The sequence below is a fragment of the Oncorhynchus mykiss genome, chromosome 25, assembly GCF_013265735.2.
Source record: "Oncorhynchus mykiss isolate Arlee chromosome 25, USDA_OmykA_1.1, whole genome shotgun sequence".
NCBI classification, from domain to species: Eukaryota; Metazoa; Chordata; class Actinopteri; order Salmoniformes; family Salmonidae; genus Oncorhynchus; species Oncorhynchus mykiss.
In genome coordinates, this window is record NC_048589.1 from 17,021,221 (window position 1) to 17,093,309 (window position 72,089).

Consider the following 72,089-nt stretch of genomic DNA (forward strand, 5'->3'; position numbering starts at 1 on the left):
TATCTAGCAAGATGATGAAGAAATAATTCAATTCACTCTCCATTATCCCATATAGCCTGTGCCAGTTTGCTTGCTAGCTAGCATTAGTTAAATGTTTACTATTTATGGTGTGTTCGCTCAGTGCGCCCTGGGTGTTCGTAAATTCAGTGTTGTAAGATTGTCATTTAGTAAACTGCGTTTCACTCTCTGAGCGTTCAGCGCGCACACTGGATGCTCTGGCCGACGAGTTGGGTTGATCCGAGCGTTCTCATCCATAATAAATAAAAATACCTCACAACCGCAGTCAAGCCCCTAATCTAACTGGCTAAAGTTGGATATCTTCCTAGCTACTTCCAGACACAAATGAGAGAACACCTCACTATGACAATTTTACTCATTCTAGCAGAGCTGGCTAGGCTGTTCTCGTGTTATCTAGAGTGTTGGTGACTGTAACTGTGCAGCTGGCAATAATTTAATTACGTTTTTTGGACGTTTACTGACACCAGTCATATTCGACGTGTGTTGAGCGTTTGTAAATTCATAAGTTATTCTGCGCTCTTCCACATATACATCGCAGTAGATAACCAGAGCGAACATAGCACAACATAGCTAACAGGCAGCTGCTTCATTCAAACCCAAATCCATTGTGATGTAATTATAATGTTGCTAGCTACTCTACTTATCTAATTGTGGCCATCTGGTTAGTATCAACAATTTACTGTTCTAATTACATTGGTAACCAGTTTATAATAGCAATAAGGCACCTCAGGGGTTTGTGGTATATTGTCAATATTTTGTTTTTAGCCGTGGTATATTGGCCATATACCACACTCCCTCAGGCCATACTGCTTAAGTATTTTTCAAATTCTAGCTAGTAGGTATAACATTAGCACAGCTTGCTAGCTAGCTAGCTAGCTAACATAAGCTATCTACAACAGGCACAAGCCAAACAAGCTACTGCCACCTTGTGGTCTGGAATATTTTAAGGAGGCTGCTCGGTGGTTAAACTGCAATGTGGGTTCCACAAAAAAGGGTTCCATTAGTACAGAGCTTTATAACAGAGTTTTAACTCATCATGCTCTCATCTCATTTGAAGTCCCCACCAAATAAGATGCCATGGTCTTGTGGTTGTTGGATCCAAACGAGCCTTGGCTTGATGGTGTTGACTGGCCAGACTAACCTTATAGCTTTGCAGAGTAAATAATCTCTGTAAATCATCAATGTGACAGAAAGTGGGGTGAAATTAAGGGGAAACTGGTCTCTTACCTTCCAGGAAGGACAGCAGGCCTAGTGATTAGGGAAAGGCCTACCTGAGACTTTAGGTGTCGTCATAATCTGACCACGATGGATTTTTTCCCTGTCTGTCATGGGATTTTTTCAGATTCTCCACCCTTCTCTCAGAGTGTGCACTTGCGTACAAAGAGCAGAACCACAGAAGAAAATTGTACCTAGAAGCCATTGTAATGTGTCTTCAGGCTTTATAGTTCAAGTTATCAGGTTTGATGTGCAGATAATACATATTCATGAGTCTATAGAAATGCAATGGCCAAGAAGACGAAACAGCAAAACAGCAGAATGTGAATTTCCAGTAGTAGTCCTAGGTCCCGTTCAGTGACGATTTTAGCATGTACATCTTGGTGGGGGAAAAAAAAAATGTGGGATGCATGCCAGGAAAGCAACAAAACAACACTAAACAATACATTAATTGCACTAGAACGGCGACAAACGGTGCCCACAAACTGTTAGGGCCTACATAAAGCTGTCCCAACAGCAATCCCAACACCTTACCACTGCTACAGTTCATTCAGCCTCATTTACTGCCTTTTTAAAAAACATAGCTGATATGGCTGACTTGCTTAAACAAATGTGGTTTCTACTGACCATTGAGATGTACAAACTATGGCATAAGGGGACGACAAGCGGATAAGAAGCAATCAGTAATTTCGATTAAGATATTAATGAGCGAGAGACGACGGACGTAGACAATATAACTATTTGTTCAGCACTTTTGAAATGTAGTGACAGAATTCAGAACATGGGCCGTTCTTACATGTAAACAGACAATGAAAGCTCTTACAATATTCGATGATTGCATTTCTCTAAAACAGGTTATAGGCAAACAAGCACACACCGGCCATGAACGATGTGTTTACAATACCGCATTGGTGAAAATAGACCAAATTATTAGGGTGAGGCACATGGGCTACTAACAGCTTACTACACAACATACACTTTGCATTACTTTAGCTACAGTATACATATCTCTCTGGCATTCTATATAATTTATGAAGCAGCATAAGACATTCTTGGACTCACATTGTGATGTGCTTGAACAGGAAAGTGGCGCGGTCAGTCCTTCGTGGGCAAATTTTGTCATCAAAGAGAAATTAATGACCGTTCAAAACATATTTTACCAGTCGTAGCTTATTTTTCACGAGTTCCCAGTTGTCTTGAACTCACAGTTAGCCACTGATTCCTTCACAAACCACTCATTGTTGAATTTGCGATTTCAACTTGTTGTATAATGTTTATGTCCAATGGCCGATGAGGACCGTACGTCATCCCCAATTCTAAGGTTAGAGCTCGGGGCACGTGACAAATTTGAACACAACACTTAATCATATATTTTCAGATTCTCCACCCTATAATTTTTCTTCATAAGACAAGAATTGAAAAGGATTTGACTGTCGACTTGATTCATGTTGACGACTGCTAGCTTGCTAACTAAGATTTTGAAAGTATGATGTTGACATGTCCAATAAAGGTTAAAAAAAAAGCTACTGTAGTTATAACATGATTTGATGTCATTCTATCTTTGGCCAATGACTTTGAGCTTTCTTGGATGGGCACTTCTAATACAACTCAATTTTAGAACCCAAGGGGCAAATATTTTCAAGCTCTAACCTTAGAATTGGGGATGACGTACTGTCCCATGAGTGACAGAACACTGAGCCAATCATGACAGAAAACTGAGGTGCAACGCTCTGTATTTTCTGCTGGCTAGCCCCACCACCACAGAAAGCACTGAGCTAGGCTGAAACACCTACATTTTGGAGCTGCCTTATTCAAGAAAGCAAAAAAGAGACCATGTTTGTAAGCAGCTTTATTAACTCAATTACATTTTTTTTTTTTTTTTTACATTATTTGCAAACTGATACGTGACACATATTAATGCCAAAATAACAAGCAAAACAGGCAAGCCCGGGTCACCATTGGCCCTGTTGTAAATCTATCCAGTGTGGGAGTCTCTTGTATGATGTATTTTCATGCAGGAAGGGAGTATTAGGGGAGGTGAGAGAGCTGTGATGGACCATACTATTGGGATAGATTCATTCACTGATCTTGGACTTGATTTACCTTCAGTTAGAACCATTCCATAAACAATGACACTGTGAAATCTAGTATTGTAGTGCAAGCATATGGAAGATTTTCTCATTTGATTAATTTGGAGTAGAGTGCTTGGAAACTGCAAGATATGAACAAGTGTTGTGTTCAAATCAAATGTTATTTGTCACATGCACCGAATACAACAGGTGTAGAAATGCTTACTTACGAGCCCTTTCCCAACAATGCAGAGTTAAAAAGAAATACATGAGCAAATAAAAATACAATCTACAGTTGCCTCCTATCTTCCAGACTGGAAAACAGGCCTAGTAGGTAAAGGCATATCTGAGATTTTAGGTGTCATCATAATCTGACCACAACGGATTTGTTTTTTTCGGGGGTCTCTGCCCGTCATGAGTTATTTTCTGATTCTCCGCCCTTCTCTCAAAGCGTGCACTTGCCTGCAAAGAGCAGAACCACAGCAACAACCAAAAACGACCTAGAAGCCATTGACTGTAAATGTGTCTTCAGGCTTTAAATTATGTAATAGAAAAATCAGTAAATACAGATACAATTCTCACCATATTAAGACCATATGTAAAGGAAAAAATACTATCGTTGAAGCTGAAAGGGGGCGGGAAGAGGATTCCAATCCATGGTTGCAGATTGGGTATGTCCGTGAAGTCACGCCCCTAGGTGGAGTCCTCTACGATTTTGATGCACGGTTGAAATACTCACACTTGTAGGCTTAGCGTTCTTTAATTTGAGTTCAGCAGCCGAGAGGTTCGTTGTCTAAAGCGGGGAAACTGTTGTTGCTTTCCAACGTAAGGAAAGGGATAAACACGGATTTCAAAATCTGGCAAGATCCACCTTTCTCTGTGCTGGATTTTAAACCGTGAAACTTCGAGGTTTTTCTTTTAGATTTTCTTTTTGTTTAGAAAACCTAAAATATGGGAGCTCAGTTGTCCAAGGGTGGAGTAGCTGTTGAGGGGAAAGCGGTCGCCGACCCGGCTGTCGCTAAAACAAATGGCCAGGTAAGACAAGTCCAGTTCCATGCTTCCACATTTGGCACTCAACGCCCTCGTCCAGCGTGAGTTGCATGGGCAACGTGTTAACGTTACCAGACTTGCGAGACCTTACGCCTACCAGTGAACATTATATGTAACGTTACTTACTAATTAGCTCAATCAAATTTGGATGAAAACCTCATGTTTCGATGGTATTTTGTTTAAAAATGTGTGCATGACTGGGTGGTTAACCACCAAACCCCTTTGTTAAATTCGTCTCGAACTTTTTGCCTAATAAAGTAACACCAGGGCTGTTCAAAAAATTCTCAAATTATTATCACATGAATGGAAATATCAGTTTTAATTCAACTAGATCTCTCATGAGTTGGCGCTATAAGTTGGCAGCGATCGCCCACTCGCCGAACAACACATGCACAGGATGCAAATGGAGTTTGCTCGAGGCTTGAAAACAATGTGCACGGGGCCAGCAAGGCGTTGTATATTTAAAAACCTCTCGGACTATTTTGTGCTATTTTCGATGTACTCCTTCATTTGTAGAGATGAAAACATTAAATTGTAAAGTCAAACCTTGTTTAATTGCACATGCCGCTCGCATGCCCGTTATCTGGATGATGACTCGCAATACTACTGTAGCTGATGGTTGTAAAAATGGGTGCAATTGCCAGTCTACTGTCTCATTGAGGCGGCACGCCTACCAGTTGGTGCATTCTCCGGTTAATTTACATTTTCTTTGTCCTAAAGATTATAGGAGATTCAATTATTATAGTTAAGTTTGATATCACAAATGTACATAACATACATTTTTAGATCGTTTGGGTTATTCGAATGGCAAGAAATATACAAATGTACGATATTGACATTTTGCAACGAATAGCACAACTAATCTGCTTCTTAATTTGATCGGAGTCCTTTGTTCCAAAATTCGGATTGCTGTTGTCACGGAGCACTTATGCCTCCACGTGGTCGATGGGAGTAATGCAAACGACCTGTGCATATGAAGCGTTTTGCTGTGCATTTGACCCGGTCAAATAATTGTCCACAATGACAACCTGTTATACTTGGTTGGCCATACACCACAATCTACTTGAATTCGCTCCCGAAAAAGGCAGTCTGTATTTTTATCCCACGAGCCATTTCCTTGGTCCACATTTGCCTGTATACTTGTGAATCAATTGCATACAGGTATGGGCTGCTTATAATGGTCACTGTAACGTTCTCCCCAATACCAGTTTATTTTGATAATTTAATTGTTCTCCACATATGTGTAAATGGTTTCTCGCTGTTGTCCACAGGAGAACGGCCATGTTAAAACCAATGGAGATGTCTCTGCCAAGCCTGATGGGGATGCAGCTGCCGTAGACGGGAATGGCATAGCCGAGCCAGCCAAACAGGGTGAGATGGGTGCTGGCGATGCCATCGAGGCCGCCCCTGCTGCTGAAGGAGATGCGGTCAAGGCCGAAGGGGAGGCCGCAAAGGATGCCAAGAAGAAGAAGAAATTCTCCCTGAAGAACTCCTTCAAGTTCAAGGGCATCTCGCTGAGGAAGACCAAGAAGAATAGTGAGGAGGGCAAGGAGGCCGCCTCCCCCACGGCGGAGGACAAGCCAGAGGAGAATGGCCACGCAGCCAAGGAGACCAAAGAGGAGACGCCGGCTACCGAGCCTGTGGCAGACGCCAAGGAGGAGGCCACTCTGGCCCCAGAAAGCGAGGCCGCAGCAGCAGAGGAAGCCCCTCCAGCAGAGGAAGCCCCCGCCGAGGAGGCTGCCACCCCTGCAGAGGTCACGACTCCCGCAGCATCCGAGGCCGAGCCCAAGGCAGAGTGACCGTGCCCGTCACGGCTACTTGAACGTTATTTCCAAGATTAAAGTATATATGAGACTCGTGCCACATTCTTAACGTTATAAACAAAACTACAAACGAAGACAAATGAAGAAGGATATATCACATTTGCTGATTCAGCCACCAGTTCACTGCCTTTATCATTTCTCTGCTGATTGGAATCTCACCGGCCCTCTCATGATGAAACTGTTGGCTTACGGTGCCCCCTCATGGTACTTACTGGAACTGGCGCGTGGGGAAGGTTTTGGATTGGATGTAGAACGAATCTGGAATACTGACTTATTTTCCCAATTCATGGAGACGCATCCTTTTAACAGCGTGGCAGCCCTATAACATTTTCATTTCTTATATCTTGGGATCTAATAGTTGACAGCGGTTATGGAGCAGGGCAGACCGTCTCCTTCACTCAAAATGACTGTTATATGGACATAAACCGTTCAAATGATCTTACTCATTTCTTGAATTCTACATTCCTATGTTTTGCCCCCAAATTTCAAGTATTTTGTGCTGTATAGGAAAAATACATTAAACCAGGGGAGGTGGAAAAGGCGACGTCTTTGTGCATTTTGATAATTTTCTGGCTAAAACCACATTTGCGCTTTCTGGGTCTTGTAGTATTCACATTTCAGAGTTTATGATGCAGGGGTTGGGGTTGTGTACAAAATGTGCTTTTTATCTGCAATTTGTCTCTGTAAATATGTTTTGGCCAATATCTTTGGTTCTTTTATTTTGCTATTGTTTTAAAGATGTTAATGGTTTTATTGTAACTTTTAATAAGGGTAAATAAATGTTTGATCCCCTCTGATCGTGTTTTGCCTCTGTCATCCTAAACCATGTGGGAGAGGTTCATCTTGGGATAGGATTACCAGGGGCAGTTTTTATACCCACACAGCTCTTGAAAATGGATGAATGCACCACATGAATTGCCTCCAAGACCCTTCGATCAGTACATCTTCACAGAGCTCCAAGAGGATGGCTGAGGTGAAGAACTTTATAAACTGACAAATCAATGGCTGACAAGGTACCATACTTATGAATTGAGCCACAGTATGTCAGTATCACGCTTGGCTACAAGTGCGTTCTCTTCTCACATCTCAGACTATACTATAACTTTACAATTTGAAAATATGTATTACTTGCCAAAACAAGCTGTATGTCAAGGAAAGTTTGGCTAAAGTTAGAAGACCAACTAATTGGCACCAATCAATCAATTTGTGCACTTTCTACAAATCCATGTCAAAGAATTTAACTGAGATTGGAGCCTTAACTTCCAAAGAGCAACTGGTAAGGAAGAAACCTATACTGAAGATGGGTGGTTTGTCTATACAAAGTGGCCTTGGTTGGAAATTAGGTTGTGGGAATTGCGTGGAAGACTGGGTGATCTGGAGTGTATATATTGTATAAGTTCAGGGAGGTCCCTCCGTTGTCTCATTTAGTTCAATAATGAATAGATAACCGGTTCTGGTGCAATCTCTCAGAGCATTGCTCACCTTAACCAGAGGGATTGGGTTAAAAGCAAAAGACACTTTGGTTGAATGTGTTCAGTTGTGCAACTGACTAGGTATCACCCTAGCCGTAAGGTCAAATTGCTGAATTGAAGTAAGCGGACACACGTGACATTTGGCCCTATCCAGACACAATTATAGAGCACCTAGGCACACTTCTGTAATCTGTACATTGAATGGATGTCTATAACCAAAGCAATTGCATACTTTTTCTGAAGAATTACATACACTAAAACTCAATGATTTGGTGGTGTAGTGACAGTGGGATAAAGGCAGTTTTGGGGAATCTACTCTGGAAATAGTCTTGTTGTTAAACCTTTATTTAATTAGACAAGTCAGTTAAGAACAAAATTCTTATTTACAATGACAGCCTACCGGGGAACAGTGGGTTAACTGCCTTGTTCAGTGGCAGAACAACAGATTTTTACCTTGTCAGCTCGGATTCAATCACGCAACCTTTCGGTTCCTGGCCCAACACTAACCACTAGGTAGCTTGGTAAAGGGCAGGTAGCCAATTACTTCACACTAGAAGTTAAGCTACACCAAAGCTACCCATAAGAATTAAGTTTACTTTACTACTTACAAACTACTGTGGAAAATTATGTGAATCTGAAATGTAATAGACCACAAATGGCAAGAACAAATCACTTTGGGGTCATATGTTAACAAGGTGTAATTTTGCCTATTAAACATGTTTCACCTGATTATTAGGCAGGACGATGCTGAAAAATAAAGGACATTATTTCCTACTTCACCCATATTTAATTTTTGCAAGAAAAAGTAGTGTATACTAGATTGTTAGTTACACTGCTACATGGCTACTGAAAACTACCTAGATTGAAGTTTAGTTTCAACTATCCCCAAGCTTGTGCAAAATATACACTGAACAAAAATATAAACACAACATGTAAAGGGTTGTTCCCATGTTTCATGAGCTGAAATAAAAAATCACAGAAATGTACAGAAAACAAAAAAAAAGCTTATTTCTCTCAAATGTTGTGTCCAAAATGTTTAAATCCCTGTTAGTGAGCATTTCTCCTTTGCCAAGCTAATCCATCCACCTGACAGGTGTGGCATATCAAGTAGCTGATAAACAGCATGATCATTACACAGGTGCAACTTGTGCTGGGGTACAATTAAAGGCCACTTTAAAATGTGCAGTTTTGTCACATAGCACAATGCCACAGATGTCTCAAGATTTTAGGGATTGTGCAATTGACATGCTGACTGTAGGAATGTGCACCAGAGCTGTTGCCAGAGATTTTAATGTTCATATCTCTACCACATGCTACCTCCAATGTCGATTTAAATAATTTGGCAGAAAGTCCAACCAGCCTCACAACCGCAGACCACGTGTAACCACGCTAGTCCAGGACGTACATATTCTGCTTCTTCACCTGCAGGATCATCTGGAGGGGGGTGCTGAGGAGTATGTCTGTCTGTAATAAAAACAAGTATTTTTTTAATTTAACCTTATTTAACTAGGCGAGTCAGTAAGAACAAATTCTTATTTACAATGACGGCCTACCCCGGCCAAACCCAGACGATGCTGGGTCAATTGGCGCCGCCCCATGGGAATCCCAATCAAGGCCAGATGTGATGCAGCCTGGATTCAAACTAGGGACTGCAGTGACACCTCTTGCACAGAGATGCAGTGCCTTAGACCGCTGCGCCACTCGGAAGCGCTTTTGTGTGGGAGGGAATTATGTTTGACTGGGCCTGGCTACCAAGTGGGTGGGCCTTTGCCCTCCCAGGCTCAGCCATGGGCTATAATATGGGGTTGGTCCCCCCTTTGCTGCTATAACAGCCTCCACTCTTCTGGGAAGACTTTCCACTAGATGTTGGAATATTGCGGCGGGGACTTCCTTCCATTCAGCCACAAGAGCATTAGTGAAGTCGGACACTGATGTTAGGCGATTAAGCCTGGCTCGCAGTTGGTGTTCCAATTCATCCCAACGGTGTTCGATGGGTTTGATGGAGTAAAGTGGCGCCGACAGAGATGGTCGCTTCGAGTTCTTAGGAAACTGCAATATTTCGTTTTTTTATATATTGTTTCTCACATTGTTGCCCCAGGAAATCTTAAGTCTTATTACATACACCCAGGAAGACCTATTGGATATAAGAGCAATGTCAACTTACCAACATTACGACCAGGAATACGACTTTCCCGAAGCGGATCCTCTGTTCAGACCACCACCCAGGACAATGGATCTAATCCCAGTAGCCAACCCAAAACAACGGTGCCTCAGAAGGGGCAGATGGAGCGGCCTCCTTGTCAGGCTCCGTAGACGTGCACACCGCTCCCGAGTATACTACTCGCCAATGTCCAGTCTCTGGACAACGAGGTAGACGAAATTCGAGCAAGGTTGCCTTCCAGGGAGACATCAGAGATGGTAACATTCTGTTTCACGGAAACATGGCTCTCTCGGGATATGTTGTCGGAATCGGTTTAGCCTCCGGGCTTCTCCATGCATCACGCCAGCAGAGATAAACACCTCTCTGGGAAAGAGGAAGGGCGGGATGTATGCTTTATCATTAAAGACTCATGGTGTAATCATAACAACATACAGGAACTCAAGTCCTTCTGCTCACCCGAACTAGAATTCATTACAATCAAATGCCGGCCATTTTACCTACCAAGAGAATTCTCGTCAGTTATAGTCACAGCTGTGTACATTCCCCGTCAAGCGAACACTAAGACGGCCCTCAAGGAACTTTACTGGGCTCAAGGTAAACTGGAAACTATATATCCAGAGGCTGCATTTATTGTAGCTGGGGATTTTAACAAAGCAAATTTGAGAACAAGGCTACCTAAATTCTATCAGCATATTGATTGCACGACACGCAGGGCTAATACTCTCGACCACTGCTACTCTAACTTCCTCAATGCATACAAAGCCCTTCCCCGCCCCCCCTTCGGAAAATCCAACCACGACGCCATCTTGCTTGTGTCGTCTTATAAGCAAAAACTCAAACAGCATGTACCAGTGACGAGAACCATTCAAAGCTGGTCTGACCGATCAGAAGCCATGCTTCAAAATTGTTTTGATCACGTGGACTGTATCAGCCTCAGTGAACAACATTGACCTATATGCTGACTCGGTGAGTGCATTTATAAAGAAGTGCATTGGAGATGTTGTACCCACTGTGACTATTAAAACCTACCCTAACCAGAAACCGTGGCTGGACTGCACTTCCCTCAACCGCAAGGCTCTCCAGAGGGTGGTGTGGTCTGCACAACGCATCACAGGTGGAAAACTACCTGCCCTCCATGACACCTACAGCACCCGATGTCACAGGCAGGCCAAAAAGATCATCAAGGACAACAACCACCCGAGCCACTGCCTGTTCACACCGCTATCATCCAGAAGGCGAGGTCAGTAAAGGTGCATCAAAGCTGGGAAAGAGAGACTGAAAAACAGCTTCTATCTCAAGGCCATCAGACTGCTAAACAGCAATCACTAACTCAGAGTGGCTGCTGCCTACATTGAGACCCAATCACTGGACACTTTAATAAATGGATCACTAGTCACTTTAAACAATGCCACTTTAAATAATGCCACTTTAATAATGTTTACATATCTTACATTACATCACATGTATATACTGAATTTTATACCATCTATTGCATCTAGCCTGTGCTGCTCGGCCATCGCTCATCCATGTACTTATATGTACATATTCTCATTCACCCCTTTAGATTTGTGTGCATTAGGTAGTTGTTGGGGAATTGTTAGATTTCTTGTTAGATATTACTGCACTGTCGGAACTAGAAGCACAAGCATTTTGCTAACCATGTGTATGTGACCAATAAAATTTGATTTGATGGGGTTGAGGTCAGGGTTCTGTGCAGGCCAGTTAATTTCTTCCACACTGATCTCGACAAATCATTTCTGTATGGACCTCGCTTTGTGTGTGCTGAAACAGGAAATGGCCTTCCCCAAACTGTTGTCACAAAATTGGAAGCGCAGAATCATCTAGAATGTCATTGCATGCTGTAGTGTTAAGATTTCCCTTCAATGGAACTAAGGGGCCTAGCCCTAACCATAAAAAAACAGCTCAGACCATTATTCCTCCCACACCATAGTTTACAGCTGGCACTATGCGTTTGGGCAGGCAGCGTTTAATTTTTTAAAATGTAACCTTTATTTAACTAGGCAAGTCAGTTAAGAACAAATTCTTATTCACAAAGATGCCCTACCAAAAGGCCTCCTGCAGAGACGGGGGCCTGGGGTGTAAAAAAAATCGAAATACAATATAAATATAGGACAAAACACACATCATAACAAGAGAGACAACACTACATAAAGAGAGACCTAAGACAACAACATAGCAAGGCAGCAACACATGACAACACAGCATGGTAGCAACACAACATAACAACAACATGGTGGCAACAAAAATGGTACAAACATTATTGGGCACAGTCAACAGCACAAAGTTCAAGAAGGTAAAGACAACAATACATCACACAAAGCAGCCACAACTGTGAGTAAGAGTGTCCATGATTGAGTCTTTGAATGAAGAGACGGAGATACAACTGTCCAGTTTGAGTGTTTGTTGCAGCTTGTTCCAGTCGCTAGCTGCAGCGAATTGAAAAGAGGAGCGACCCAGGGATGTGTGTGCTTTGGGGACCTTTAACAGAATGTGACTGGCAGACCGGATGTTGTATATGGAGGATGAGGGCTGCAGTAGATAGCTCAGATCGGGGGGAGTGAGGCCTAAGAGGATTTTATAAATAAGCATCAACCAGTGGGTCTTGCGACAGGTATACAGAGATGACCAGTTTACAGAGGAGTATAGAATGCAGTGATGTGTCCTATAAGGAGCATTGGTGGCAAATCTGATGGCCGAATGGTAAAGAACATCTAGCTGCTCGAGAGCACCCTTACCTGCCAATCTATAAATGATGCCTCCATAATCTAGCATGGGTAGGATGGTCATCTGAATCAGGGTAAGTTTGGCAACTGGGGTGAAAGAGGAACGATTACGATAGAGGAAACCAAGTCTAGATTTAACTTTAGCCTGCAGCTTCTCCTGGCATCCGCCAAACCCAGATTTGTTCGTTGGACTGAAAGATGGTGAAGCGTGATTCATCACTCCAGCTGACGCTTGACAACTGACTTGTTGGAAAGGTGGCATCATATGACGGTGCCACATTGAAAGTCTCTGATCTCTTCAGTAAGGCCATTCTACTGCCAATGTTTGTCTATGGAGATTGCATGCGGTGCTCTCGATTTTATACACCTGTCAGCAATGGGTGTGGCTGAAATAGCCGAATCCACTCATTTGAAGGGGTGTCCACATACTTTTGTATATATACTGTAATTCTACCACAAGGTACAAGTTTTACACTAGATTACATATTGGTTTTACATTTACTATCTCAGCTATATAGCAGCACATTTGGGTGATAATACCTCAACTTGGACTCGACTGCGTCCATTTAACTGACAGTCCAACACCTTAGAAATTACACTCAAATGAGGTACAAACCACTTCATGAGGTTGCACTACTAGATGCTACGTATTCAAATATTTTTTTTTAAGAACTTATTCAAATAGTTGTTTTAAATTCTTTACTTCCTGGTCAATTTTTTTCCTTTGTTCTGCAAAACCCCATGGCCTAGTAGTTAGTTAACCAAAACACACATCAATTACAGTGCTCTCAATTGATAGTTGTGCTTTGTATTGTAATGTCCTTAGTGAGGAGATGATGGATGGTTGTTGTTTTACAGTAATAAAGGTTAAAGAGACTCCAGTAGAGTAACTGTTCACTCACAGTTGTATAGTTGCAGCATTGTCACTTGTGAGTCTTTGGCACCACCTAGTGTCAAGTGATGGGACAAAACGACAAAAAATACTGACATGTAACTTATACCCATTTCAGACAGAAGATGTGGATGGTATATTACCTGTAAAAAATATAAGGCAATGTTTATATGACCTCCATTCAAACAGCCCCTAATTTACCACTTTCTTGCACTTTTATACATATCAGTGGGTAACTGGCAAATTCAGGTGTGGGAAGGTTGTTGTTAAGCCATGGGGGCTGTTTCCATTTCAAATGAGGGAAGTGATAAACAATGGAAGTGTTATTGAATTTACCTGCAATAAACCAGAGGACCATTCACACAGCCCCCATATCTGTATTTTGGTTACAGGGTCTGTGAAAATGACTAGGTCTTTAGGTATCTTTACCCTTTACCCCCTACCCCTTTCCGCAGCCTGGTCTCATAGACTAGATGTAACATAGTAAATCTAAATCCGGACTCCTGAAATTGGTATGATATGTTACATCTGGTATCGTTACATAAGGCTAAAGGTTACTTAAAGCAAAAAACTAAGGTTGGGCGGATGTATGGGTGTATAACGAGAACGTCTACCAACCCAATGGTTAGGTGTTTGAAAAAGAAAGAAAATCTGACTATGAGTTATGCGATAGTAAGTCATAATTCTGAGCTTGTCCATCGTTATTATGAGATAGTAAGTCATAGTTATGAGATTCTAAGTCATCATTATGAGATAGTAAGTCGTAATTCTGAGATATCTTAGACATAATTATGATACAGTAGGCTAAGTCATTAATATGATATGTTTAGGTGATCTGTACCACATAAATCCCATGTGCACTTTGCATCAGGCACTCAACTTTCAAGGATAACCTTATGTAAAGCCTGTCCTATAGTCAATTAGCCTACACATTGTGTGTGAGAATGTGGTTGTGTGTGTGTGTGTGTGTTAGTGATGCACGGGTTGACTCATTCCCCGAAGTTCTCAGTTATAGCCAGTGTCGGGTTGAAACAATACATAAAGCAAATCCTTAAAAGTATTATTTTTGTGCAATGTATAGGCCTATCTATAGGCTACATTGAGGTTTTTCTTTCATATTTTTTCAGCTATCTGGCATTAGTGCATAAATGAAGCTTTAGGGACTAACTTTACTGCACCCAGTGCTTGGGTTGGGCCGGAGCTGTCTGGAGCGCCATACCGACACTTCTTAACATTTTTGGGGAATTGTGTACCAGCTCCTCCATAAAAACAAAGTCAAAGACAACACAGTGTGAAGATAGGCAGAAATTGCTTCTCCAATAGAAATCCTCGATTACACTTGTAAGCAATGTCATCGCGACATTGGCTGGCTAAGCTCATTCATCGAAACATATAACGATGCCGAACTTCGCTTGTGCAGGCCATCAAGTCAAAAAAGTTGTTTTTGACGAAAATGTAAACGTGTCAGTTTGTGACTTTTACAAGGTTGGAGTAATAACATGTTCAACTACTGTAATGGAAATGTTAATGTTTGTGCTTTTCTTATCACTCATTCACTCATGTGCTGTTCTATAAACCAATTTCTGTGTTCATGCAAGTGGGTGACTGAACAAATCCTCACTATCAGTAGCTGCAATTTGGTAGCATGCCCAGACTTTGTTTTGATATCTCAGTTTCAAGGTCTCAGCTTAGAGAGAAGAAGCCTCGTGATGTATTGGTCTGTTACATATCAAATCAAATTTATTTATATAGCCCTTCGTACATCAGCTGATATCTCAAAGTGCTGTACAGAAACCCAGCCTAAAACCCCAAACAGCAAGCAATGCAGGTGTAGAAGCACGGTGGCTAGGAAAAACTCCCTAGAAAGGCCAAAACCTAGGCAGAAACCTAGAGAGGAACCAGGCTATGTGGGGTGGCCAGTCCTCTTCTGGCTGTGCCGGGTGGAGATTATAACAGAACATGGCCAAGATGTTCAAATGTTCATAAATGACCAGCATGGTCGAATAATAATAAGGCAGAACAGTTGAAACTGGAGCAGCAGCACAGCCAGGTGGACTGGGGACAGCAAGGAGTCATCATGTCAGGTAGTCCTGGGGCATGGTCCTAGGGCTCAGGTCCTCCGAGGGAGAGAAAGAGAGAAGGAGAGAATTAGAGAACGCACACTTAGATTCACACAGGACACCGAATAGGACAGGAGAAGTACTCCAGATATAACAAACTGACCCTAGCCCCCCGACACATAAACTACTGCAGCATAAATACTGGAGGCTGAGACAGGAGGGGTCAGGAGACACTGTGGCCCACTCCGAGGACACCCCCGGACAGGGCCAAAGAGGAAGGATATAACCCCACCCACTTTGCCAAAGCACAGCCCCCACACCACTAGAGGGATATCTTCAACCACCAACTTACCATCCTGAGACAAGGCTGAGTATAGCCCACAAAGACCTCCGCCACGGCACAACCCAAGGGGGGGGGGGGGCGCCAACCCAGACAGGATGACCACATCAGTGACTCAACCCACTCAGGTGACGCACCCCCTCCAGGGACGGCAAGAGAGAGCCCCAGTAAAGCCAGTGACTCAGCCCCTGTAATAGGGTTAGAGGCAGAGAATCCCAGTGGAAAGAGGGGAACCGGCCAGGCAGAGACAGCAAGGGCGGTTCGTTGCTCCAGAGCCTTTCCGTTCACCCTCCCACTCCTGGGCCAGACTACACTCAATCATATGACCCACTGAAGAGATGAGTCTTCAGTAGAGACTTAAAGGTTGAGACCGAGTTTGCGTCTCTGACATGGGTAGGCAGACCGTTCCATAAAAATGGAGCTCTATAGGAGAAAGCCCTGCCTCCAGCTGTTTGCTTAGAAATTCTAGGGACAATTAGGAGGCCTGCGTCTTGTGACCATAGCGTACGTGTAGGTATGTACGGCAGGACCAAATCAGAGAGATAGGTAGGAGCAAGCCCATGTAATGCTTTGTAGGTTAGCAGTAAAACCTTGAAATCAGCCCTTGCTTTGACAGGAAGCCAGTGTAGAGAGGCTAGCACTGGAGTTATATGATCAAATGTTTTGGTTCTAGTCAGGATTCTAGCAGCCGTATTTAGCACTAACTGAAGTTTATTTAGTGCTTTATCCGGGTAGCCGGAAAGTAGAGCATTGCAGTAGTCTAACCTGGAAGTGACAAAAGCATGGATTAATTTTTCTGCATCATTTTTGGACAGAAAGTTTCTGATTTTTGCAATGTTACGTAGATGGAAAAAAGCTGTCCTTGAAATGGTCTTGATATGTTCTTCAAAAGAGAGATCAGGGTCCAGAGTAACGCCGAGGTCCTTCACAGTTTTATTTGAGACGACTGTACAACCATTAAGATTAATTGTCAGATTCAACAGAAGATCTCTTTGTTTCTTGGGACCTAGAACAAGCATCTCTGTTTTGTCCGAGTTTAAAAGTAGAAAGTTTGCAGCCATCCACTTCCTTATGTCTGAAACACATTCTTCTAGCAAGGGCAATTTTGGGGCTTCACCATGTTTAATTGAAATGTACAGCTGTGTGTCATCCGCATAGCAGTGAAAGTTAACATTATGTTTTCGAATAACATCCCCAAGAGGTAAAATATATAGTGAAAACAATAGTGGTCCTAAAACGGAACCTTGAGGAACACCGAAATTTACAGTTGAGGACAAACCATTCACAGAGACAAACTGATATCTTTCCGACAGATAAGATCTAAACCAGGCCAGAACTTGTCCGTGTAGACCAATTTGGGTTTCCAAATACATGTTATGAACCAGTATTGAACCAGTATTGGTCGGTCACATGAATGAAACAAAACGGCAATGATCAATTAAATCATGCAAATATAACTTGTCTGTGTATAGGTGTATATAAGACAACTGTTGGGACTGCCCAGGGAGAGCTCCTTATTGACATGTGTACTATGGTGCATTGAGTGGGTTGGAACCTCTGTAGCGCGCTGACAAATAAACAATGATTCATTTAAAATTGACTTTGAGTGTCCTTGTGTAAGAATTTCCACGACACTACTTAAGACATTCACTCGAATCTAGGTTGTGCATTTAGATTTTGAGAAAATACCAACTAAGGAAGAAATGTTCACTTCTCTCATTGACTTCTCAAGACCAGGCCTGCTCTGCTTGGTCTGCTTTGCAAGCATTCCTGGAAGTCTCATGATGTTGCGCCTCTGAGTTTAGAAACTGTGAGAAAGTAGCCTATTCCCCAGCCAGATTCACACACTAAGGCAAAAAAGGTTGATCAAATAAGAATAAAAGCGGGATCTACATAGAATAGCAATGGAGAGTGGGTATTCATTTCCTGATTCCGCTTTGTTCAAATGTTTTTGCTGCTAGTTTATGAATCTGTGCATGAGAGTAGGCTGTTTGAGACTGCACAAATTGAAAACGTGCCAGTTTGAATGCGAATCACTGTCCAAACTGTCAAATGAGGGTTTGTAAGGACATGAAAAGTCATGGGAATTAGTTAAATAATTTTTGTTAATAGAATTCACGAAGGCACACTTTTAAATAAGATCAATGACTTGAAAATCTAGGCTACTTATCAGAAATTATAGGAATGACCCTTCAGTGCATGTCTGTGTGTGCTGGGTGTGTGTAAGGGATTTCCTCCTCTTCTTCCGAAGGACCAATATGCGGCGTGGTAAGTGTCCATGGTTCTTCTAATAAGAAATAGTACACATGAACAACTGAATACAAAAACAATAAACAAAACCCAAAACAGTACCGTGTGATGAAAAACACACACACGGAAACAAACACCCACAAACACACAGTGAAACCCAGGCTACCTAAGTATGATTCTCAATCAGAGACAACTAATGACACCTGCCTCTGATTGAGAACCATAATAGGCCGAAACATAGAAATCCCCAAATCATAGAAAAACAAACATAGACTGCCCACCCCAACTCACGCCCTGACCATACTAAATAATGACAAAACAAAGGAAATAAAGGTCAGAACGTGACAGTGTGTGCCATTGCCAGTAGGAAGTTGCCAAAGGAGAAAGAACAGGACATTTCAGCAGCAGATATAAAATAATGACAGACAATAGACAAACTAGATGTCCAATTCAAAACATTACTTGTAGCAGTTATCTCGCTAGCTAACTAAGCATTCATGTCAGTGTAAACCTTCCACCGGCACTGTAGAGCCTAAATAAATCTTCATAGTTGAAAAACTGGGATTCCCCTCTATCAAACAGTAGCCATGTAATTGGGACAACACAAAAAATATTCTAAGAATAGCCTAAATTGCAAATAACTTGCTGTGCATAGAGCTCACCTGAAACATTAATATTTGAGCCTTATATATAAACATGTCTAGTTAGATACCTTGCTTTGAAGTAGCCTACATTATCCATTTGATCCCTGATTCACTGAATTAGGGAATCATTTTATAAAGGCAAAAGTCTTTGGTTGTAATGTTGCAATATTTTACATCAAGGGTGGCAGCCATCCTTCAGGATAGCTACTGCATGGGTTTACAGGCTTTTGTTAAAGCCATGGTCTACTCACATTGTAGCCTAAACATATGGCATCACGTATTATTGCTTAAATATCTTATTTTGACTTACTATCTCATACTTGACTTAGTATCTCATTATCAAGGGTTGGAACTGATTCAAGGAACAGAACCAAAAACTGGAAAATAACACATTATTTGAAAATGAAACCTGAAACAAAAGTGATCTATTCTGTTCTTGAACAATACTGTTATTTTAAAAGCATATGAACCGATTCATAATGTGTCGTGGAAATTCTAACCAAAAGGAAGAGAGACTGCAGATTCTTCAAAAAAACAACTTTAGGATTTTCACATCTGGAGAGGTTAATTAACAATCACTCAATGTTTCACCGAGTCGTGGCTGAACGACGACATGGATAACAAACAGCTGGCTGGGATTTACGTGTATCGGCAAGATAGAACAGCTGCCTCCGGTAAGACAAGGGATGGAGGTCTGTGTCTACTTGTCAATAACAGCTTGTGCACAAAATCTAATATTAAGGAAGTTTCAAGGTTTTGCTTGCCTGAGGTATAGTATCTCCTGATAAGCTGTAGACCACACTGTTTACCAAGAGTGTTTTCATCTATATTTTTCATAGCAGTCTACCACCACAAACCGATGCCGGCACTAAGACAGCACTCAACGAGCTACAGTGGGGCAAAAAAGTATTTAGTCAGCAACCAATTGTGCAAGTTCTCCCACATAAAAAGATGAGAGAGGCCTGTAATTTTCATCATAGGTACACTTCAACTATGACAGACAAAATGAGAAAAAAAATCTGGAAAATCACATTGTAGGATTTTTTATGAATTTATTGTCACGATCGTCGTAAGAAGTGGACCAAAGCGCAGCGTGGTGTGAATGCATCATTTAATAGATGACAAAAAAACACGAAGTAAACTGTACAAAACAATAAACAAATAACGACCGTGAAGCTATCATAAGAACTGTTGACATCATTTGAGTCAATTGGAGGTATACCTGTGGATGCATTTCAACGCCTACCTTCAAACTCAGTGCCTCTTTGTTTGACAACATGGGAAAATCAAAAGAAATCAGCCAAGACCTGAGAAAGAAAAGTGTAGACCTCCACAAGTCTCGTTCATCCTTGGGAGCAATTTACAAACGCCTGAAGGTACCACGTTCATCTGTATAAACAGTAGTAGCCAAGTATAAACACCATGGGACCACTCAGCCGCCATACCGCTCAGTTCTGTCTCCTAGAGATGAATGTACTTTGTGTGAAAAGTGCAAATCAATCCCAGAACAACAGCAAAGGACCTTGTGAAGATGTTGGAGGAAACAGGTGCAAAAGTATCTATATCCACAGTAAAATTAGTCCTATATTGACATAACCTGAAAGGCCGTTCAGCAAGGAAGAAGTCATTGCTTCAAAACCGCCATAAAAAAGCCAGACTACGGTTTGCAACTGCACATGGGGACAATGATCATACTTTTTGGAGAAATGTCCTCTGGTCTGATGAAACAAAAATAGAACTGTTTGGCCATAATGACCATCGTTATGTTTAGAGGAAAAAGGGGGAGGCTTGCAAGCCGAAGAACACCATCCCAACCGTGAAGCACTGGGGTGGCAGCATCATGTTGTGGGGGTGCTTTGCTGCAGGAGGGACTAGTGCACTTCACAAAATAGATGCCTTCATGAGGAAGGGGAATTATGTGGATATATTCAAGCAACATCTCAAAGCTTGGTCACAAATGGGTCTTCCAAATGGACAATGACCCCAAGCATACTTCCAAAATTGTGGCAAATGGCTTATGGACAACAAAGTCAAGGTATTGGAGTGCCCATCACAAAGCCCTGACCTCAATCCAATAGAACATTTGTGGCTAGAACTGAAAAAGTGTGTGCAAGCAAGGAGGCCTACAAACCTGACTCAGTTACACCAGCTCTGTCAGGAGGAATGGGCCACAATTCTCCCAACTTATTGTGGGAAGCTTGTGGAAGGCTACCCGAAACGTTTGACCGAAGTCAAATCATTTAAAGGCAATGCTGGATTAAAAGTCAGGAATTGTGAAAAAAAGGAGTTTAAATGTAATTAGCTAAGGTGTATGTAAACTTCCGACTTCAACTTTATATATTTTTGAAATGCTGGCGTTCAATCTTACTCTCTATTGAAGGTCAGATGTGTTTGAATGTTTCCTCTATTTCTACTATTTTTCACAAAAAGTAAATGGGAAGACTAGGAACTGACCAGAGCCATTTGCACAACATAAAATGTTTTAGAAACCACCACCCGCTGTCATTGCTTAATGTAACAATCCTGGAATTCATTGGGTTATTCCAGTTTTCCCCTCACATGCAGTAATGCACATGCACGCACACACGTCTCTGGGTTAGAATATGTATGGTTTTCTAATCAACTGCCTCTCTGTAAAATGCCCTTTACTTGAGTGCTGCTGCTCTCCTTTGTTTGATAACGGCTACAGAATAAAGGCACACCCTGATTCATGAAAGAACAGTAAAGCCACTTTCACACTAGTAAAATGTTAACACTCAATTATTATAGCAGCACGTCACATTATTTCACAAAGTGTTACTCTATTCAAAACTGTAGCTTGGGGAGCCGTTGGGTAGGAGGGGATGCTGTACTGTGTCTGACTAGATCTTAAACTCTGCTCTGCCACTTTAAATCCTGGAGCCCAAACTTATAAAGGTGAATGTGGTCCTGCTTAAACCAAGCTTGTGTCACTCTTTAAACAAAGGCGTCTGTTTAACTGCAACACCCTCGTCTTTGACTAGTCCCCATGGGCACATGTACTGTACCAGCCAGGACTGCTTCTGCACTCTGAAACACTTTTTTAAACTTATTACACAATACTGTGAAGTGAATATACAGTATCTTTCTCTTTCATTTCCAACTGTTCTACCTTTAAACAAAAAACTGAAAGAGATTGTAATTCCAATTTCCTTTTTTTAAATGTGAAAAATAACTGTTGTACTGTCTGATTTCTTGGTCTGTTCGTGCACATTACATTTCCAAATCTCTGATATTCAGAACAGTGCTTGCCTTGGGATTTAAGAAGTGCAGGAGCTGTCTTTTTCCATGTCGGTCCATTAGACTATGTTCACTGAAATTCACAAATGACATGCTATTAGAAACCTCTGATTATTCACTGTTAAGGGTTCATACACATGTTCCATGACTTTCAACCAAATGTTCAGGACTATTATTATAGCCTACATGAAAAAGTCAGTATTATTGACACTGGAAGGCTGCTGTGCCTGATCCCATGTAGGCCTACCATCTGCCGTTGTGCCTTTAATCAAGGCACTTATGTTAAGGGATTTTTTTTTATCAATAAGGACTAATTATGTATACATTTCAATCAGGACTGACTAATCAGAAAACTATTATGTTACTGTATAGATGTATGAATTTTCTTTTAACCTTAGTACTGAATATAATGTGTGTAAATACAATCAAGAATTAGAAAAATGACTGTCTGTTCCTTGGTAGAAATGAATGAACTTATCGCTAGACTGGCTAGAATGCTTATCTACACAGGCAGACCTTGGCTCTGGTCATAAAGTATCTAAGTCGAGAATAAACACAGCTGGTTGATTTTTGAGACTGGTCTCTGTCCATTTTATGCAAATAAGAGTCTTACAAATTCGTAGGAATTGACAGTGTTTAATTTTAATTGGGTATTAGAACATAGAGGAATATAATTCCTGTAACAACTTAACACCCCTCAAAGTAAAAAACTGCACTGTTAGTCACATGTTGTCAATTGGATTGGCTTTTGATCCAGTCCTGAAACACCCTTGTCTGCTTATCAAGGTCCTGTTGAGCAGCTTATGTGTTGAGGCTACAATGTGATTAGACCAGGGCTTGAACAAAAGCCATTCAATGAATCAGGGATCAAATTAGGTTACTTCAGACAAAGGTATCTAACTATATAGATATTGTCAGCTCAGGGATTTGATCTTGCAACCTTCCGGTTACTAGTCCAACGCTCTAAGCACTAGGCTACCCTGCCGACCCATTTACAAAGGAACACTTTTAAATATTATGAATAACTTAAATCTACATATCGTCTGAATGACCCTAAAGTGAGTGTGCTGCATTTGTGCCTGTGCTATATACAGTATATATATAGCCCATATAGCCCACATACTGTATATAGCACAGGCACAAACGCAGCACACTCACTGCAGGGTCATTCAGACGATATGTAGATTTAAGTTATTCATAATATTTAAAAGTTCAAATCCCTGAGCTGACAAGGTACAAATCTGTCACTCTGCCCCTGAACAGGCAGTTAGCTGTCATTTAAAATAAGTATTTGTTCTTATTAACTGACTTGCCTAGTTAAATACATTTCATTTACAAAAATGATTAAACTAATTTCAATGACTTTTCATGATCTTACATACAAACCCTAACTTGACAACTTGGAACAGCGCATCATGCGCATTCAGGCTGGTGCAACAGCCTAGTGTCATGCACAGATTCACAGGCCGCGTTCGAGAGAATCAAAACCGCAATGTATCATGGGTAAATTGTGACTGACTTACTGATCTACAAATAATAAGTTGTTATTTATGATGAAAGGTGATTTGTAGATCAGTCAGTCGGCTGCAGTCGTTTTGATGCTCTCAAATAAGGCCATAGACTAGCGGCAAATAAACATTAGCAAAGCGGAATCAGGAAATGAATGCCCACTCTCCATTGCTATTCATTGCAGATCCCACCTACCTTCTGCTTTGATGAACCTTCTTTGCCTCAGTGTTTGAATCTGGGCCGGCGATAGGCTTCTTTTAAAAACAATAAAAGCTCTATATTTAGACCCCCAGGCCAACGTCATGACAGCACTCTATAAGAGAATTAATGGGAATGCCCCGGCAGAGCTCCTGACAGACGTGTACTGTGCTGCATTACCTTTGTTGGAATCTCTCCAGCTTGCTGATAATAAAGAATGATTAATTTAATATTGACTTCGAGTGACACTGTGTTGAATTTCCACACCACTCCATAAAGCACAGCTCCACCATCCTTAGTGTGATACAGAAGTGTGTTACATATAATTAGAAATTACAATACTTGAAGAATAATAGGATCTATATAGTGTTAGGTCTGTATAATGGTGAACTACAGAGATCCATTGTGATCATTACAGAGATCCATTGTGATCATTGAGGGTACAAATGGGCTATGCATAGTAATACTAGCATACCACTGCCCACGCTATGCTAATGTCCTTATAGACCAGGCACAGTCCTGTTTCAATATGCTTTGTGTTGTAATCATGACAGACAAAGATGTAGTTAACTTGTTTGGGATAGGGGGCAGCATTTTCACGTTTGGATGAAAAGCGTGCCCAGAGTAAACTGCCTGCTACTCAGTCCCAGTTGCTAATATATGCATATTATTAGTAGAGTTGGATAGAAAACACTCGGAAGTTCCTAAAACTGTTTGAATGATGTCTGTGAGTATAACAGAACTCATATGGCAGGCGAAAACCTGAGAAAAATCCAACCAGGAAGTGGGAAATCTGAGGCTTGGAGTTTTTCAACTCTAGGCCTATCGAATACACAGTGTCTATGGGGTCATATTGCACTTCCCAAGGCTTCCACTAGATGTCAACAGTCTTTAGAACCTTGTTTGATGCTTCTACTGTGAAGTGGGGGCGAATGAGACGGGAATGAGTAAGGTCTCTCCCAGAGTGCCACGAGCTGACCTTGCTCGTTCATGTGATAGTTAGCTTGCGTTCCATTGCATTTCTGACAAAGGAATTCTCTGGTTGGAACATTATTGAAGATTTATGTTAAAAACATCCTAACGATTGATTCTATACTTCGTTTGACATGTTTCTACGGACTGTAACGGAACTTTTTGACTTTTTGTCTGCTTCTAGTGATCGCGCGTCATGAATTTGGAATACTGGGCTAAACGCGCTAACAAAAAGGAGATGTTTGGACATAAATTATTAACTTTATCAAACAAATCAAACATTTATTGTGGAACTGGGATTCCTGGGAGTGTATTCTGATGAAGATCATCAAAGGTAAGTGAATATTTATAATGCTATTTCTGACTTCTGTTGACTCCAACATGGCGGATATCTGTTTGGGGTGTGTTGGTCTCTGAGCGCCATACTCAGATTATTGCATGGTTTGCTTTTTCCGTAAAGTTTTTTTGAAATATGATACAGCGGTTGCATTAAGGAGAAGTATATCTTCAATTCTGGGAATAACACTTGTATCTTTTATCAATGTTTATTATGAGTATTTCTGTAAATTAATGTGGCTCTGTGCAAATTCACGGGATGTTTTGGAGGCAAAGCCAAATGTAAACTGAGGTTCTTGGATATTAACATGAACTTGATTGAACAAAACATGCATGTATTGTGTAACATGTTTTCCCGGGAGTGTCATCTGATGAAGAATATCAAAGGTTAGTGATTAATTTTATCTCTATTTCTGCTTTTTGTGACTCCTCTCTTTGGTTGGTAAATCGCTGTATGCTTTCTGTGACTAGTTGCTGGACTAACATAATGATATGTTCTGCTTTCGCCGAAAATCCTTTTTAAAATCGGACACTGTGGTTGGATTACCGAGAATTTTATCTTTAAAATGGTGTCTAATACTTATATGTTTGAGAAATTTGAATTATGAGATTTCTGTGTATTGAATTTGGCGCCATGCAATTTCATTGGCTGTTGGCGAGGGGTTCCGCTGAACCCCGGTCCCAGACAGGTTAAGCAAACTTTACTAGGCATGTTGTCAACCAGCATATTAATAAAGTAAGTAACAACTGGTTTCCGTTTCTTGTGTAGCATCAATATGAGTAACATCAATATTGCTACATATTTGTCACGAATCTCGCCGAAGATGGTGCCTCTTCCTGTTCGGGCGGCGCTCGGCGGTCGTCGTCGCCGGCCTATTAGCTGCCATCAATTCCCTTTCCGTTTGTTTCTGTTTATTGGGTAATTGGGTACACCTGTTTTGAGTTAGTGTTTGTTTGTAGGCTATTTAAGGGCAATAGGCCCACTGGGTATTTGTGCGGGCTTGTTTTCTGTTATCTGGTGTATGAGTGTAATCAGTATTTCTCCCGGACAGTTTAGTCTGTTGTATTTTGGGGTGGGTTGTTTCATGCGCCCTGGTGTTTTGCATGTCATGGCTCCACAGTCTATGGAATAAAATATCCACGAACTGAATTACCTGCTCTCTGCGCTTGACTCCTCCACTCACCATCGTTAGAAGTTTGTAACAATATTCTCTCTTTTTTAAAATTTTATTTTCCACCTAACTTTGGCTTGTAGTCCATGTCTGCAATAAACTGGAATGTGAACTGAATGTTTGTTTACTGTCTCTGACTGTCCATTATTTAGTATTATTTTTACATTCACACAAAGTCTTTCAGGTGTATAGGTCTTCGGATGGCCCTACCAGACCTTGTGTGGGGAGTGTTGATTACATCAGGAGGTGCTTGACCTGAGATGTTAGGATCTTCTTGTTGAGGTGCAGCGTCCACCTCTAGGTTGTGTTCAGCACCCTGCTGGGCGTCAGCTGGTGCTCTGTTTACTGGCTCTGTGCCAGGCTCCTCAACAGTGGGGAAATCCTCCTCTATTTCTCTCTCTCCGAGAGAGAGAAAGAAAGAGAGAAAGAGAGAATTAGAGAGAGCACTCTTAAATTCACACAGGACACCGAATAGGACAGGATAAGTACTCCAGATATAACAAACTGACCCTAGCCCCCCCGACACATAAACTACTGCAGCATAAATACTGGAGGCTGAGACAGGAGGGAGCAGGAGACACTGTGGCCCCATCCGAGGACACCCCCGGACAGGGCCAAACAGGAAGGATATAACCCCACCCACTTTGCCAAAGCACAGCCCCCGCACCAACTTACCATCCTGAGACAAGGCCGAGTATAGCCCACAAAGATCTCCGCCACGGCACAACCCAAGGGGGGGTGCCAACCCAGACAGGAAGATCACATCAGTGACTCAACCCACTCAAGTGATGCACCCCTCCCAGGGACGGTATGAAAGAGCCCCAGTAAGCCAGTGACTCAGCCCCTGTAATAGGGTTAGAGGCAGAGAATCCCAGTGGAAAGAGGGGAACCGGCCAGGCAGAGACAGCAAAGCCGGTTCGTTGCTCCAGAGCCTTTCCGTTCACCTTCCCACTCCTGGGCCAGACTACACTGAATCATATGACCCACTGAAGAGATGAGTCTTCAGTAAAGACTTAGAGGTTGAGACCGAGTTTGCGTCTCTTACATGGGTAGGCAGACCATTCCATAAAAATGGAGCTCTATAGGAGAAAGCCCTGCCTCCAGCTGTTTGCTTAGAAATTCTAGGGACAATTAGGAGGCCTGCGTCTTGTGACCGTAGCGTACGTGTAGGTATGTACGGCAGGACCAAATCAGAGAGATAGGTAGGAGCAAGCCCATGTAATGCTTTAGGTTAGCAGTAAAACCTTGAAATCAGCCCTTGCCTTGACAGGAAGCCTGTGTAGGGAGGCTAGCACTGGAGTAATATGATCAAATTTTTTGGTTCTAGTCAGGATTCTAGCAGCCGTATTTAGCACTAACTGAAGTTTATTTAGTGCTTTATCCGGGTAGCCGGAAAGTAGAGCATTGCCGTAGTCTAACCTAGAAGTGACAAAAGCATGGATACATTTTTCTGCATCATTTTTGGACAGAAAGTTTCTGATTTTTGCAATGTTACGTAGATGGAAAAAAGCTGTCCTTGAAATGGTCTTGATATGTTCTTCAAAAGAGAGATCAGGGTCCAGAGTAACGCCGAGGTCCTTCACAGTTTCATTTGAGACGACTGTACAACCATTAAGATTAATTGTCAGATTCAACAGAAGATCTCTTTGTTTCTTGGGACCTAGAACAAGCATCTCTGTTTTAACCTGTTGCGTCGAGCAATCCCGTATCCGGGAGCGTAATTATAGCCTCAAGCTCATTACCATAACGCAACGTTAACTATTCATGAAAATCGCAAATGAAATTAAATAAATATATTGGCTCACAAGCTTAGCCTTTTGTTAACAACACTGTCATCTCAGATTTTCAAAATATGCTTTTCATCCATAGCTACACAAGCATTTGTGTAAGAGTATTGATAGCTAGCATAGCATTAAGCCTAGCATTCAGCAGGCAACATTTTCACAAAAACAAGAAAAGCATTCAAATAAAATAATTTACCTTTGAAGAACTTCGGATGTTTTCAATGAGGAGACTCTCAGTTAGATAGCAAATGTTCAGTTTTTCCAAAAATATTATTTGTGTAGGAGAAATCGCTCCGTTTTGTTCATCACGTTTGGCTAAGAAAAAACCCCGAAAATTCAGTCATTACAACACCAAACTTTTTTCCAAATTAACTCCATAATATCGACAGAAACATGGCAAACGTTGTTTAGAATCAATCCTCAAGGTGTTTTTCACATATCTATTAGATGATAAGTCATTCGTGGCAGTTTGGTTTCTCCTCTGAAGCAAATGGTAAAATACACGCAGCTGGAGATTACGCAATAATTGCAACGGAGGACACCAAGCGGAGCACCTGGTAAATGTAGTCTCTTATGGTCAATCTTCCAATGATATGCCTACAAATACGTCACAATGCTGCAGACACCTTGGGGAAACGACAGAAAGTGTCGGCTCATTCCTTGCGCATTCACAGCCATATAAGGAGACATTGGAACAAAGCGCATTCAAAATCTGGGGCATTTCCTGTTTGAAATTTCATATTGGTTTCGCCTGTAGCATCAGTTCTGTGGCACTCACAGATAATATCTTTGCAGATTTGGAAACGTCAGTGTTTTCTTTCCAAAGCTGTCAATTATATGCATAGTCGAGCATCTTTTCGTGACAAAATATCTTGTTTAAAACGGGAACGTTTTTTTATCCCAAAATGAAAAGAGCGCCCCCTATATCGTAGAAGTTAAAAAGTAGAAAGTTTGCAGCCATCCACTTCCTTATGTCTGAAACACATGCTTCTAGCGAGGGCAATTTTGGGGTTTCACCATGTTTCATTGAAATGTACATGTTTCATTGTGTGTCATCCACATAGCAGTGAAAGTTAACATTATGTTTTCAAATGACATCCCCAAGAGGTAAAATATATAGTGAAAACAATAGTGGTCCTAAAATGGAACCTTGAGGAACACCGAAATGTACAGTTGATTTGTCAGAGGACAAACCATTCACAGAGACAAACTGATATCTTTCCGACAGATAAGATCTAAACCAGGCCAGAACTTGTCCGTGTAGACCAATTTGGGTTTCCAATCTCTCCAAAAGAATGTGGTGATCGATGGTATCAAAAGCAGCACTAAGGTCTAGGAGCACGAGGACAGATGCAGAGCCTCGGTCTGATGCCATTAAAAGATAATTTACCACCTTCACAAGTGCAGTCTCAGTGCTATGATGGGGTCTAAAACCAGACTGAAGCATTTCGCATACATTGTTTGTCTTCAGGAAGGCAGTGAGTTGCTGCGCAACAGCCTTTTCTAAAAATGTTGATAGGAATGGAAGATTCGATATAGGCCGATAGTTTTTTAAATATTTTCTGGGTCAAGGTTTGGCTTTTTCAAGAGAGGCTTTATTACTGCCACTTTTAGTGAGTTTGGTACACATCCGGTGGATAGAGAGCCGTTTATTATGTTCAACATAGGAGGGCCAAGCACAGGAAGCAGCTCTTTCAGTAGTTTAGTTGGAATAGGGTCCAGTATGCAGCTTGAAGGTTTAGAGGCCATTATTATTTTCATCATTGTGTCAAGATATAGTACTAAAACACTTGAGCGTCTCTCTTGATCCTAGGTCCTGGCAGAGTTGTGCAGACTCAGGACAACTGAGCTTTGAAGGAATACGCAGATTTAAAGAGGAGTTCTTAATTTGCTTTCTAATAATCATGATCTTTTCCTCAAAGAAGTTCATTAATTTATCACTGCTGAAGTGAAAGCCATCCTCTCTTGGGGAATGCTGCTTTTTAGTTAGCTTTGCGACAGTATCAAAAAGGAATTTCGTATTGTTCTTATTTTCCTCAATTACGTTAGAAAAATAGGATGATCGAGCAGCAGTAAGGGCTCTTCGGTTCTGCACGGTACTGTCTTTCCAAGCTAGTCAGAAGACTTCCAGTTTGGTGTGGCGCCATTTCCGTTCCAATTTTCTGGAAGCTTGCTTCAGAGCTCGGGTATTTTCTGTGTACCTGGGAGCTAGTTTCTTATGAGAAATGTTTTTAGTTTTTAGGGGTGCAACTGCATCTAGGGTATTGTGCAAGGTTAAATTGAGTTCCTCAGTTAGGTGGTTAACTGATTTTTGTCCTCTGGCGTCCTTGGGTAGACAGAGGGAATCTGGAAGGACATCAAGGAATCTTTGTGTTGTCTGTGAATTTATAGCATGACTTTTGATTTTCCTTGGTTGGGGTCTGAGCAGATTATTTGTTGCAATTGCAAACGTAATAAAATGGTGGTCCGATAGTCCAGGATTATGAGGGAAAACATTAAGATCCACAACATTTATTCCATGGGACAAAACTAGGTCCAGAGTATGACTGTGACAGTGAGTGGGTCCAGAGACATGTTGGACAAAACCCACTGAGTCGATGATGGCTCCGAAAGCCTTTTGGAGTGGGTCTGTGGACTTTTCCATGTGAATATTAAAGTCACCAAAGATTAGAATATTATCTGCTATGACTACAAGGTCCGATAGGAATTCAGGGAACTCAATGAGGAACGCTGTATATGGCCCAGGAGGCCTGTAAACAGTAGCTATAAAAAGTGATTGAGTAGGCTGCATAGATTTCATGACTAGAAGCTCAAAAGACGAACATTTTATTTTATTTTTTTGTAAATTGAAATTTGCTATCGTAAATGTTAGCAACACCTCCGCCTTTGCGGGATGCACGGGGGATATGGTCACTAGTGTAGCCAGGAGGTGAGGCCTCATTTAACACAGTAAATTCATCAGGCTTAAGCCATGTTTCAGTCAGGCCAATCACATCAAGATTATGATCAGTGATTAGTTTATTGACTATAATTGCCTATGAAGTAAGGGATCTAACATTAAGTAGCCCTTTTTTGAGATGTGAGGTATCATGATCTCTTTCAATAATGACGGGAATGGAGGAGGTCTTTATCCTAGTGAGATTGCTAAGGCAATCTTAGGACCTTTGCTCCACAGGTCTGACTACTGTGGCCCTCTGCCACCACTGTTTCTGTCCTGTGAGTGGCTGAACTCTCACCCTGTCATCTCGTTGCAGCTCTGTGAGATCCTTAGCAGAGGTGTAGTAGTACTTTGCCTGTTTCTGCTGTCTTTCTTTGAACTTCTCCAGCTGACAGTTTGCCATCACCGGTCCCAGAAGATTTTCACTCATTATAAGTAGTGTCCGTTTGTACGTCTTCCCATGAGCACCATTGCAGGGCTGCCGTCTGTTCCTTGTGACGGGGTATTTCTGTGATCCAGCATGGCCAGGTATGGGTCAGCATCTGCTCTCTTTGCTTTTGCCATCAGTCTTTGGGCTGTTTTCACTGCCGATTCCACTTTCCCATTACTTTGCAGGTATCCTGGAGACAATGTTTGTGTGTAAAGTCTTGCTGAAACTTCGGAACTCGTCTGAAGAGTACTGGGGACCATTGTCTGAGTAAAGGTATCCCATAGCGTGCAAAGTGTGTCTTCAGTTTTCAAATGACCGTTTTCGACTGTGTGTTCTCCAAATGGTCCACTTCCCAGAAGTGGGAGAGATAATCAACTGTGACCATGTAGTCTCTGACGTTGAACTGGAACAGGTCAGTCCCTATTTTTTTCCCAGGGATGCTTTGGTGCTTCGTGTTGCCTCAATGTTTATTTCTGCTGCAGTGCAGGTGCTACATTGTGCCATATATGTTCTCAGATGTGCATTCATGCCTGGCCAGTAGACACAATCGCAAGCTTTTCTCAGACATCCCTCTGTTCCTATGTGTGAGTAATGGATTCTCTGCATTATCTCTGACCTGACGGCAGTAGGCACAATGACTCTCTCACCTCTGAAGATAACTCCATTTTGCACACTCAGCTCAGCTTGTCCTTTCACTTCAGGCCACCCCTGCAGGATCACATTTTTCAGTGTCTGGAGCTCCCGGTCCAGCTCAGTGGCTCTTTTGATGTGCTTTTTTGATGTGTGTCTCTCGCTTGACACAGGGAGGTAGTGTATCATATTGATTGATTCCACTTCGACCTCCACAGGGCCTCTGCTGTCTTGTTCTGTGAGGTACGCCCTGCTCAGGGTGTCGGCCAACACCACATGTTTTCCATTGCCAGGACTCTGTTTCTCTTGCTGGTCCCTGCACTTTTGCAAACTGTAGAGAAGTGATTGTTTTTTCCACAGGATTTGCATTTTTGTCCATATGCAGGGCATTTTTCCTTTTTTCTCTCGTGTCCATCCACAGTATCTGCATTGTATAATGCTCTGTCCCTCTGTAGGGTCTCCTCTCCCTCTCAGTCTCTCTTTCTGTGTTACTACATGCACTGCTACAGGGCCCTGCACATTTATGACTTTAGCTCTCTGTCTGGACAGTTCTGCAGCTCGTCCAATCTGTATACATTTCTGTAAACTGAGATCAGTCTCTCTGAGTAAGCACTCTCTTAATAACCTGTTTGGGCTAGGGGGCAGCATTTTCACTTTTGGATGAAAAGTGTGCCCAGAGTAAACTGCCTGCTACTCAGTCCCAGATGCTAATATATGCATATTATTAGTAGTATTGGATAGAAAACACTCTGAAGTTTGCAAAAACCTGAGAAAAAATCCAACCAGGAAGTGGGAAATCTGAGTTTGGTTGTTTTTCAACTCAGCCCCTATTGGAGATACAGTGGTCATCTTGCACTTCCTAAGGCTTCCACTAGATGTCAACCGTCTTTAGAACTTTGTTTCAGGCTTCTACTGTGAAGGGGGGCTGAATGAGAGGGGAATGAGTCAGAGGTCTAGCAGAGAGCCATGGGCTCGTGACGCACGATCATGAGAGAGTTAGCTCGCGTTCCATTGCTTTTCTACAGACAAAGGAATTCTCCGGTTGGGACATTATTGAAGATTTATGTTAAAAACATCCTAAAGATTGATTCTATACTTTGTTTGATATCTTTCTACGACCAATAATATAACTTTTTGGACTTTTTGTCTGACCTTTCCGCTGGACTTGCACGCGCGTTTGGATCTGTTTACCAAACGCCCTAACAAAAGGAGGTATATGGACATAAATTATTAACTTTATCAAACAAATCAAACATTTATTGTGGAACTGGGATTCCTGGGAGTGCATTCTGTTGAAGATCATCAAAGGTAAGTGAATATTTATAATGCTATTTCTGACAAATGTTGACTACACAACATGGCGGATATCTTTTTGGCTTGTTTGGGCTCTGAACGCTGTATTGCATGGTGTGCTTTTTCCGTAAAGTTTTTTACAAATCTGACACAGAGGTTGCATTAAGGAGAAGTTTATCTAAAGTTCCATGTATAATAGTTGTATCTATTATCAATGTTTATGATGAGTATTTCTGTGAATTGATGTGGCTCTCTGCAAAATCACTGCATGTTTTGGAACTACTGAACATAACACGCCAAAGTAAAATTAGATTTTTGGATATAGATATGCACTTTATCGAACAAAACATACATGTATTGTGTAACATGAAGTACTATGAGTGTCATCTGATGAAGTTCATCAAAGGTTAGTGATTAATTTTATCTATATTTCTGCTTTTTGTGACTCCTCTCTTTGGCTGGAAAAATGGCTGTGTTTTTCTGTGACTTGGTGGTGACCTAACATAATCGTTTGTGGAGCTTTCGCTGTAAAGCCTTTTTGAAATCAGACACTGTGGCTGGATTAACGAGAATTTTCTTTAAAATGGTGCCTAATACTTGTATATTTGAGAAATTGGATTTATGAGATTTCTGTTGTTTGATTTTGGCGCCTTGCAAATTCACTGGCTGTTGGCGAGGGGTTCCGCTGAACCCCAGTTCTAGACAGGTTTTAAGTGTGGGTCACACGTGCCACACACAATCCTGTCCCTGATAAGAGAGTCGGTGATTACTCCAAAGTTGCAGGTGGCCACTAGAGTCCTCAATTCAGTGAGATATTTGTCTAAACTCTCATCTCGGCCCTGAATTGGCATGAAAACATTCCCTCTCAATTGTTGAATTTTTCTTGGGATCACAAAATGCATCCAGTGCTGCAATTACTTCCTCAACAGAGAGATTGTCTTTTGTACTACCCATACACAGGGTCTCACAAATCTTTCTACCTTTTACCCCAATGAGATAACACAGTAGCTTCACTTTGTACAGTGCCTTGCGAAAGTATTCGGCCCCCTTGAACTTTGCGACCTTTTGCCACATTTCAGGCTTCAAACATAAAGATATAAAACTGTATTTTTTTGTGAAGAATCAACAACAAGTGGGACACAATCATGAAGTGGAACGACATTTATTGGATATTTCAAACTTTTTTAACAAATCAAAAACTGAAAAATTGGGCGTGCAATATTATTCAGCCTCCTTAAGTTAATACTTTGTAGCGCCACCTTTTGCTGCGATTACAGCTGTAAGTCGCTTGGGGTATGTCTCTCATTTTTGAACCATTCCATTGTAGATTTTGCTTTATGTTTTGGATCATTGTCTTGTTGGAAGACAAGTCTCAGTCCCAGTCTCAGGTCTTTTGCAGACTCCATCAGGTTTTCTTCCAGAATGGTCCTGTATTTGGCTCCATCCATCTTCCCATCAATTTTAACCATCTTCCCTGTCCCTGCTGAAGAAAAGCAGGCCCAAACCATGATGCTGCCACCACCATGTTTGACAGTGGGGATGGTGTGTTCAGCTGTGTTGCTTTTACACCAAACATAACGTTTTGCATTGTTGCCAAAAAGTTCAATTTTGGTTTCATCTGACCAGAGCACCTTCTTCCACATGTTTGGTGTGTCTCCCAGGTGGCTTGTGGCAAACTTTAAACAACACTTTTTATGGATATCTTTAAGAAATGGCTTTCTTGCCACTCTTCCATAAAGGCCAGATTTGTGCAATATACGACTGATTGTTGTCCTATGGACAGAGTCTCCCACCTCAGCTGTAGATCTCTGCAGTTCATCCAGAGTGATCATGGGCCTCTTGTCTGCATCTCTGATCAGTCTTCTCCTTGTATGAGATGAAAGTTTAGAGGGACGGCCAGGTCTTGGTAGATTTGCAGTGGTCTGATACTCCTTCCATTTCAATATTATCGCTTGCACAGTGCTCCTTGGGATGTTTAAAGCTTGGGAAATCTTTTTGTATCCAAATCCGGCTTTAAACTTCTTCACAACAGTATCTCGGACCTGCCTGGTGTGTTCCTTGTTCTTCATGATGCTCTCTGCGCTTTTAACGGACCTCTGAGACTATCACAGTGCAGGTGCATTTATACGGAGACTTGATTACACACAGGTGGATTGTATTTATCATCATTAGTCATTTAGGTCAACATTGGATCATTCAGAGATCCTCACTGAACTTCTGGAGAGAGTTTGCTGCACTGAAAGTAAAGGGGCTGAATAATTTTGCACGCCCAATTTTTCAGTTTTTGATTTGTTAAAAAAGTTTGAAATATCCAATAAATGTCGTTCCACTTCATGATTGTGTCCCACTTGTTGTTGATTCTTCACAAAAAAATACAGTTTTATATCTTTATGTTTGAAGCCTGAAATGTGGCAAAAGGTCGCAAAGTTCAAGGGGGCCGAATACTTTCGCAAGGCACTGTAATCCTCAGGTTTTTCTGTCATTGTAAGAGCCATGTACAAATTGAAATCCTCTTTCCATCTTTTCCAGGTCAGTGCTAAATTACAATCAGTCTATTTTTCCCGGAGGTTTCAGTGCATTTTCCATGGCGATTTATTTGTAGAATGGAATGTTAGCTACTCACGAATCTGCTTGTATCCAATAGACAGCTAGCTTTTAGCATAAAGTCCCTCACAATAGCCAGCTAACATTGACGTTCGGCGCGATGACTAGATTGTAAACTCTGCACTTTTTCAAACTGCCGCCTGGGATGTATCCTTCATTTACATCGATGAGATCCAGGTTCTTTAGAGTACCGCTGTCACAATGTTTCCATATGCTTTGTGTTGTAATCACGACAGACAAAGATATATAGTTAAGCAAACTTTACTAGGCATGTTGTCAAGCAGCACATTAATAAAGTAAGTAACAACTGGTTTCTGTTTCCTTTTTTAACATCAATATGAGTAACATCAATATTGCTACCAGTCCCACCAAGACAGTCAACTAAAAACATTCCAAAAGGTCAGAAAATAAGAAATGTTTAATTATATTGGGCAATGACAAGTTGCTGAAAGATTCAACTACGGAAGAAACTTGGATGAGAATGTTGGAAGTTGTGTAATTATTACTGGGTGTAGTCATAATTTTCAACATGTTCATAAAAGGTTAATTTTTTTATTTTTTTTATACCATAACCATGGCTGTAGAACCACTGAGCTAATTTCAACTGCAAAATTAGGGAACAATCCTCAGAGAACCTCTTTTTCTTAACAGCAGAGTTGCAATGGATTTTTTTATTTATTCAGTTGACAAGTAGAATACTTTAAGCATGCAGTATCAACAGTGTGAGGGTGTATTGCACTACTGACAGGTGTTCTTCAAAGCCTCTATGGAACATTTAAGAAATCTTTGTTTTCAGCCATCCCACAGCTCCTCCCATTGCTCCTCCGATGGCTGCTCCCGCACTTCCAACAACTGCAGTGGCCGTTCCCGAGAGCCCTACGGCACCTTGAGGGAATACCACACAATGTCTGTCACGGTCTCACTCACATCTGAGATCTACAAACATCCAATACATCAAAGTAAAAAAAGCAAAACAATCTATGATCCATTCAGTTCAGTCGTATGAGCTTTTAACAGTTAAAAACCCCACCATCATCTTAGCTTTCATTCATAACTCATTGGCATTGAAATATTGTATCTTTGTTCATCTTTGGTTCGATCCTTACCTGCTGACTGTAGAATAGCAACAAGACTCCCTGCTGCTACCCCACCTCCATTGGCTATGGCCGCGGCAGACATCATGCCTGCTGCTGTTGATCCAGCTGCAATCCCGCCAGCACAAAACCCGATCCCTGTGAGGACTATTGGTGCCAGGGCAACAGCAGAACCTGTGAGGCCAAGCATACAAACATTTTAAAACACAGCCAACCTCATTAAGAGTTTGACAATGTGACATTCCAATGACACTTTTACACGTATATAATTATTCGTAAATTCTTGTTGTTTTATAAGTAAATCAACCACACAAAAAATATATACTATCAAGATACAGAAATATTTTACTTTATGAAAAGTTACTTGATGAAGTACAATGTTAATGCTGATAAAATGATGATACCTCCTCCCACTGCAACTCCCACTACAACAGCTGCTACTTTAATGAGGTTTGCTAAATAGGGAAGAAAATAGAGTATATACACAATGAACTACAATTTTAGATTTTCAGTACATTATAGCATCGGCATTTTTTTAAATAAAATGAATTTGTGACTGTTTGGCATCAACCATAAGAGTTTGCTGAAAGACTTAACTAAACAAGAAACTTGGATGAGAAGGTTTGAAGTTGAACCACAAAGTGTAATTATTATTTGGTGTATTTATCATTTTCAACATGTGTATAATGGTTTATAACAGTTATTTACTTGTTTCACGATAACCATGTTTGTAGAACCACTGAGCTCTGGCAACAACATCATTGGAGTAGTGAGTGTCCACTTCCTCATATGACTCTACACGGTCATCTCCCTTATTGTAGGCTGCTATTCCCCCTGGGTAAACAACATATTGCAATAGTTGCATATTCAATTGAAACAGGTATATTCATTATTTTTATAAAAAACTCTGAGAAAAAGAGTATTACCTTTCAGTTGCTGCTCCTTGGTCCATGAATTAAATTTCTCCTGGATTCTTTTGATGAACAAAATCAGAATTTCAGTGCCTTGTTGGAGATGCTCCTCACTGTTCCATTCCCCCTTTGGAGTGTGCCCGCCACCGCTCGGGGCTGGGGTAGTGTCAATCTGTAAAAATGTGTGATTTTTACAGAAATCACCAGGGCTGTGGCGGTCACGAAATGTATGAGTTTCCTATAGGCAGAAACTCAAACAGGAAGTACCTGTGCTTAGGACTATTCAATGCTGGTCTGACCAATCAGAATCCCACGCTTCAAGATCGTTTTGATCACGCGGACTGGGATATGTTCCGCGTAGCCTCCAAGAACAACATAGACAATTACACTGATATGGTGACTGAGTTTATCAGGAAGTGTATAGGAGATATTGTTCCCACTGTGACTATTCAAATCTACCATAACCAGAAACCGTGGATAGATGGCAGCATTCGTACAAAACTGAAAGTGCAAACTATCGCATTTAACCATGGCAAGGTGACTGGGAATATGGCCGAATATAAACAGGTAAAACATCAGTACAGAGACAAAGTGGAGTCGCAATTCAACGGCTCATGCACAAGATGTATGTGGCAGGGTCTACAGACAATAACGGACTACAAAGGGGAAACCAGCCACATCACAGACAACAACGTCTTGCTTCCGGACCAGCTAAACACCTTTTTCACCCACTTTGAGGATAACAGTTTCACCGACGCTGCCTGCTACCAAGAACTGTGGGCTCTCCTTCTCCGTGGCCGACGTGAGTAAGACATTTAAGTGCGTTAGCCCTCGCAAGTCTGCCGCCCCAGATGGCATCCTTAGCTGCGTCCTTAGAGCACGCGCAGACCAGCTAGCTGGAGTGTTTCCGGACATATTCAATCTCTCTCTTTCCCAGACTGTTGTCCCCACATGCTTCAAGATGTCTACCATTGATTCTGTACCCAAGAACGCAAAGATAAGTGAACTAAATGACTACCACCCGTAGCACTCACTTCTGTTATCATGAAGTGCTTTTTTCACCTCTACCTTACCTGACACTCTAGACCCACTTCAATTTGCCTACCGCCCCAATAGATCCACAGACGATGCAATCGCTATCGCATTGCACACTACCCTATACCATCTGGACAAGAGGAATACCTATGTTAGTATCTGGTTCATTGACTATTGCTCAGCATTCAACACCATAGTACCCTCCAAGCTCATCATTAAGCGAGGCCCTGGGTCTGAACCCCACCCTGTGCAACTGGTTCCTGGACTTCCTGACGGGCCGCAGCCAGGTGGTGGAGATAGGAAACAACACCTCCACTTCGCTGATCCTCAACACTGGGGCCCCACAAGGCTGCATGCTCAGCCCCCTGTAATCCCTGTTCACCCATGACTGCGTGGCCACGCATGCCTCCAACTCAATCATCAAGTTTGCAGATGACACAACAGTAGTAGGTCTATTACCAACAATGACAAGACAGCCTACAGGGAGGTGGGAAGGACCCTGGGGGTGTGGTACCTCTCACCCAACGTCAACAAAACAAAGGAGCTGATCGTGGACTTCAGGAAGCAGCAGAGGGAGCACCCCCCTATCCACATCGACGGGACAGCAGTGGAGAAGGTGGAAAGCTTCAAGTTCCTCGGCGTACACATCACTGACAAACTGAAATGGTCCACCCACACAGACAGTGTGGTGAAGAAGGCGTAACAGCACCTCTTCAACCACAGGAGGCTGAAGAAATTTGTCTTGGCACCTAAAACCTTCAAACTTTTACAGATGCACAATTGAGAGCATCCTGTCGGGCTATACCACCGCCTGGTACGGCAACTACACTTCCCGCAAACGCAGGGCTCTCCAGAGAGTGGTGCGGTCTGCCCAACGCATCATCGGGGGCAAACTACCTGCCCTCCAGGACATCTACAGCACCCGATGTCACAGGAAGGCCAAAAAGATCATCAAGGACAACAACCACCCGAGCCACTGCCTGTTCACCCCACTATCATCCAGAAGGCGAGGTAGGTACAGGTGCATCAAAGCTGGGACTCAGACTGAAAAACTGCTTCCATCTCAAGGCCATCACTAGCACATTAGAGGCTGCTGCCCTATATACATAGCCTTGAAATCACTGGTCATTTTAATAATTGGAACACTAGTCACTTTAATAAGGTTTACATATTTTGCATTACTCATATGTATATACTGTATTCTATCCTATTCTACTGTATCTTAGTCTATGCCGCTCTGACATTGCTCGTCCAAATATTGATTTATTCGTAATTTCATTCCTTTACTTTAGATTGTGTGTATTGTTAGATATTACTGCACTGTTGGAGCTAGAAACACAAGCATTTCACTACACCAGCAATAAAATCTGCTAAACACGTGTGTGACAAATACAATTTGATTTCAATTATCAAATATAATGTCAACATTTGACCTCAGGATGGGAATAAATAAGATACAATTTCAATTAAATATGAAGGCACTGCTTATTCCCTCAAACATGTGCCTACCTGCATAAGTCCGAAGGCCTTGCCATTGTCCCCCCTGCCGTGCTTGTCCAGTCCTGTCCCAGCCCGGGACTCTCTTGAGATGATGCCACAGATAACAGCTGGGTCCACTTCATTCCTCTTTGCCACCTTCATTATGAGTCTCTTGTACTTGTCCATGGCAGCACGGTCATGCTCTGCCATTCTGTGAGATGCAATCACCCCTTCAGGAAAACAGTAAAGAAAATGATAGCATTTATTTTATGAAATTGATTATATGAAATTGATTAATACTGGATATTGTATTGAATATTTGTGAGTGAATAGCCTGAAAGCGCATACCTTCGTCATTTCCCCCATCAGCTTTTGCTGTCCTCAAGGAAGCACCACTTGTTTCTACCTTCATAATGTCTCCATAAGGAGGCGCTAAATGACAATCAAAAAGAATAAGTAGCCTGTACTTGTGTCCACTTTTTTTCAGATCATGGAAATTCATATTTTGCAACCCCCAACAGTGTTTCCACAGCTAAAGTCAAAATTGGCAATATTGTAAAAATTCATGAACATAATGTGGTTAGGCATAAGGTTAGCAGCGTGGTTAGAGTTAAGGTTAGGTTTAAAATCTAATTTCAAATCAGATAAATTGTAGAAGTTTATGACTGTGGCAGCTAGCGATTACCAACACAGAACCCGAAACATATGCACACAAACACCAGGGTTAATCTGGGGTCAGACTCAGCCACAATGCAGTGCCACACAACATTAAAGCTGAAGTGTTGGCTACTAGCTTTTTGTACAAACCCTGTTATAGGCTGTCAATGTGCCAAAACAGTAATGCATAGCGACACCTAGCTCCGGAAAGAACATATTTCCCTGGTTAAATTAAAAATATGAATTATGTCCACATCAACCAATAGGTCAACATGTTCGTAAAGTTAAATCAGTTGGCTAAGAATTAGCTCTCGAGAACCCAATGCCATCTAGGGAGAAGGACTACTAGCTAACAATATGCCAAATACCATAAATACTTTAAGAAATTTATAAAAGTATTTTTGCAAATACTTCCCAATATTATGCAGAGTAATTGATAAATCAAGCGCACCCATGTTGTTGTCGCTTTGAAGTTCTTGAAACTGGAGGATCCTCAGTCAAACACACAAACCCAGCAATATGATTTCAGACGACTTGCTTCTTACTCCCTATCGATTTCTGAAAGATCTGTTGATGTTGAAAAATACAACACAACAGATCTCAAACGTTCTAACAGACTCTTAACTTTCGATTTTGCTCTTTCCAATCTCGCGAGGTGTATCCCTGACGTAGATGGGGAAAGTAAACAGCAAAGTATATTTCCGTTACGACTATTAGCATTGAAACGCGAGGCTCAACCGCCACTGCTTGGTACCCTGGCTACCACTCTGTGCAAATCGTCAAGCGAGCCCGTGCACATGAGGAAATACTGTATGTGACAGTAAGAGCGAGTCTTGCATCTCAATATGTGCATTGCTACCCGTGACAACGTCATTTCGCTGAGTCAAGCTTTATAATGGTAGTCCACACAATTTACAAAATGCAGGCCTGTTTGCAGACAGAGTGCAATCCACGCGTTTGGTTTACCTAGCCACTGTCGAAGGTGTAGTATTTTCTACAACAAAAAAAGTTGTAAATGCCATTCTCAAATCAATGATCTCAAAGTAAGCATTGTTATAGGCAGTGCTTGACTTGGGCAGGAGCTCACCAGAGCTGAATACTGGCACCTCAAATGTTCTACTGTTGGAGCTCCTGTTCCTCTTATAGAATATTAGCTAAAACAATATTGTGGAGTTTCTGCATCTACATTTACACAATACCTACACCCAAAAGGAGTACCGGCACTTATTTCAGTGCAAGTCAAGCACTGGTTATGGACACACCATTCTATGTACAGCCTATAAATCTGCAACCACAAACGTAATTTTATACAGACAAATGCTTTATTTTTCATGCATTTTCACTTTATAAAATGCAATAATCTACTAAATTGACATGCTATTAATTATTAGAAATAAATATTGGTATCAAAAAAGGATTAGCTACTTCACCAGTTCAAACTTATATGGCAGTCACAGATACTAAACAGAGAAGCAAGCAGACAAAGCAGTCACATTGCCAAGACTAACTCCAAACTATGAACTATACTCGCAAGCTACCATTTCCTTGGATTCAAAGGGCTAAAAGGAACAATAAAGACTCAGTTTTTAGTGTTGTTGTTGTTACTGACAAAAGATCTGACAGGATTGTCACTCAGAAGGGAACAGCTGATACAGTCTAAGTCGAAACTGCAAATAGATTCATCAAAAAAACAAGAACGCCTGCAAAAAGATTAACGCAGCCATATTCGTCTCTTGAATCCAAGCAGAAAGTTAGTCTGTCTTTTAAAAATCCCAGTAGATCAATACATTTCCTTTGCAGTCACTGAATCATGATGATCAAAATTGGAAGTACATGTACAGCTATCTAGAAGAAGAATTATGGACAATATGGATATTTCACCCAAAAATGTCACACGCATCTAATCAAATAATATTAATTATGAAAGAAAATACAAAATAAGCGGATTCATTCATCGGTATCACAATCCAATTCCATGTGTTCAATACAAAGGCAGGTTTGCTCATTGTTTTGTAGACTATCCATTGGTGCAAAGAAACACTACCCACAATAGACATAAGTAAAGGCTAATACAATGGAGGAGTACAACTGATATGAATGTATAGACTTCAATCCACACCAAAGCCAAACTATAAATGGAAGTTGCCAATGATGCGGACTTAGGAGTAACCCAAAGTTACTTGCAAACAATGCAGTTGGGTTACTTGTATCTCTGCATGTCCGCAATATTGTAAAACATTTAAATTGCGTACATGTTTCCATATATTGTACCTGGTAGGACACTGATGGGGTGATTTAGAATTGTGTGCAGTATATTGATTGCTGGAAACAGTTGCACACATTTCTCTTCTGATGAAAACAATGTATTATATTCTGTGAGCGTATTGCTTCCGTCCCGCTCCTCGCCTCGAACCAGGGACCCTCTGCACCCATCGACAACAGTCACCCTCGAAGCACCGTTACCCATCGCTCCAGAAAAGCCACGGCTCTTACAGAGCAAGGGGAACAACTACTTCATGGTCTCAGAGCGAGTGACGTCCGTTCCAGTTCCGCTCCAGGCTCTGGCTGGGCCACTCAAGGACGTTCAGAGACCTGTCCCGAAGCCACTCCTGCGCTGTCTTGGCTGTGTGCGCTTTGGGTCGTTGTCTTGTTGGAAGGTGAACCGTCGCCCCAGTCTGAGGTCCTGAGCGCTCTGGAGCAGGTTGTCATCAAGGATCTCTGTACTTTGCTCCGTTCATCTTTGCCTTTATCCTGACTAGTCTCCCAGTCCCTGCCGCTAAAAAACAAACCAAGCAGCGTGGTAATGGGCAGCAGCAGCAGCGGCCAAAAACACAAGACTCCTGGACTTGGGAGGAGATTTTGGACGGCAAGGGACCCTGGGTACAAGCAGGGGAATATCGCCGCCATAAAGCAGAGCTGGAGGCAGCGAAAGCGGAGAGGCGCCGGTATGAGGAGGCAGCACGGCAGCACGGCTGGAAGCCCGAGAGGCAGCCCCAAAAATGTATTGGGGGAAGGCACACGGGGAGTGTGGCGAAGTCAGGTAGGAGACCTGTGCCAACTTCCCATGCTTACCGGAGAGCGAGAGGGACCGGGCAGGCACTGTGTTATGCGGTGGAGCGCACGGTGTCCCAGGTGCGTGTGCATAGCCCGGTGCGGTACATTCCAGCTCCTCGTATCGGCCGGGCTAGAGTGGCCAGGTGATTACTCCGGAGCTGCCGGAGTCTCCCGCCTGTCCGGCGCTGCCGGAGTCTCCTGCCTATCTGGCGCTGCCCGAATCTCCCGTCCATTCGGGACCCGTGGCGAGGGTCCCCAGTCGGAGGTCGGCGGCAAGGGTTGCCGCTCGTAAGAGGCCAGGGGGGCAGTTGAGGAGGCGGACAAAAACTGTGGTGAAGTGGGGTCCACGTCCTGCGCCAGAGCCGCCACCGCGGACAGACGCCCACCCAGACCATCCCCTATAGGTTCAGGTTTTGCGGCCGGAGTCCGCATCTTTGGGGGGGGGGGGGGGGGGGGGGTACTGTCATGTTCTGACCATAGTTCTGTTATTTTATTCTTTGTTTTAGTATGGTCAGGGCATGAGTCGGGGTGGGCAGTCTATGTTTGTTTTTCTATGTTTGGTTTCTGTGTTCGGCCTAGTATGGTTCTCAATCAGAGCCAGGTGTCATTAGTTGTCTCTGATTGAGAATCATACTTAGGTAGCCTGGGTTTCACTTTTGGTTTGTGGGTGTTTGTATCCGTGTGAGTGTTTGGGCCACACGGTACTGTTTCGGTTTTGTATATTTCACGTTTATTATTTTGTTCCAGTGTTCAGTTGTGTTTTTGAATAAATCAATATGGACACTTACCACGCTGCATTTTGGTCCGATCCTTACTCCTCCTCAGACGAAGAGGAGGAAATCCGTTACAGCCACCACCACCATGAATCACCATGGGGATGGTGCTAGGTTTCCTCCAGACGTGACGCTGGCATTCAAGCCAAATAATTCAATCTTGGCTTTATCAGACCATAGAATCTTGTTTCTCATGGTCTGAGATTCTTTAGGTGCCATTTGGCAAACTCCAAGCGGGCTGTTTGTAAAGTAAAGGTATAGCTTTAAAACACTAAAGTGCATTATGGGTAACGTAGTAAGTTAACTTTCGTTTTCGATTCAATTGTGGTGGCGGAGATGTAGCCGAACTGTGAGCCATGCTCTTTTTGCTCCATTAGCTCACCATTTTATTTTGTCATTCAGACTACATCCATTGATGTACAAGTTTAATAAATGTGGAATTTAGAATTCCGTGGAATTCCAGACCAACACCTCATTAGCAGTGGATAAGATCCCCAAATGTGGGAACTACCCCAGAGCATCGTACATTTCTCAGAACCTGGCGCTAGCAAGTGAACGTTAGCCTGAGCCATCCCGACTACGGTCTGGAGGCAACGCAGGAAAGGTAACAGGGCTGTCATGTGCCTTTTACTGAGGAGTGGCTTCCGTCTGGCCACTCTACCATAAAGGCTTGATTGGTGGAGTGCTGCAGAAACGGTTGTCTTTCTGGAAAGTTCTCCCATCTCCACAGAGGATCTCTAGAGCTCTGTCAGAGTGACCATTGGGTTCTTGGCCACCTCCCTGACCAAGGACCTTCTCCCCCGATTGCTCAGTTTGGCCAGGCGACCAGCTCTAGGTAGAGTCTTGTTGGTTCCAAACTTCTTCCATTTCAGAATGATGGAGGCAAAGGGGTTCTTGGGGACCTTTAATGCTGCAGACTTTTTTTGGTACCCTTCTTTAGATCTGTGCCTCGACACAATCCTGTCTCATTGCTCCACGGATAATTCCTTCGAACTCATGGCTTGGTTTTTGCTCTGACATGCACTGTCAACTATGGGACCTTATATATAGGTGTGTGTCTTTCCAAATCATATCCAATCAATTGAATTTACCACAGGTGGACTCCAATCAAGTTCTAGAAACATCTCAAGGATGATCAATGGAAACAAGATACACCTGAGCTCAATTTCAAGTCTCAGAGCAAAGGGTCTGAATATTTAAAATAAGGTATTTCTTTTTTTTTTTATTATACATTTGCAAACATTTCTACCAACCTGTCAACCTGGCTCTCTCGCACCGGGCACTTCTGATAACCCCATCAACATGGGCACCCCCACAATTGACAGTTTTTTTCCGCAGATACTACACATTCCTTTGGTCCATGCCCTCCTGCACACTTCTCACATCTCGGAATCTCCCTCCTACACACTGCTGCAACATCACCATAATGAGGAGCAACCAGACGCTGCACTTGACGCATTTATGAAATTGCTTATTCCAGTTACTAATTAGCATGTACCCATTAAGAAAATGACAAAAAAAAAACGATTAAATCCCTGTAGTTTGATGAGGAACTGAAAAATTGTATGGTTGAGAGGGATGAGGCAAAAGGAATGGTAAAAAAAAAAAGGTCTGGCTGCACAACCGAATGGCAAACGTACTGCAGATTGAGAAACTATGTGACTAAACCGAATAAAAATAATTACACTATGAAACAAAGATAGTAAAAAGCTTTGGAGCACCTTAAAATTACATTTTGGGCAAAAATACTAACTCAGCTCATTCCTTGAATCAGATGGCTCAATCATCACAAAACCCACTGATATTGCCAATTACTTTAAGGATTGTAATGTCTAGGCCCCTTACTTTTTTCAGTCTTTACTAATGACATGCCACAGGCTTTGAGTAAAGCCAGTGTGTCTATGTATGCATATGACTCAACACTATACACGTCAGCTACTACAGCAAGTGAAATCACTGCAACACTTAACAAAGAGCTGCAGTTAGTTTCAGAGTGGCTGTCAAGGAATAAGTTAGTCCTACATATTTCAAAAACTGAAAGCATTGTATTTGGGACAAATCATTCACTAAACCCTAAACCTCAACTAAATATTGTAATAAATTACATTTAAATTTAGCAAGTTCAGGTGACTAAATTGCTTGGAGTAACGCTGGATTGGCAGCAGCTAATGGGGATCCTTAATAAAAACAAATAGTCTTTGCATCTGAAACACCTTAGTGGGTTCAGCACAAAAGCTCTCACGGGATAACTAACACATCCCAACATGACTTTACCAGGTAAAGAATCTGCTTCAAAAGGACAGACAATGTCTTCTCAGTTTTACCACGCTCGCCACCGGATCTGCGTCGCACCAAATGGCGGGTGCTCCACCTCAAAGCCACCCCAGTAATCACTCCTTTCAAAGGCACCTTGCTCTGGAGAGCAAAGCAAGTCACAGGTCTTGTCCCTAGGCACGTGACGTGAAGTGACCGCTCCCTCTAAGGTGAGGGAAACCTACCTTCACCGATTTAACAGTACCAACTTATTTTCTACCCAGCCTGAGACTACATATGGATCAGCTAAAAGGCCGGGATCCACTTTCTACAAATATTCCACTCCCACTGGGCCTGAATCATCCTTTGCATGACCTTCAGGGTGAGGCTCGGAGGTCTTCAACACACATGCCACCACAGGTAATTCATACTCACTCTCGTCAGGTTCAATTTCTTAGCCATAAGAGAAATCAGACTACAGTTTGTCCTTTGTGCCATTCTTCCTCAACACACATCTTCCCACTGCACTCGGCTCTTCTCCTTCGCTGTCCATAACCATGTCTATCTGTGCTGAACAAGCACTGATGGCCTTTCTCCAATAACCACCTTCTGTTCCTTAGCTCAATGTACTAGTCTGGCTATCTCCGGCTCTCCATGCTCCCAAAACATCCCACAGTCATCAGCCATTTCGTCATCCATTTTATCAAACAATCCTGTAAGTGCAGCACTTCTCTTCTTATTCTTCTTCTGTGTGGTTTAAATGGCGTTTGGCAGCCAACTTTACGGGTTAAAAGGTTCTCCTTCATTAGTTAAAATCATTTGCGCCTGAGTCGGACTGCCAGAGTGAAACAAAACATACAATGATAACACCAACATAATTATCAAGACAATTGGGGTGCAGTTGGGGTGCGTGTGCAATTGGTAATTAGTGCAGGCTATGGGATGTTTGAAAGGCAAATTGGCAATAGAACGAAACATAAAAGCCACATAATTAAGTTAGCATACATTATGCCAATATCTCCTCAAAGAAGCCACGTCTTTACAGAATGGATCAGCATCCATGTTTATAATGAGAGAGGAGACGGTCCATTAGCACTTTAGGTTGCCATCTCATTACAGCACATACAGTAACTTGCATGAGGACCATGCAAACGTACAATAAAAGGTGTCTAGATTAGAAACAAAAGAACAGAGCAAAATATTACATCAATAACATAAAATACACGTTCAGTAAACATGTTTTCAACCTAAGTGATATGCTGAAATTATACAGGTATAGCCCACTGTACTCTTATAACATTTTTAAATGTTTTGGTTCTGGAGTTTCACATAATTTGACTGTGTCAACAAAATCTAATGTTGTTGCTACAAGTCACAGACTTGTAAACTCTATAAATATTGTGTAGCATATGTTTAGGTATTTTTAGATGAAAATGTTATTGGACCTTTAATGCTATGATACAGATAGCATAGTGTACTAACATTACTGCAAGCATGACAATATTGAAGCTTTTCTTTTAGGTATACTGGCGCCTCCTCTTGTGAGGAATCCTCGATCACATGGCCTAGCGTGAAAACAGCATGCTCTCACTCTGTGCCCCTGCAATTGTCATGTACTATGGGCTTCACTACCCAGACAACTAAGAGGGGACTGAAAAGGACTTACAGAACCACTGTCTCCTTCAAATTCACAATGTTGTTTTATTGTCCCTTGCTGTCACAGGGATAGGGAAGAGGGTGAGGTACAGACTACTTGGCGGCAGCGCTAGAGTCTTTAGCGTTCTCCTCAGCAAGCTTCTTCTGGGGCCGTTTCTGAGCCACACCATAGGGCACATGAGCCGCCACAGTCCCCAGCTCCGCAGCCCCCTCCACATGGAACATCTGATCGTCGAAGAATATGTGAGGCCGGATCTTCTCCAGCATAGGCCCCTTAGGGGCCCCAGCAAGGAAGAGGGCCTCGTCGGTGTCGAGTCCCCAGGATCGAAGTGTCTTCAGGGCCCGGGTGCCTGAGCTGGCTGCGCTGCGCGCCGTCACCAGGTAGGTGCGGATGGGGCAGTCCATACGCTGGCCCTTGGCATAAAACTTCTTCTGCAGCTTCCCCAGAGACTCCAGGAACCCCTTCAGTGGCCCCTGAGAGGAAAGGATAGAGAGTGAGTTGCTATACGATGGGGCCTAACACTGAACATGTCACAAAATCTACAGTAAATCTACAGAGACATTAAACCACTTCAGCTCACACTACACTTCACCATCCGTATGAAGTACAGAGGGATATTAATTTGTCAATTGACTAACTATTTAGATTTAGCTGCATATTCAATCGTGTTTGAATGTGTTACAGAATTTAACGTGGACCGGACATACATGGTCAAGAAGCGTGTTCTCATGTGCCTTCTCATGCTCAAAGAACTTGTCCAGTCCATGGGCCTTATAGATGCGCTCTGACTCATCAGAGAAGAGCACTGCGTCCCCATCGAAGGCCACCCGCAGCTGAGTCTCTGACACTTCTGTTCGCTTCTCTGGTGGGTTAAACATGGTGGCTGCTGCAATCCCTGAGAGAGAGAGAGAGAGAGAGAGATAATAGAGAGAGAGAGAGTACTCAGAATGACTTGTTCAAGGTAAGATTTTCTTACTGTATTAAACAACTACATAACAGTGTTACGAGACAGATCAAATGTTCTATTGATAAAACTGGTTTGTCACAATCAACAGTGTCTTCAACTGACAAGACTATGCTCTCATCGGGGGGGGGGGGGGGGGGGTCGACATGAATGGGCTACAGGGGGCTTTGCTTCCACAGTTCATACTTCAGCCCCCTCAGTTTTACTTTTAAGTCCCCTATTTAAAAATAGCAAAAATTGCTCTGCCATTTCCTGGTTGTTAAAATTCTATAGTTTGCCTTATTTCAGCTTATGTGACAAACAAGCAGTCATTGTGTAGAGTATCATTGTACCATCTAAACCACTGTGAAATATATTTTCCATAACCAACAATATTTTATTTTGAGCAGTTTGAAGCTGGTGTACAGAATTGAAAGTAAAAGATGCAGAATGAAACTTAAGAATGGTAAGCATAGAAATAGTGCACATACAACAGATCTACCGCTTCTTAGACTTTCTTTCAATGAGAATGACATCTATGTGAATTTGGTCAGGTCGCCCAAAAAGTTACATATTACAGCATTAAGGCAGAAACATATTGTATGTTTGTAAATTCGTAACATATTATATGTTTTGCAAATTTGTGACATATCATACTAATTGTTATTCGTAACATGTCATACGAAAATGGATAATGGACAATCTCAAATGAATACATGCCATACGAAGCGTAACATATCATATTAAATAAAGTTTCACGTATTTACGTACAGAATAATATGAAATGCTCTGGGACCAGGTTGCAGCAGGGGGGCTATGGAAAGCCACTGAGCGGTGTGGAATGACTCCTTTGGGTTTCCATAAAAAGCAGGGAAAAACGCTTCTCTTCTCACATTTCTGTGGTAGGCTGAGTGAATAAAGTGATATGCCTCTGCCTGTAATATTTGATTTGAAAGGGAGGGTTCAAGTTTACCGTTAAAGCTGCTTCACTCTTAGCTATAGCTGTAAAAAGCGTTAGTGATATTAGCCTTAGCCTATTTAGCCAGCTTGAACCAGCTAATCTGCCACGATGGATATCAGAAATTGGCTTCGCCAAAGTACCCAAACAAAGAAGGAGAACGATGAGGAGCAGCAGCAGCGATGATCCTCCTGAGCTCCAGCTAGCTATGTGTGCAGAGCCCACCCACCCTTCCACAAGTGCTGCCACAATGGCTGCCTCCACCTCCGACTGTTCCTGATGATCTTGGAACAGAGGAGCCAGTCCAGGTTAGCCTAGAATCCTACTCAAGCCACAGGTTTTCTGTCCAGAAACATTGATTTAAAAGCAACTGGTTCATAGGAAGAGATCGGCTGGAATGCTTGGTTATTATGGCAGGCTGACATTGCAGGATCCGTCCCTTTTTTCAAATTTTGCCTAAAATGACATACCCAAATCTAACTGCCTGTAGCTCAGGCCCTTGGTGCCGTTTGAAAGGAAACACTTTGAAGTTTGTGGAAATGTGAAAGGAATGTAGGAGAATTACACACAATAGATCTGGTGAAAGATAAAACAAAGAAAAAAACAACCGTTCTTTTGTAATTCTTTGGTCCATCATCTTTGAAATGCAAGAGTAAGGCCATAATGTATTATTCCAGCCCAGGTGCAATATACATTTTGGCCACTAGATGACAGCAATGTATGTGAAAAGTTTTAGACTGATCAAATGAGCCTTTGCATTTCTGTTCAAAATGTTGTATCAAGACTGCCCAAATATGCCTAATTTGTTTATTAATAACTTTTTATGTTCAAAATTGTGCACTCCTCAAACAATAACATGGTATTATTTCACTGTAATAGCTATTGTAGATTGGACAGTGCAGTTAGATTAACAAGAATTTAAGCTTTCTGCCAACATCAGATATGTCTATGTCCTGGGAAATGTTCTTGTTACTTACAACCTCATGCTAATCGCATTAGCCTACGTTAGCTCAACCGTCCTGTGGAAGAGACACCGATCCCAAATAAGTTTTAATTGATTACGTCGAATTTGATTCACAGAAGTGTATTGTGCCATATCACAATGTGTTAGTGAACTTGTGAGGGAGTGGCATGATTATTTCATTTTGTTGAAGCGGGCCTGTATAGGCCTATTCATTTTGCAAGACAGCTGTGCATGTCTGCATCTCACTGTAGTAGGTTCTAGGCTATGTTTTGGTTATTTGGATCTCCCTTAGCCTGATGTTTACTGTGAATGTAACTAGCCTAAATATATATTGTGTCATGCCTTTATCGATCTAATATTTTGTTTGCTAGGCCTACTACTTAGTAGCGCTGTTCTGTTCGCATTCTTTCGCATCCGCAATTGTGTCAATAATCTAAGCCAAACTGCTATTCAGCATTTGTGTTTGCATGCATGAATAACTAGGCTACTACTTTCAGCATTTAGTTTGTATTATTTTGGTAAGACAGCTGTGTGTACGTTGCATTTACATAATAGGGTAATTGAAATCTAAACGTCTAAACGACTCAGCACTTGTCTCAGCATTTGAACTTTATGTTTGTTATGGTATAGCGTGATTATATAAAGAGAATTCAATATAATGCCAATGCAAGAACTCCAAAAAATGTAGCCCCATCCCTGATTTCAACAGCCACCTTAGTTACTTTATCCTGGCGCCAGGTCTGGCTCTCGCCCACTTACCTTCCTCCAAGGCCTCTCTGACCTTCATGGGGTCAGCAGACAGGTACAGGTTAGTGTGGTAAGCCTTCAAGTACCCAATGGGACTGTTCCCACCCGTCATACAGAAACGCTCAATGAACAACCCTGCAGAGGAAAGAGAGACAGACATAGAGTCAATGTACTGGTTCCTGCCTGTAATTGAGGGATTAGATAACAGTTACCAATGGCTAGGGAGATCCAAAGATGCAAAGAGAGAAAAATGCTCAGAGAGGAGTAAAGAGAGAAAATAGTGGGTTGAGGGGTGAGCTGGATGGAAAGAGCCTGAGAAAGTAGCTCAGTCAGGACAGATGTTTCCACTTGGCCAGACTATTTTACCCACACCCCCAGGGCCCAGAACCACATCTCCCAACTCCCTTCATCTCAAAGGACGTGTGGAGTGTGGAGCGTGAGAGAGATCGCCCCAACACCATCCTAGGCCAACCAGTGGCCAGAGCTGTGTCTAGTTATTTCCTAATTTCATAGTAATCTATAAGTCGTTTTATTAAAGCACTATGACATGCTATACAACCACAGTTTACAAGGGAATGTAACGTACTAAACAACATTTAGCCTTTGACCTCCCCAACCCACTCCCTCTTTCATTCTCTTACATTCTCTTACATTCTCTCTCTTTCATTCTCTTACATTCTCTCTCTCTCGCTCTCTCTCTCACACACACACACACACACACACACACACAAACACACACACATTTGAGCTTAAAGACCCATACAGCTGAAGTTATTCTGTGATGTTTTGAACAGGCGTGTGTCCTGTGGAGGGACACAGGGCCATAGGGTCATACAGGCTGTGTGGGAATGGGGAGAACCAGCTGTGTGGAGCACCCAGAGCACCGTCATCATCGGTGCATCAGAACAGCTTCTTCTCCTGGAGCCCTTAACCCCCTAGAGTCGATGTCCGCGCATAAATATAATTAGCATAATTTAAACCTCCCCATCAAAATCTGCCTGTTTAATAGTAATAATAATAATAATATGACCCCAATGGAAGTATATATGGAAGTACCTTAGTGTAAAAAAGGGGTTAAATATGGGTAAAAAAATATATATACACATAATAATTTCCTGAATGTTCTTATATCTGTCAGATGTTTTATTTATTTTTTCACTATCTGTTTTGCCATGTATTAATTTTGCCATGGGCTAATGGGCTATGGGCTAATGGGCTATGGGCTAATGGGCTATGAGCTAATAACAGTAAGGCCAAATTCAATGTTCACCCCCCATTTAATTTAAAAAAATATTTTATACCTACAGGGGTCCTAAAATTCAAAATCCAATAGCTAAATGATCCTTGATATGACGATCTTAAAACATTTCCATATACTAGCTTAGTAGAAACCCAGCCCCGGGCCCTTAGACCACACTCAGGACATCACACTGAATCTGAATGAAAGATGTCGTCATTCACAGCACAATAGCCAAGTGGTGCCCATGTGTGCATGTGTTTATGCATGTGTGTGTCTGTGTGTGTGATTAGGCACTCACGGTGGTGGTTGATGGTGTTGATGAGTCGGAGGCCGACGTGTGCGTGGTTGTTGGTCATGAGCACAACGTCAAAGAGCTCCTCACTCTCTGGGTACAGCTCCCTCAGCCGAGTATTCACTGCCTCCAGAGCCTGGGGTCATGTCAAACAGAAGCTCTTAACATACAGTATAATCTTTTATACAACCTACATCATTCACATTGACGAACATGACCACCAATCTGTCTGTCTGTCTGTCTGTCTGTCTGTCCGTCCGTCCGTCCGTCCGTCCGTCCGTCCGTCCGTCCGTCCGTCCGTCCGTCCGTCCGTCCGTCCGTCCGTCCGTCCGTCCGTCCGTCCGTCCGTCTGTCTGTCTGTCTGTCATTTCCCTGACCTTAACGAAAGGAAAAGCAGGACCAGGGCCGAAGGGCTCTGTCTCGTGTTCTATCTGGTACTTGAGGTACTCCTCCATGCCTTTCTGTTCGTAGATCTGCTGCTCCTTATCCATGTTGAAGAGGACTCGCGATGACACCGCAATGGTGATGGCATTCTGAGGCTTAGGCTGTTGGATGAGGAGACACAAAGCTTAATACTTGAACACACCCCGGGCACACAATACAACACACAGGTTAACACACACATATACTCCAAAACAAACACACAAGTCACATTGTGGAGTAAGAAGCCTTTTGGATCAGTCTGCTACAGTCTGAGACATCCTCGGTAGTGATGATGGAGGAACAGGGTAATGTGGCGCCAGAGGGAGCCAAAATGTCTACTGGTGTCCACAGCTCTTCTTGTTATATAGCTGAGTGGTAGACATTCTCAAAGTGATATACTGTGCAGCAGCTGATTCAAAGGTATTTCATTTGATCAACATGAAAGCTGTGAGAATGAACTAAGAAGGAACATACTTGTAATGAGGAGGCAGAAATGTACTTGGCAGTCTAATCACATTTTGTTCTCTTTGGCAATATTGGCTTGCTCAGTTTCGACTGAATCATGTTTCACAGCAAAGAAGATGCCTCAGTGGTTGAACCAACCCTGTTTACGAGGATAGAACCTACTGTATTTACATATCATGTAGGTTTATCTCAACCACTGAGAGAGCTATTTTACTGTAAAAATAACTGTACATAGCAGCTTTGAAGAGCACATTACAGACTAATTTCATGGGTAGGTCCCACTATAAAATGCTGGTCGGTCACCACCCACTGGTTTCAGACCAGGCACAGTGAGAGAGCTGTGTGACAAGAGCTGAGGTGACAGTGTGACATGACTACATACATTCCCCAGCCAGACTGATAACACATGAAGCAGACCTACATTTCAGATTGGCGGCCACTTGCTAAACCTTTGAGTGCCTGTCTAGCTGTCACGTTCTGTCCCTAGTTCCTTTGTTTTTGTCTTTGTTTTAGTATGGTCAGGGCGTGAGTTGGGGTGGGCAGTCTATGTTTGTTTTTCTATGTTGGTTTTTGAGTTCGGCCTAGTATGGTTCTCAATCAGAGGCAGCTGTCAATTGTTGTCCCTGATTGAGAATCATACTTAGGTAGCCTGGGTTTCACTTTTGGTTTGTGGGTGTTTGTTTCCGTGTGAGTGTTTGGGCCACACGGTACTGTTTCGTTTTGTTCAGATCGTTTATTGTTTTGTTCCAGTGTTCAGTTTGTTTATTAAAAAGACATGAACACTTACCACGCTGCACCTTGGTCCTCCTCTCTTTCTCCAGACGACATCTGTTACACTAGCGGTTCAAACCATAGTAAAATACCACTTCTTGATTGTCTGGTTCTTGATTTTCTCTCTCCATTTAGTTTATTTGAACACTAAAATAAGTTCTATCGATGAGTTAGTATTGCATCAGTTTAACATTTCTGTGCCTTGTTTTTTTTTAAAGTAAAAAAAATGTTTGTCTCTGGCAAATCTGTAAGCATACCTTTTATACTCAATAAGGCATATTACCATTATTTCAACTTCAAATAGCTTTGTGACAGGTCTCTGCTATAAAACTCAGTCTTGAAGACAGATAGAGCCAAGTGGTAACCTGATATAATCTGTCGTATAATGAATCAATTTACTAGCCTATGACAACTTCGCTGAGATGAAATAATAAAGCCTTCGTCATAACAAGAAGGCTGAAAGCAGATTGTGGAGTTAAAGTTTTGAATGACTTTCGAGACAACAAATAAGTTAACTTACGCAGAAGATCCCTCCCTGCCCCTTGCATGTGGTGGGAGTGGTATTGTTTCGATGCATTGTCCTTTCCGAAATTTGGCAGGTTAGATATTTATCGCCAGTGATGCTGGTACCCTGTCAGAGTGCTGTATGCGACACTGAACAACTGGACTCAATTACTATTCAGTGCCTTGTTGACCTGTTCGATGTTGTCATAATGTGTCTGTCTGTAAAGACGTCATCCTGTTCCATTGACAATAAGCAGTAAGCAAAACAGTAAGCAAAACTGACCCCACCAACAGACCCCTCAGACCCTTCAAAGAGACAGAATTGTCTTATTTTGGTACACTTTTATGACAAAATGTAGAGTTCAATTCTACTACCAATAGACTCTTTCAAACCATTGGACATGGAGAAATATTTGATCATTTGGCCTGTTAGGCTGCTTGAAACAACTCCCCTCATCACCCCCAGGCAGGCTCATAGAGAAGGTTAGGAGTGTGTCTGTCTTCTATCACTCAGCGCAGCAGGTGACTGACTGTAGGCTACTTGTGCCATTGCAGACAGACATGTTAACAGGTGGACTCTCTTCTACAGTTGCCCAAATGCGTTACGAAAGCCTTATCTATTATCTAACAAACGTTTTAAAAAATAAAGGATCTAATTCCTTGAATGTCAGTGTAATTGCCACATGAAAGGATATACAGTAGCCTACAGTCAAGGAACTAATTGACATGTAACACATACATAACATTGAACATGCACCCTTAGCATATTAAATAGTTGTTCCCACTAAAGCAAGGCATGCAAACTCCTCACAATACAGACAGAGATAGAGAAAGTGTGTGTGAGAGAGAGATTCTCATTATTTTTCTCCTCATCTCACGACACGTTGATACTCACCGATTTGAGATGCTTGGTGGGGGTGGATGGGTTCGACATAGTGTTGGTTCTTTCCCAGGATGCTCTTGCTGTGCCGTTGGGTGCTGTGTCTTGGCCGGTCCTCATCCCACCGTTGTTTACACTCATCATCCTGCCTCTCTTATTTGCCTCGCCCACACTTCTTCCCTCTATCTCTCTCAGGCAGTCCTCACTGAGTATCTTACTGCCTCTCTCGCTGTCTCTTTACCTCTCTCCCGCTCTCAGGCAGTCCTTACGGAGTCCTCAAGTAGCCTAGGCCTACACTCATTTACACCATCATTCCCGGTGCATTCAGAGATGAGAGCAGCAGACTGAACGGCAGTGCAACCACTCAGCCGAACGCTCAGAGCAGAGGAGGAAGAAAATACAGATATTGTAAGAGGGGTAGGGATGGAGAGAGGCAGTACGCTAGCTGTTGAAACTGTCCTTATTTTTGGCATGCATTAATCGTATAGATGTTGTGCTCTCCCTCTCCGTCTCTCTCCCCCTCTCATTTTTTATTGACTTCAATCCATCCAACATCCTCCTCCCTTTCTTAACCCTTTGCTGGGTATGAATTCTGCATCACTGCCTAACTTTGATTTAATGCATGTGACAACTGTGTGTGCATCTGTTCTTGCAATTTGTAGTTTATATAATCATTTTTCATGAAGTAGTCTGAATGTGGTGAACTACTTTTTCAAAGTACTTTAGTTAAGTAAACTATCTTTTTCTTAAGGGTAACTTTAGTGTATATGTTCAGAATAGCTTCCCCAACATTGTCAATGTGCCCTTGAGCAAGGCCATTAACCCTAACTGCTCCAGGGTCGCTGTTGATAACGGCAGACCCTGGCTGTGACCCCACATCTCTGAGGGCATGTAGCAACTAATAATGTAATAACTTACAATAATTTAATAGCTACTAATAGTGTAGCAACTTCTTCATTTGTAATGTAATAAATTGCCAATAATGTGATGAATATCCTGAACGCATAACATAATAACACTTTTGTGCATAATGTAATATTTATTACATAATGCGTTGATTATTATTTTATGAAGTGGGTAAAAAAAATCATGAAGTGTATTAGCTATAACTTTAACCAATGGTGTAGAAACAACCCCAAAAAATACTTACTAACAACTAAATTCACACTCAGTTTTTATTTTCTTGAATATAAAGTGTCATGCTTCAGTAATGACTAAACATCCAATCATATTCCTACATCCTAGCTCTAAACTTGACTTCAAACTAATGCTTCACCTCCTAAGATGCTGTTTAATGCTACTGTTAAGGCACAAAAGCCTTTGAAACAATTCAAGACATTTTCAACAATTGTTACTCCTTCTGGTTGCTGGCACGTACTCCAACTTACTCACAGGCATCATTGGGTCATTGGTTTTGCATTATCTAATAATTCTTATTCGTTCATTTTTTTTCCATCAGGTTTTGGTTTGTGGAACAAATATTTTAATTGATATTACTTGTTATTTTTTATTGATATTTGTCACATCCTGATCGGTTTCACCTGTCCTTGTGCTTGTTTCCACCCCCTCCAGGTGTCACCCATCTTCCCCATTGTCCCCTGGGTATTTATTTCTGTCTGCCTGTGCCAGTTCGTCTTTTTTTGTCAAGTTAACCAGCGTGTTACACCGTGCTCCTGTTTTTTCCTTTTCTCTGTTTTTTGCTAGTCCTCCCGGTTTTGACCCTTGACTCTGAACCCGTCTGCCTGACCATACTGCCTGCCCTGACCTCGAGCCTGCCTGCCACTCTGTACCTCCTGGACTCTGACCTTGTTATGATATGTTGCCTGTCCACGACCATTCTCTTGCCTGCCCCTTGGATACTAATAAATATCAGAGACTCAAACCATCTCAAACCGCCAGTTTTCCCGTGTCTGCATCTGGGTCTCGCCCTGTCGATATTATTTAATTGATCTTAATAAGGTAATGTAACTGGATAGTTCATTAAACCAGTGGGTTAATATTGGAGGGCCCATACTCATGATTTCCAGCAGAAATAAACAGGGAATTTCGACACACATAATACGATAATACAGAGTCCGAAAAGTTTGTTATATCTACACAAGACAACTTTTTATTCAAATGCTAGTCGATTGTGGTAATGGAGGCAAATGCAAGGTGTTCATCAACTTAATATGCATGGCATTAATTAAAAACTTCTTAGGGCTGAGGTATATCTCACTGGTCACCCCGAAAGCCAGTTCCTCCTTTGGTCGCCTTTCCTTCCAGTTCTCTGCTGCCACTGACTGGAACGAACTGCAAAAATCACTGAAGCTGGAGATGCCCATCTCCCTCACTAGCTTTAAGAACCAGCTGTCAGAGCAGCTCACAGATCTCTGCACCTGTTCATAGCCCATCTGTATACAGCCCATCTATCTACCTCATTCCTATACTGTATTTATTTATTTTGCTCCTTTTGCACCACAGTATCTCTACTTGCACATCCATCTTTTGCACATCTACCATTCCAGTGTTTAATTGCCATATTGTAATTACTTCGCCACCATGGCTGGTTTATTGCCTTAACTTCCTTATTTGACCTTATTTGCACTCACTGTATATAGACTTTGTTATCTTCTTTTCTACTGTATTATTTATTGACTGTATGTTTTGTTCATTCCATGTGTAACTCTGTGTTATTGTATGTGTCGAACTGCTATGCTTTATCTTGGCCAGGTCGCAGTTGCAAATGAGAACTTGTTCTGAACTAGTTTATCTGGTTAAATAAAGGTGAGAAAAAAAATCCCGTTAACGGGATCGATATGACAACAGCCAGTGAAAGTGCAGGGCGCCAAATGCAAAACAACAGACATGTCATAATTAAAATTCCTCAAACATACAAGTATCTTATACCATTTTAAAGGTAATCTTGATGTTAATCCCACTACAGTGTCTGATTTCAAATAGCTTTTACAGCGAAAGCAAAACAAACGATTATGTTAGGTCAGAGCCTTATCACAGAAAAACAGCCATTTTTCCAGCCAAAGAGTGGAGTCACAAAAATCTGAAATAGAGAGAGAATTAATCACTAACCTTTGATGATCTTCATCAGATGACACTCATAGGACTTCATGTTACACAATACATGTATGTTTTGTTCGATAAAGTTCATATTTATATCAAAACATCTCAATATACATTGGCTCGTTATGTTCAGGTGTTCCAAAAACATCCAGTTATTTTGCAGAGAGCCACATCAATTTGCAGAAATACTCATAATAAACATTGATAAAAGATACAACTAGTAAGCATGGAATTATAGATACACTTCTCCTTAATGCAACCGCTGTGTCAGATTCAAAAAAGCTTTACGTAAAAACCAAACCATGCAATAATCTGAGTACTGCGCTCAGAGACCCAACACGCCAGAAAGATATCCGCCATATTGTGCAGTCAACAGAAGTCAGAAATAACATTATAAATATTCACTTACCTTTGATGATCTTCATCAGAATGCACTTCCAGGAATCCCAGTTCCACAATAAATGTTTGATTTGTTTGATAATGTCCGTCATTTATGTCCAAATAGATACTTTTGTTAGTGCGTTTGGTAACCAAATCAAAACTCACGAAGCGTGTTCACTAGTTGCAGACGAAATGTCAAAAAGTTCCGTTACAGTCCGTAGAAACATGTCAAACGATGTATAGAATCAATCTTTAGGATGTTCTTAATACATCAATCTTTAGGATGTTTATAACATAAAACTTCAATAATGTTCCAACCGGAGAATTCCTTTGTCTTCAGAAAAGCAAAGGAAAGGGAGCTACCTCTCATGTGAATGTGCGTGACCAGCTCATGGCTGCTGGCAGACCTCTGACTCATTCCTCTCTCAATCAGCCCCCCTTCACAGTAGAAGCCTCAAGTTTCTAAAGACAGTTGACATCTAGTGGAAGCCTTAGGAAGTGCAAGATGACCAATATCCCACTGTATCTTCAATAGGGGCTGAGTTGAAAATCGACCAACCTCAGATTTCCCACTTCCTGGTTTGATTTTTTCCTCAGGTTTTTGCCTGCCATATGAGTTCTGTTATACTCAGACATCATTCAAACAGTTTTAGAAACTTCAGAGTGTTTTCTATCCAAATATACTAATAATAATATGCATATATTAGCAACTGGGACTGAGGAGCAGCCAGTTTACTCTGGGTACCTCTGGGCACCTTATTCATCCAAGCTACTCAATACTGCCCCCAGCCATAAGACGATTTAAAGAAAGAGAGTGATTTTAGGTTGTTATTACATTATTGGTTTAAATTATTACACTATTGATGAAATGTGTTTTATTCACTTTATAATGTAGCACATTTACAATTAATACACACATTTACAATTAATTCGAACGTCTTATATTTTTTTCAATAATAGGTCTTTTGACCAATCAGATCAGCTCTGAAAAACAAATGATGTGTCAAATATCTGATGTGATTGGTCGAAAGACCAATTAGTAGAAAAAATAAATCAGAATTTTGCTGCCTGTGTAAACACAGCACATAACTTAATACTTTTTTTGTTATCTGCCCGATGAACTATTCCAGCCTGACAGCGTTCCTGTGCATTCTTTCACGTGATATGATCGCAAACGTGACATTCATTGAAATTAAGCTGTAGCATTGAGGCTTTTCAGAGCGTGGCAGAGAAAGTAAAATAAAGAATATTTAATTTTAACAGAAAAATTACCTAAATTAATGCATTTATTTAGTAAAAAGACAGTTGCTGCTTACAATACTGCCATCGTCGTCAACGCGGAGGCAGAGGTATGTGTAGCCCATGAATCTAATGGTATGTGTAGCCCATGTACAGCATCAGATACTGTACATGGGCTACATACTGTACACTGTAGTAAGACAGAGGGGCGCGGTTTCGCTCACTCGGATGCTGAGATACAGTCGTTTCAGCCACTTGCGAATTTGAGGAAAGTTGACATGTGCACAGTGTGCTGTTCAGATGCTGGAATTATTTGGAATGAACGTGCTAAGGTAACCTACTTTTTGAAGTGATTTGTTTCACAATCAGATGAAAACATCATGACTGGTTGTGTTCATGGCACATTAAAAGGTAATACATTTCTACAGTTAAATGACATGTCTTTACTATAAACCCATTTAAAAACAATTAAAAAGGTGCACAACCGCGTGCACATAGACAGAACAGAGCTATAGGGAAGACAGAGCTATAGGGAAGACAGAGCTATAGGGAAGACAGAGCTATAGGGAAGACAGAGCTATAGGGATATTGGACCATATAATAAAACATTCAGAGATCACCAAAGCAGAGGCTTGTGCTAAACTGTAAATGTTAATGTGATGTGGTACTACAGTCAGACATGTTCGAGGCAGGTTCAAGGCAGGTTTGAAGCAGGTTCAAGGCAGGTTCAATAAAGGAAGGTTCAAACTTTACCCATGGTTTCCCTCACACCACTCCACTCTCCTTGACTGCTAAGGGGCGTTTCCTTTTCCTTGCATAGTGGACTGGGAAATGGTGTCACTGGATCATTGGTCCCCTCTGCCTTCTATGATGATTTCTTATTGCCTCTCTTCCCAACACCTGCAGCTCTGTCAACTGATAGAATTAAGGCACATCAGCAGTAACTAAGCAACGGTGGGACACCCACGCTGGAAACTGATTGGCTGCTGTGAGTCCAGGCTACATGTGTAGCTTATGAAATTATGTTAGAGAGGCAGGCAGACGCCCCAGGAAAATGCTTTGAAGAGAACAAATGGATAACCATATCCGCGTTGGTGATATGGTTTTAACACAACAGAGGCAGTTACTGTACAATCTGTTACTAGGGTCTGGAAGAGATATTACACAGACATCCTGTAAAGGGCTTAGTAAAGAAAATGTTGATAAAAGGTTACCAGATGCACCATCAACTCATTTAGCAGAAACACATGTATCAGATGTATCAGAGATGGTTACCTAACATACTCTGATTGAACCATGCATAACACATAAACACACATTTCCCCAATGGTTACAAATCGAATCTACAATGCATTCAGAAAGTATTCAGACCACTTGACCTTTTCCACATTTTGTTATGTTCAGTCTTATTCTGAAATGTATCAAATATTTTTTTCCCTCAACAATCTAAACACAATACCCCATAATGACAAAGCAAAAACAGTTTTTTAGACATTTTTGCAAATTTATTTAAAAAAAAATCTGAAATATCACATTTACAAAAGTAGTCAGACTCTTTACTCTGTACTTTGTTGAAGCACCTTTGGCAGCGATTACAGCCTCGAGCCTTCTTGGCTACAAGCTTGGCACACAGCTATTTTCAGGTCTTGTTTCAGGTCTTGTTTCTTATGGTCTGAGAGTCTTAGGTAACTTTTGGCAAAGTCCAAGCGAGCTTTCATGTGCCTTTTACTGAAGAGTGGCATCCGTCTGGCCACTCTACCATAAAGGCCTGATTGGTGGAGTGCTGCAGAGATGGTTGTCCTTCTGGAAGGTTCTCCCATCTCCACAAAGGAACTCTGGAGCTTTGTCATAGTGACCATCGGTTTCTTGATCACCTCCCTGACCAAGGCCCTTCTCCCCTGATTGCTCAGTTTGCTGCAGAAGTGTTTTGGTACCCTTCCCCAGATCTGTGCCTCGACATAATCCTTTCTCAGAGCTCTACGGAGAATTCCTTCAACCTCATGACTTGGTTTTTGGTCTGACATGCACTGTCAAATCTGGGACCTTATATAGACAGGTGTGTGTGTGTGTGCCTTTCCAAATCCCGCCCAATTAATTGAATTCACTACAGGTGGACTCCAATCAAGTTGTAGAAACATCTCAAGGATGATCAATGGAAACAGGATGCACCTGAGCTCAAAATCGAGTCTCATAGAAAAGGGTCTGAATACTTACAGTGTGGCAAAAAAGTATTTAGTCAGCCACCAATTGTGCAAGTTCTCCCCCTTAAAAAGATGAGAGAGGCCTGTAATTTTCATCATAGGTACACTTCAACTATGACAGACAAAATTAGGAAAAAAATCCAGAAAATTACATTGTAGGATTTTTAATGAATTTATTTGCAAATTATGGTGGAAAATAAGTATTTGGTCAATAACAAAAGTTTATCTCAATACTTTGTTATATACCCTTTGTTGGCAATGACAGAGGTCAAACGTTTTCTGTAAGTCTTCACAAGGTTTTCACACACTGTTGCTGGTATTTTGGCCCATTCCTCCATGCAGATCTCCTCTAGAGCAGTGATGTTTTGGGGCTGTTGCTGGGCAACACGGACTTTCAACTCCCTCCAAAGATTTTCTATGGGGTTCAAATCATCAAATCAAATCAAATCTGGAGGCCACTCCAAGACCTTGAAATGCTTTTTACGAAGCCACTCCTTTGTTTCCCGGGCGGTGTGTTTGGGATCATTGTCATGCTGAAAGACCAAGCCACGTTTCATCTTCAATGCCCTTGCTGATGGAAGGAGGTTTTCACTCAAAATCTCACGATACATGGCCCCATTCATTCTTTCCTTTACATGGACCAGTCGTCCTGGTCCCTTTGCAGAAAAACAGCCCCAAAGCATGATGTTTCCACCCCCATGCTTCACGGTAGGTAAGGTGTACTTTGGATGCAACCTCCAAACACGACGAGTTAAGTTTTTACCAAAAAGTTATATTTTGGTTTCATCTGACCATATGACATTCTCCCAATCTTCTTCTGGATCATCCAAATGCTCTCTAGCAAACTTCAGACGGGCCTGGACATGTACTGGCTTAAGCAGGGGGACACGTCTGGCACTGCAGGATTTGAGTCCCTGGCGGCGTAGTGTGTTACTGATGGTAGGCTTTGTTACTTTGGTCCCAGCTCTCTGCAGGTCATTCACTAGGTCCCTCCGTGTGGTTCTGCGATTTTTGCTCACCTTTCTTGTGATCCTTTTGACCCCACGGGGTGAGATCTTGCGTGGAGCCCCAGATCGATGGAGATTATCAGTGGTCTTGTATGTCTTCCATTTCCTAATAATTGCTCCCACAGTTGATTTCTTCAAACCAAGCTGCTTACCTATTGCAGATTCAGTCTTCCCAGCCTGGTGCATGTCTACAATTGTTTGTTTCTGGTGTCCTTTGACAGCTCTTTGGTCTTGGCCATAGTGGAGTTTGGAGTGTGACTGTTTGAGGTTGTGGACAGGTGTCTTTTATACTGATAACAAGTTCAAACAGGTGCCATTAATACAGGTAACGAGTGGAGGACAGAGGAGTCTCTTAAAGAAGAAGTTACAGGTCTGTGAGAGACAGAAATCTTGCTTGTTTGTAGGTGACCAAATACTTATTTTCCACCACAATTTGCAAATAAATTCATTACAAATCCTACAATGTGATTTTCTGGATTTTTTTTCTCATTTTGTCCGTCATAGTTGAAGTGTACCTATGATGAAAATTACAGGCCTCTCTCGTATTTTTAAGTAGGAGAACTTGCACAATTGGTGGCTGACTAAACACTTTTTTTGCCCCACTGTATGTAAATAAGGTATTTCTGTTTTTTATTTTTAGTATATTAGCAAACATTTCTAAAAACCTGTTTTGTCATGTACTGTCATGTTGTGTCTTGTCTCTGTCCTTTCCCTTCACCCTGTCTCCCTCTGCTGGTCGTTGTTAGGTTACCTTTTCTCCCCCGCTTTCCCCCAGCTGTTCCTTGTCTCCTCTTGACTACCTCGTCACCCCTTCTCCCACCTGTTCCCCTTTTCCCTCTGATTAGTCCCCTATATCTCTCTCTGTTTTTGTTCCTGTCCTTGTCGGATTCTTGTTTGTTGTGTTTCATGCCTGAACCAGACTGTCGTCATGTTTGCTGTAACCTTGTCTTGTCCTGTCGGAATCTGCCGGTCCGTCTGAGCCTACCTATGTTTGGTAATTAAAGAAGCTCTGTTTAAGTTAATTCGCTTTTGGGTCCTCATTCACGCACCGTAACAGAAGAATCCGACCAGGAATGGACCCAGCGACTTCGGATCCTCTCCACTCAGCCGTCGGGATCCAGGGAGCGATGCTAGGCAGACACGAGCAGGAAGTGTCTGCTGCTCGACATGCCGTTGAGACCCTGGCCACCCAAGTCTCCAACCTCACAGAACAGGTTCACCATCTCCGCCTCGATCCACCGGCCACTTCCAGGGCTTTCGAATCTCCGGAGCCCAGAATCAATAACCCGCCGTGTTACTCTGGGGAGCCCACTGAATGCCGCTCGTTCCTCACCCAGTGTGATATTGTGTTTTCTCTCCAGCCCAACACTTACTCCAGGAGCACTGCTCGTGTCGCCTACGTCATATCTCTCCTTATTGGACGGGCTCGTGAGTGGGGCACGGCAATCTGGGAGGCAAGGGCTGAGTGTACTAACCAGTATCAGGACTTTAAGGAGGAGATGATACGGGTTTTTGATCGATCTGTTTTTGGGGAGGAGGCTTCCAGGGCCCTGTCTTCCCTATGTCAAGGCAATCGATCCATAACAGACTACTCTATTGTGTTTCGCACTCTTGCTGTCTCCAGTGGCTGGAACGAGCCGGCCTTGCTCGCTCGTCTTCTGGAGGGTCTCCGCGCAGAGGTAAAGGATGAGATTCTCTCCCGGGAGGTTCCTTCCAGCGTGGATTCCTTGATTGAACTCGCTATTCGCATTGAGCGACGGGTTGATCTTCGTCACCGAGCTCGTGGAAAGGAGCTCGCGCTCTCCGTCGCTCCCCTCTCCGCATCACTACCATCTTCCTCTGCCGGCTCGGGTGCTGAGCCCATGCAGCTGGGAGGTATCCGCATCTCGACTAAGGAGAGGGAACGGAGAATCACCAACCGCCTCTGTCTCTATTGCGGTTCCGCTGGTCATTTTGTCACTTCATGTCCAGTAAAAGGCCAGAGCTCGTCAGTAAGCGGAGGGCTACTGGTGAGCGCTACTACTCCTGTCTCTCCTTCAAGATCCTGCACTACCTTGTCGGTCCATCTACGCTGGACCGGTTCGTCAGCTTCCTGCAGTGCCTTAATAGACTCTGGGGCGGAGGGCTGTTTTATGGACGAGACCTGGGCTCGGGAACATGACATTCCTCTCAGACAGTTAAAGGAGCCCACGGCCTTGTTCGCCCTGGATGGTAGTCCTCTCCCCAGGATTCAGCATGAGACGCTACCTTTAACCCTCACTGTTTCTGGTAATCATAGTGAAACCATTTCTTTTTTAATTTTTCGTTCACCTTTTACACCTGTTGTTTTGGGCCATCCCTGGCTAGTTTGTCATAATCCTTCCATTAATTGGTCTAGTAATTCTATCCTCTCCTGGAACGTCTCTTGTCATGTGAAATGTTTAATGTCTGCTATCCCTCCTGTTTCCTCTGTCTCTTCTTCACAGGAGGAGCCTGGTGATTTGACAGGGGTGCCGGAGGAATATCACGATCTGCGCACGGTGTTCAGTCGGTCCAGGGCCACCTCTCTTCCTCCACACCGGTCGTATGATTGTAGTATTGATCTCCTTCTGGGAACCACCCCCCCCGGGGTAGACTATACTCTCTGTCGGCTCCCGAACGTAAGGCTCTCGAAGATTATTTGTCTGTAGCTCTTGACGCCGGTACCATAGTCCCCTCCTCCTCTCCCGCCGGAGCGGGGTTTTTTTTTGTCAAGAAGAAGGACGGGTCTCTGCGCCCCTGCATAGATTATCGAGGGCTGAATGACATAACAGTGAAGAATCGTTATCCGCTTCCTCTTATGTCTTCAGCCTTCGAGATCCTGCAGGGAGCCAGGTTTTTCACTAAGTTGGACCTTCGTAACGCTTACCATCTCGTGCGCATCAGGGAGGGGGACGAGTGGAAGACGGCGTTTAACACTCCGTTAGGGCACTTTGAATACCGGGTCCTTCCTTTCGGCCTCGCTAACGCTCCAGCTGTCTTTCAGGCATTAGTCAATGATGTCCTGAGAGACATGCTGAACATCTTTGTTTTCGTTTACCTTGACGATATCCTGATTTTTTCACCGTCACTCCAGATTCATGTTCAGCACGTTCGACGTGTCCTCCAGCGCCTTTTAGAGAATTGTCTTTTTGTGAAGGCTGAGAAGTGCACTTTTCATGCCTCCTCCGTCACATTTCTCGGTTCTGTTATTTCCACTGAAGGCATTAAGATGGATCCCGCTAAGGTCCAAGCTGTCATTGATTGGCCCGTCCCTAAGTCACGCGTCGAGCTGCAGCGCTTTCTCGGCTTCGCGAACTTCTATCGTCGTTTCATCCGTAATTTCGGTCAGGTGGCAGCTCCTCTCACAGCCCTTACTTCTGTCAAGACGTGCTTTAAGTGGTCCGTTTCCGCCCAGGGAGCTTTTGATCTCCTCAAGAATCGTTTTACATCCGCTCCTATCCTTGTTACACCTGACGTCTCTTGACAGTTCGTTGTCGAGGTTGACGCGTCAGAGGTGGGCGTGGGAGCCATTCTTTCTCAGCGCTCCCTCTCTGACGACAAGGTCCACCCATGCGCGTATTTTTCTCATCGCCTGTCGCCGTCGGAACGTAACTATGATGTGGGTAACCGCGAACTGCTCGCCATCCGGTTAGCCCTAGGCGAATGGCGACAGTGGTTGGAGGGGGCGACCGTTCCTTTTGTCGTTTGGACTGACCATAGGAACCTTGAGTACATCCGTTCTGCCAAACGACTTAATGCGCGTCAGGCGCGTTGGGCGCTGTTTTTCGCTCGTTTCGAGTTCGTGATTTCTTATCGTCCGGGCTCTAAGAACACCAAGCCTGATGCTTTATCTCGTCTCTTCAGTTCTTCAGTAGCCTCCACTGACCCCGAGGGGATTCTCCCTGAGGGGCGTGTTGTCGGGTTGACTGTCTGGGGAATTGAGAGGCAGGTAAAGCAAGCGCTCACTCACACTCCGTCGCCGCGCGCTTGTCCTAGGAACCTTCTTTTCGTTCCCGTTCCTACTCGTCTGGCCGTTCTTCAGTGGGCTCACTCTGCCAAGTTAGCCGGCCACCCTGGCGTTCGGGGTACGCTTGCTTCCATTCGCCAGCGTTTTTGGTGGCCCACCCGGGAGCATGACACGCGTCGTTTCGTGGCTGCTTGTTCGGTCTGCGCGCAGACTAAGTCCGGTAACTCTCCTCCTGCCGGCCGTCTCAGGCCGCTTCCTATTCCCTCTCGACCGTGGTCTCACATCGCCTTAGATTTTGTCACCGGACTGCCTTCGTCAGCGGGGAAGACTGTTATTCTTACGGTTGTCGATAGGTTCTCTAAGGCGGCTCATTTCATTCCCCTTGCTAAGCTTCCTTCTGCTAAAGAGACGGCACAAACCATCATCGAGAATGTTTTCAGAATTCATGGCCTTCCGTCAGACGTCGTTTCGGACAGAGGTCCGCAATTCACGTCTCAATTTTGGAGGGAGTTTTGCCGTTTGATTGGGGCTTCCGTCAGTCTCTCTTCCGGCTTTCACCCCCAGTCTAACGGTCAAGCAGAATGGGCCAATCAGACTATTGGTCGCATCTTACGCAGTCTTTCTTTTCGCAACCCTGCGTCTTGGTCAGAACAGCTCCCCTGGGCAGAATACGCCCACAACTCGCTTCCTTCGTCTGCGACCGGGCTATCTCCTTTTCAGAGTAGCCTCGGGTACCAGCCTCCGCTGTTCTCATCTCAGTTCGCCGAGTCCAGCGTCCCCTCCGCTCAGGCTTTTGTCCAACGTTGCGAGCGCACCTGGAAGAGGGTCAGGTCTGCACTTTGCCGTTATAGGACGCAGACTGTGAGGGCTGCTAATAAGCGTAGAACTAAGAGTCCTAGATATTGTCGCGGTCAGAGAGTTTGGCTCTCCACTCAGAACCTTCCCCTTAAGACGGCTTCTCGCAAGTTGACCCCGCGGTTCATTGGTCCGTTCCGTATTTCTCGGGTCATTAATCCTGTCGCAGTTCGACTTCTTCTTCCGCGACACCTTCGTCGCGTCCACCCGGTCTTCCATGTCTCCTGCATCAAGCCCGTCCTTCGCGCCCCCGCTCGTCTTCCCCCCCCCCCCCATCCTTGTCGAGGGCGCACCCATCTACAGGGTCCGTAGAATTTTGGACATGCGTCCTCGGGGCCGTGGTCACCAGTACCTCGTAGATTGGGAGGGGTACGGTCCTGAGGAGAGGAGTTGGGTTCCCTCTCGGGACGTGCTGGACCGTGCGCTGATCGAGGATTTCCTCCGTTGCCGCCAGGTTTCCTCCTCGAGTGCGCCAGGAGGCGCTCGGTGAGTGGGGGGGTACTGTCATGTACTGTCATGTTGTGTCTTGTCTCTGTCCTTTCCCTTCACCCTGTCTCCCTCTGCTGGTCGTTGTTAGGTTACCTTTTCTCCCCCGCTTTCCCCCAGCTGTTCCTTGTCTCCTCTTGACTACCTCGTCACCCCTTCTCCCACCTGTTCCCCTTTTCCCTCTGATTAGTCCCCTATATCTCTCTCTGTTTTTGTTCCTGTCCTTGTCGGATTCTTGTTTGTTGTGTTTCATGCCTGAACCAGACTGTCGTCATGTTTGCTGTAACCTTGTCTTGTCCTGTCGGAATCTGCCGGTCCGTCTGAGCCTACCTATGTTTGGTAATTAAAGAAGCTCTGTTTAAGTTAATTCGCTTTTGGGTCCTCATTCACGCACCGTAACATGTTTCCACTTTATCATTGTGGGGTATTTGTCACTATTTATCATTATGAGAAAAAAAAATGTTTTAATCAATTTTAGAATAAGGCTGTAACGTAACAAAATGTGGGAAAAGTGAAGGGGTCTGAATACTTTCCGAAAGCACTGTATATAAAATGTTCCATCTATTTGAGCAGCAGCAGGATAATGTGGCCTGCTGTGAGCTGTGACCCTCTCCTCCAGGCTGTCTGGGGAATCGACGCATAGGCACTTTATTGATTGTCTGGAGATGTTTACAGGCTGGGTAGGCATTTACAATCCTGTTGGAAAAGGATTCATATTTGTGGCATAGAAAAGTATAGGACCACTATAGAATAATCAGATATTTTTTTACTCGTTTGTGTTAAATAAATGAGAAACTTTACATACTTTTTTAAACGAAGAAAGTATCTGCTTACCACATATTTTCAATGCTCTTTTCATTCTAAATGTTATTGCTTTAGTCTTATTACTTTACTATAAGGACATTGGAAATACTACAGATTATATGTTCAGGAATATTAACTTTTAACGAAATGTAATACTTACTTAGCTTTCTTAGTGTTGAATTACAGAGATGCAAAGCATAAAATATCCCTTTCCTGCAGTCTAATGACAAAATCGCCCTCTAGTAGGGTGGAATGTTGTTCATATTTTTCATAATTTCATAATTAATAAAAGTTTGTTTTTTTTACTCCGAAAATTCTGTGTTTCTATGTCAAACTTTTTTTGTTATATTTCAGTCTTCTCTTATGTATATGAAGTGCAATATTGGGATACACACTTAAAAAGCAATCAATGTAGCCTCTTTATCTGACATGGTACAGATGTCTTCAACTTTTAAGCCCATAACCATGTGATTGAGGTGGAAACCTTTATTCAAAGTAGATTTTTTTAAGACTACCAAGAAACACTTTGTGTGACCCTGTTCATGTTTACAGTCTGTTTTGTGCCCTTGCAGAAAGTTCAATTTCATAGGAGTTTTTTCGGGGGGGGGTCCTCGCGCTTGGTTATTATCCCCACTAGAGGGCAGCAATGGATAAGTGAAATTCCAAAGTTTCCAGAAGGGATGTGAAAGAACAATTGTGGAATTTGGAAGAACTGAATCTAAAATTCTGTCATCTGAGAATTTATGGTTTACACTGATAATTACTGATTATGATTACATCACGTGCAATGCTTTCTGGTGTCGTCTGCAAATGACGGTGTACAGAAATCAAACTATGATTTACAGCCTTTCGGTGTATCATGTAGCAGTAAGAACGGAAAAATACAACATTTTGGCTGTGTTGTCCTTAATGACCAAGTCCCTAAATTAGAATCATGACACGTAAAGCCTCAGTCTTTGATCTCTATAAAAGCTCACAGTGATCTGGGGGTGTATGGGTTAACAGGATGACTAGGCAGCACCCACTGAGTTAATGCTCCATTCCAACGTCTCATACACAACTGGGAAAAATCCATGTGAATGCCACTCAAACTGGTAATTTCTAGTGAGGAAACTCGCCTATCATCC

General features: G+C 42.6%; 3 protein-coding genes across 4 annotated transcripts; 1 reads left to right on the top strand and 2 right to left on the bottom strand.

The window, feature by feature from the left end:
* Positions 1 to 4,037: 4,037 nt before the first annotated feature.
* Positions 4,038 to 6,972, top strand: LOC110505448 (MARCKS-related protein 1-A). The gene is made up of 2 exons (XM_021584674.2): positions 4,038 to 4,337; positions 5,624 to 6,972. Exons 1-2 carry the CDS (start codon positions 4,254 to 4,256, stop codon positions 6,149 to 6,151), a joined length of 612 nt encoding a protein of 203 aa, XP_021440349.2. The 5' UTR covers positions 4,038 to 4,253; the 3' UTR covers positions 6,152 to 6,972.
* Positions 6,973 to 36,107: 29,135 nt separating this feature from the next.
* LOC110505449 (lysozyme g) lies at positions 36,108 to 41,880 on the bottom strand. Of its 2 annotated transcripts, XM_021584675.2 has the most exons (8): positions 41,490 to 41,880; positions 40,730 to 40,813; positions 40,412 to 40,611; positions 37,883 to 38,039; positions 37,665 to 37,790; positions 37,361 to 37,411; positions 36,969 to 37,130; positions 36,108 to 36,747 (listed from the first exon to the last, which is right to left on the bottom strand). In XM_021584675.2, exons 1-8 carry the CDS (start codon positions 41,491 to 41,493, stop codon positions 36,638 to 36,640), a joined length of 894 nt encoding a protein of 297 aa, XP_021440350.1. In that variant the 5' UTR covers positions 41,494 to 41,880; the 3' UTR covers positions 36,108 to 36,637. The 2 variants fall into 2 exon arrangements, with proteins under 2 accessions (XP_021440350.1, XP_036818675.1); XM_036962780.1 differs by lacking the exon at positions 37,361 to 37,411.
* A 5,006-nt stretch (positions 41,881 to 46,886) lies between these two features.
* LOC110505450 (cytosolic 5'-nucleotidase 1A) lies at positions 46,887 to 58,704 on the bottom strand. Its single transcript, XM_021584676.2, has 6 exons — positions 56,978 to 58,704; positions 54,297 to 54,464; positions 53,926 to 54,055; positions 52,400 to 52,522; positions 49,483 to 49,670; positions 46,887 to 49,248 (listed from the first exon to the last, which is right to left on the bottom strand). Exons 1-6 carry the CDS (start codon positions 57,104 to 57,106, stop codon positions 48,868 to 48,870), a joined length of 1,119 nt encoding a protein of 372 aa, XP_021440351.2. The 5' UTR covers positions 57,107 to 58,704; the 3' UTR covers positions 46,887 to 48,867.
* Between the last annotated feature and the right edge of the window lie 13,385 nt (positions 58,705 to 72,089).

Excerpts from the sequence above, each read along its gene's own strand:
- LOC110505448 (XM_021584674.2), top strand. The coding sequence starts at position 4,254 with ATGGGAGCTCAGTTGTCCAAGGGTGGAGTAGCTGTTGAGGGGAAAGCG. Across the intron at positions 4,338-5,623 it reads TCGCTAAAACAAATGGCCAG|GAGAACGGCCATGTTAAAAC; the intron begins GTAAGACAAGTC and ends TGTTGTCCACAG.
- LOC110505450 (XM_021584676.2), bottom strand. The coding sequence starts at position 57,106 with ATGATGAGTGTAAACAACGGTGGGATGAGGACCGGCCAAGACACAGCA. Across the intron at positions 54,465-56,977 it reads CCACCAAGCATCTCAAATCG|CCTAAGCCTCAGAATGCCAT; the intron begins GTGAGTATCAAC and ends CTCATCCAACAG. Across the intron at positions 49,671-52,399 it reads CAGAGAGGCCTTGGAGGAAG|GGATTGCAGCAGCCACCATG; the intron begins GTAAGTGGGCGA and ends TCTCTCTCTCAG.
- LOC110505449 (XM_021584675.2), bottom strand. Across the intron at positions 40,612-40,729 it reads TGATGGGGGAAATGACGAAG|GGGTGATTGCATCTCACAGA; the intron begins GTATGCGCTTTC and ends GTTTTCCTGAAG. Across the intron at positions 38,040-40,411 it reads AGGCCTTCGGACTTATGCAG|ATTGACACTACCCCAGCCCC; the intron begins GTAGGCACATGT and ends ACATTTTTACAG.